This window comes from Megalobrama amblycephala, linkage group LG17, assembly GCF_018812025.1.
Source record: "Megalobrama amblycephala isolate DHTTF-2021 linkage group LG17, ASM1881202v1, whole genome shotgun sequence".
NCBI classification, from domain to species: Eukaryota; Metazoa; Chordata; class Actinopteri; order Cypriniformes; family Xenocyprididae; genus Megalobrama; species Megalobrama amblycephala.
The window spans coordinates 41,618,385-41,688,481 of record NC_063060.1 but is presented as its reverse complement, the minus strand read 5'-3'; the positions used below and the strand labels follow the sequence as shown (position 1 = coordinate 41,688,481).

Sequence of the window (70,097 nt, the reverse complement as noted above, 5' to 3'; positions counted from 1 at the left end):
CGTCAAGATCCTCCAGGACTTGTGCAGCAAGCTGTGTAACAACAACAAAAAAAAAAAAATTAATGTCCTTCAGCTTCTTCAAACAGCATGTGTGATTTGGTTGAGATGTTTAAAAGCATGTTAGTGGTCCCCCTAAAAACTGTGTTGAGAGTTCCTGTGGAAACACTAAGGTAAGGTGGCTTCTTGTTTTAATCTTACTCAGGGATGGCATTTTGTCAGCCCAAACATTATGTATTTATTATCAAACTGAGAGCTGGTTTTGGTAGCTAAGTACAAACACACTCTGTTGGACAAGGACAGCACATTTGTTTTCGGACTGCACAGATATTTCAGGCTCTGCTGTAAGAACTGTAGTTAGTTTCTTCCACAGTCTTACATCCATAAAAGCCATCATCAGGAGCGCTGCCCCTGCACTTTCTAAATCGGTGTGAAACTTGACCCCGTATGATGGACAGCTGTCTCCACCAATCGCAGAGCTACATGTGCCTGCTGAGCCGGAGTAACAGGGTGCTGGGGTGGTGACAGGTGCACAAAACCATTTCTCCAAACATCTGAAACAAATGAAATAAATGCCCTTGCATTCCTATTCAAACAGACACACCATCTTCATTTTGAGCATTTTTGTCCATGTTGCTCTAAAATAGTTTAAATAATTTAATAGTGTATATGTAGAATAGGATATATCACTAACTTCCAAAAGGAGAAACAATGCAATCTCCATGCAATAACTATACATTGGGACCGAAGCTTTTAAACTTCAAAAATGATGCAAAATTGGCATAAGCATATCCTAAACATGTTTCATGTGACATGCACACTGTATTTGAGGTCTTTTGATGTCATTCTGATGTCATCATAGCTTTTCATGAAAAACAGACTGAACTTTAATTGGTTTTTCACTGATAATTTTCCCCTCCAGTGAGCTGTTGATGCATACCTAGCTAATGAATATATGTTCTAAGAACATTTCTCTAATGTTCCCATTACATTATGAAATTATAATTTCTAAAAGTTCTCTGCACATTCGAAATGTCCAGTTTTTCAAATGTTTTAAATCTTTTTTTTTTTTTTATGCAAGTCTTAAGGGAACATCCATTTTATAATTTTACAACAAAATATGGGAACATTACTCAGAAACATTTAAAAAACATTACATGACATCCAACTAAAAGGTTTTAGAAAAAAAACACTTTATGAACAATGTATAAATAACATTTTTGTGGTAAGATTTTGAGAACATTTTTAAAGACCCAACGTTCTAATATTAATGTTATTGGGAGAATGTTCATAACTTTGAGAGAACCTTGCCACAATATTAGCCAAAGTTCTGAGAACGTTACAAACGTGGATATCTAAGCGTACATATCTCATTCAACTACTTCAGATGTCAATACATCCACCATTTCTGCTGAACAGTCAATATTTCAGATGCCGCTCATCACTCACACTAACAATATAAGCAATAGTCTTTTTTATTTACCACATGCAAAATTATCAAACATTAATGACGAACTAAATCCTTTGAAAATAGATCTTCTAAAGACTATTATTGCAGATATAAATATTCTTAGGTATAAATAACTAGGGTGAAGATGCAAAGTCAACTTGCTCTTGAGTGTTCACAGACTGGCTTTGACCGTTCCAATATGGAGGACAGCAGTGCACCTTATGCAATATCTATGTGTTAACTACTGTGACCAAATCAAGTGAGTAAATGAATCAGAACGAATCCTTCAGATCAACTGAATCATTGAAGAGATCTGTCTCAAAATAATGATTCATGAATCACAAATGGCTAACATGCCAGTGAGATCTTTTTTGAATAATGAATTACATTTTCAGTCTGAGACTTGAAATTTGGTGCATGGGTTTTATGGACTGCATTTATATTATTTTTAGGACTTTTTATCATTTTTGAAGCTTGAAAGCTTCAGTTCTCATTCTTTAATTGCACAGAAAAAAAGATCATAGTAAATGGATTTTTATCCTTTCAAGTTCCACAGAAGAAGAAAAAAAGAACCACGCAGATTTGGAGCAACTTGTGGGTGCGTAAACAAAATTTTAATTTTGGGGTGATGTTGCAGGCCCATAAATCCAATTTTTAAAAATGTTTCTGTCTAAATTCTGAAATATTTTTTTGAGAAAGAAAGAACATTTTTTTCAGTGTTCTATTAATTTGTTTAAATTATTTGTCCGAGAATTTTATGCAAGTTCTTCCAGCTTGTCTCTGTAATATTAGCAGCAATATTTGAGTGATAACTCTTCTCTTTGTTAATGTGCTCGATAATAGAATAATGTCCTTACAACGATCTCAAGGTTTTCCAATCAGTTTAGTCCAATGCATCAGTGCAACATATTAGCATTAAAGGGGGTAAATAGGTCTGTTAAATGAACCTTAGGCTAAACTCAGCTAAAGGCCGAATAGACCACGGCTATATAAGGTGACCCACAAAAAGCCATGAGTCAACAAGAGAAGATTTTTGCAATGAAGCAGAGATACAGTTTGCTCATCACAAATCAGACATTTAATCATAAACACAGCCATGGGGTAACGTGCCTTTCTTTTTCCTCTTTATATGCCTCCATCTCTTCCAATCATATCTTTCCAATTCAGTATATAATTATCAATTCATAAATAACCACTAAATCTAAACATGGCCTCCTAAGAACAGAATTGAGAACAAACTCTATAACTGAGTCCTCTCAGAGTATTTATTAGCCAGCATAAATATTTGTTGTTTTATTAAGGAAATATAACCAGAGCACCCTAGGCCGGGTTGATGTAAATGAGAGCATACAAGTGTTTCTATAAGGGCAGAAAGCAGATCTTCAGTTATGAAGCATCACAGCGGCCTGTGCCACACAAACAGCTATGACAGCAGAGGCGTCTATAATTAGAGCTGCTGCAGAGACCAACCGGGACTATTTTGGCGAGGTGGTGGTGACGTTCAGGTTCCTGGGATCCGCTGACAGGTACAGTACTGCGCCCAACACTCAGTACTCTCAGCCGACACTGCAGATTTCATGCTAGGACCTCCAGAGCTCACGCAGCACTCAAGCTGTTAGTGTAACTCACGTAACAGTACAACAGCGCTGGACTACTGTGTATTCAGGAGCAAAGCCACATACAAAAAGTGCACAGGGTGCGTCTCAATTAGCTCAGTAGTCAGGGCACTGATTAGGGCGTCGGCCATTTTAAGGGCTGTCTCAACTGCAAAATCCACCCAGTGCACTGAAACTTTCACCGCCACAATCCACTATGTCTTCTTAAAGGGACAGTTCACCCAAAAATGAAAATTCTGTCATCATTTACTCATCCTCAAGTTGTTCCAAACTTGTATGAATTTCTTTCTTTCTTCTTTCATTTAAAAAATGTGGGTAGCCAAACATTTCCGTATAGACCTCCATAGTATAGAAAAAAGTGGATGGATCAATGGGGTCCATTGACTGTTTGGTTACAGACATTCTTAAAAATATCTTCTTTTGTGTTCGGCAGAAGAGAGACAGATTTGGAACAAGTTTTTTGGAACATTTTTGGGTGAACTATCCCTTTAACTAAAGTTCTGAAGTGTGAAACATAAATAGCGTGAGCCAACTCAACTCAAAAACCAACCGTAATTTAATTATATTTCATCATAAACATACGTTGTTAAACAGGTACATATTCTAGCTAACATTTATAATTAATTTACGACTAAAATGTTTTACATGCAACAATCAAAGTATTTATTAATGTGCTTTATATAACATAACACACATGCATTGTGGTGATCTAGCGAATGAGCTTTGGAGATTAATATTTTGCAAATAAAGTGGTAAATTATTTTGCTTGCATCGCTTCATAAGATTGAGATTAAACCACTGGAGTCACTTGGATTACTTTAATGATTTCTTTACTATCTTTCTGGGGCTTGAAAGTGATAGTTGCGTAGACTGTCAATGGAGGAACAGAAATCTCAGATTTCATCAAAAATATCCTTATTTGTGTTCTGAAGATGAACGAAGGTCTTACATATGGAAGAGGATTAATAATTTAAAAAAAACAACAACTCGAGATTAAAGTTGTTAAATTATGAGAAAAAACTCATTAAATTTCGAGAAAAAGGTCGAGATAAAATGTTGAGAATAAACTTATTAAATTACGAGAAAAAAGTTGTTAAATTATGAGAACAAATTCGTTAAAATATGAGAAAAAAGTCGTTAAATTTCAAGAAAAAAGTTGAGATAATGTTGAGAATAAAGTCATTAAATTATGAGAAAAAAGTTGTTAAATTACGAGAACAAATTCGTTAAATTATGAGAACAAATTCGTTAAAATATGAGAAAAAAGTCGTTAAATTACCAGAACAAATTCGTTAAATTATGAGAACAAATTCATTAAATTACGAGAATTTGTTCTCGTAATTTAACGACTTTTTTCTCATAATTTAACGAGTTTATTCTCAACATTTTATCTCAACTTTTTTCTCGAAATTTAACGACTTTTTTCTCATAATTTAACGAATTTGTTCTCGTAATTTAATGACTTTTTTCTCGTAATTTAATGACTTTATTCTCAACATTTTATCTCAACCTTTTTCTCGAAATTTAAAACAATTTTTCTCGTAATTTAACGAGTTTATTCTCAACATTTTATTTCAACTTTTTTCTTGAAATGTAACTATTTTTTTCTCGTAATTTAATGAGTTTATTCTCAACATTTTATTTTGACTTTTTTCTCGAAATTTAACGAGTTTTTTCTCAAAATTTAACAACTTTAATCTCGAGATGGTTTTTTTTTTATTATCACTTGGCCCTAATCCTCTTCCGTACTTACAGGTGTGGAACGACATGATGGTGAGTAATTAATGATAGAATTTTCATTTTTGGGTGAACTAACCCTTTAAAGTAATTGCTTAAATTACAAGAAAGAATGCGAATGCGCAGGCGCGTAATCCTTCGTTAGTCATTTTCGTGGATCCGTGTGAACGGGATAGTTTTGATAACGCTGTCATCTGTACAAAGACAAAACTTTTCCATTTTTAGTACATCGTGTAAATGTACCCTTAACCTACAATTAAAATGAAAACTGAAAAATAAAAATAACGCTAATTCATTTTAAATATTAATATAATATAATAGCATCAGACTGTCCCCCAAAAAAATGTTTAATGTTCATTTAAATGCAATGTGTGGACCTTTTACACCATTTCTCCTATTTCTATTTAGCAAAACTCTTTTTTTACATTTTTTTTTTTATTAAAGGCTACACCCACCCCCACCCCTAAACCTACCCTTAGTGATTTATAGTGCATACACACTTTATGAGCACATGTGGTCCCTGGGATTGAACCCATGATCACATGATTGTATATTGTTATATATTGCATTGATCTGCCAATTGAGCTACGCGAAACCCGAAATATGACACAGATAAAAGGGAACAATGCATTAAAATGAAAGTGCCCTGTTGTCGACAGGGGTGCAACTTTAGCAAACGCTCCTATGGGTCGTATTTCAGGGAAGTGACAAGCGACCTATATAGGCGTATTGGATGGAGAACATGTTGTACCTTTCAGATAAACATACTACTTGTGATGTGGACAATGCCACAGGCAATCCCAATCAAGCACACTAGAAAACTTCAGCATCTTCTCAGCAGGCAGAACCACCCCGTGTGGTCAAAAGGTTACACCATCGTTTAGCCATGCTGTCACCTGGATTCAACAGTGCTCAGATGTTATTAAAAACTTTGTGTGCAGGTCTCAGTGCAATCTATTGTGTTTGTTGAGTGGGATTAGTTTAAATGAGCGAATGTAAGTACTTCTAAGGCTAAATCTCAGTCTAAATGCTGACAGATTTCTGTTGGACATTGTGTTTTGGGAGAAGGGCAAGAACAGACTATCCCCTGACCTTTTAATTTTCACCAAAAAAGTGGTGTTTATAATGATAATAATTATTATTTATTTGATAAAATTTATGTCTAAAAGTAGTAATGTGTGGTAAAGACAGTAAGGCTCAATACACATTGGGACACTGATGGTGACATGACAACATCCTCATTGTACAACGTAACTACTGGTATTTCAACAGCAGAACTGATATTGTTCATTTAATTGTTGACGCGAGACCAGACGTTGCGTGAAGTACGCACATTGGAGATTAAAGGGTTAGTTCACCCAAAAATGAAAATTTGTCATTAATTACTCAGCCTTATGTCGTTCCACACCCATAAGACCTTCGTTCATCTTCAGAACACAAATTAAGATATTTTTGATGAAATCCGATTGCTCAGTGTGGCCTCACTGAGAAAGATAATTAACACTTTCAATGCCCAGAAAAGTACTAAAGACGTATTTAAAACAGTTCATGTGACTACAGTGGTTCAACCTTAATTTTATAAAGTGACAAGAATACTTTTTGTGCACCAAAATAAACAAAATAACGACTTTATTCAACAATATCTAGTGATGGGCGATTTCAAAACACTGCTTCATGATTCTTCTAAGCTTTACGAATCTTTTGTTTCGAATCAGTGGTTCGGAGCGTGTATCAAACTGCCAAAGTCACGCCCCCCAGTGGTGAACCATTGAAATTTCGAAACACTTGAGGCAGGAACACACCAAGCCGACGGTCAGTCGTCGGGCAGTTTTTGCTCGTCGGCCGACTACGTTTTCTCAGTGTGTTCTGCACCGTTGGCTGAAGTTGGTCCACGACGGCTTTTTTTCGTCCGATTCGAAATGTTGAATTGGCGTTGGTGCTCATCGGTCCGTCGGCCATCTGATCATTCTGATTGGTTGTTCAACTACTGCCACCTGCTGGTACGGAAAGGCATTTCATCTTACGCAGGCGCAGAACGGACGTGCTACTTGGCCGTTGACTGTCGAGCGTCGGTTTGGTGTGTCAGGGCAACTTTGGACACAGACGCTGCTGACGTGAGCAAACCCTGCAGTCTTCTTTCATCGCCACTAGTTCGTCAGAGTCGGCTTGGTGTGTTCTGGGCTTTATGACTTAACGAAGCCTCGTTTACTGAAATCACGTGATACACGCTCTGAACCACTGATTTTTGAGCTTCGAAGCTTCATGAAGCAGTGTTTTGAAATCGCCCATCACTAGATATTGTTGAATAAAGTTGTTATTTTGTTTTTTTGGCGCACAAAAAGTATTCTCGTCGCTTCATAACATTAATGTTGAACCACTGTAGTCACATGAACTGTTTTAAATATGTCTTTAGTAGCTTTCTGGGCATCTGATTTGCTGTCAATGCAGGCCTCACTGAGCCATCGGATTTCATCAAAAATATCTTAATTTGTGTTCAGAAGATGAACGAAGATCTTACAGGTGTGGAATGACATTCAGTAATAAATGACAGAATTTTCATTTTTGGGTGAACTAACCCTTTAAAATGTCAATTATGGTTTTTCTTGTGCAAACAAAGTACTTGCGTCATTTCATAAAATTGAGGTTAAACCACTGCAGTCACGTCGATTAGTTTTATGATCTTTTTGCGAACTTTTTGAAGCGTCAAAGTGGTAGTTGCGTAGCTGTCAATGAAGGGACAGAAATCTCTCAGATTTCATTAAAACTATCTTCATTTGTGTTCTGAAGATGAACGAAGGTCTTGCAGGTTTGGAAAGACATGAGAGTGAGTAATTAATGACAGAATTTTCATTTTCGGGTGAACTAACCCTTTAATAGTTTAGTAATAGTAATAGTTATAGTTAACAATAACAACACTGTTGTCAATCTTCTTATGCAATCTAATACAGCGTTACCCATGATCTGTCATTCAGGCCCTATGCATACTGTACTATTATTAATCAGCAAAAGCCAGCAGCTGACAATTTGGTGATGTATACCGTGTGCTACGTATAGCATAAACACACAGCTGCTGTGACACTGTAAGAACATGAGACCCGTTGCATGTTTTCAATCTTTGAACCAATGAGACAGCACGAAAATATCAGAACTGATGCTTCAAAAAGCTATCTTACATTACATATCCTTTTTTAGCATTAGTTTCGGTGTCCGCATATGGGCCTGTCGACAAACCCAAAGTGAAAATGTACTGAGATGAAACCAGAAAAGCAAATTCCTTTGAAAAACGACCCATCCGAGCTCATGCCCAGGGTGCAAATTTACTGTGTGGTGCATCAGCACATTACTCATGATAGATGCCATAGTCCAGATTGTTCCCAAGGCCACACATTCCCCAGGCTCTGGTGGAGAGCTTTTCCTTCTGATCCAGAGCAAAGCCACAAAAAGTCTAAATGATTTTTTAATTGAGTTTGTAACTGTCCTCTATCAAGGTTGAGCAATCAAAAACTATGGCTACTAATAAAGGCTATAGAAGAATTACTGCTTCAACCATCAGATGAAAATCAACACATCAGTGCAAACAACAAATTTAAAGTGCCATGCAACTCTGTTTATTGTTAATGTAACTTTCCGTGAACGATGAGAGCAGAACTATGAAGTGCCGGAAGTAAAAGACTACATGCTATAAAAAGCTGCACAGTAATTCCTGCTGCACTGGATCAGCAGTTTACTGGTTTGAGTCTTTGACTGACACTGTTCAAGGAGCATCTCATTTGACTACTAGATAAATATGTAGTTTTGCATTATGGTTAAATTTAACATGTATATTTAGAACCTGCTATCTATCTGTCATCTATCTATCTGTCCGTCCGTCTGTCGGTTGGATATATTTTTAGGATGTACTTGACAAGAGTTAAATTAAGACTTTATACAACAACCAGTGTTATTTTAGTATACTATACTATTAATATTTTATTATTTTTATATATTTTTTAGTGTTACATTTTAAACTTTTTATTAGAAAAACTTTATATTTATATTTAGCTTTAATTTATTTTTATTTCAGTTTTAGTAATTTAGGCACTTAAATGTACGTTTACGTTTTTTAAGTTTGCACAAATATTCATATTTTGCAAAAGTGAAATTAACGAAAATCAGTTTTAGTTAACAAAAAAAAAAAAAAAAATGGTTTTGACATTGATTCACAAGCAGTTATATGCAAAAATATTTTCTGTTCTTATTAAAACATTGCAAATAATATGTCCGCTAGAGTGAAGACTTTAAAAGTGACTTTAAGTGTGCATTTAAATTCCTATTTCGGTAAGCAACAACAAATCTGACGATCCGTCTCTAACGGACAAATCCTATGATTTTTGTCATCTAAACTGGTCCTTTCACAGATGACTTGAGTAAAGGATCTTCATTAGCATCTATGCTTCACAACTGCCCAAAGTTACACTGGTTCCAGCTGCCCCTCCCTCCCTTCTGTCCGATTTCTGAGTCAAACCCACCTCAAGGGCCAGCTCCTCAATCTGAAACTGTTTCTGGGCGACTCTGCTGGATCCTACGTACTCATGGTAGTACACCACCATCACGTCATATTTCTTCATCACAGACTTGTAATTCTTGGCATTAAGATCGTGAACGCGGTCCTTTCCATCGTACTCGGGGATGTCCATACCTTTCTGGCCCCATGACAGCTGCCCGAAGGTCAGAAGGAGCCCAAGGAACACTAGGTTCCACTTCATGATTCAATATACTTAAGTAGGGAAAACTGTAGTTCCAATGAATTTAAAACAAATCAACTAAATACTTCATAAAATTAAATTAGAAAGGACCTGTGATCCCCGCCACCCAGAACAGACAAGACCAAGTCCTGAGGCCCCCTGTATGAAACCCCTACACACGGGTAAAAGAGACGAGCAACAGGGTCGAGAGCGTTTTAGGGGGTGGGATCAGGTGGGTGCATGAGAGAGAGAGAGAGAGAGAGTGAGATTGATATGAGAGAGAGGGGGCTGCTAAAAAAGACATTTCTTCACGCAGTGAGCCAGACTGGAGATCACAGCAAGGCAAAGTATAGAATTAGTTCAACTTTTAAGGAAACAAAGTTTGCGCACAACATTGGACAACAAAATCTGAAGCGTGAATGAAAGATCATCAAGAATTAGATGGTATGAGATGGAGAAGGAAGGGATCATAAGGAAGGAAGGCTTTCCATGCCATATTGAAGGGATAGTTCACTCAAAAATTAAAATTACCCCATGATTTGCTCACCCTCAAGCAATCCTAGGTGACTTCTTCTTTCAGACAAATACAATCAGAGTTTTATTAAAGGATTAGTTCACCCCAAAATGAAAATTCTGTCATTAATTACTCACCCCCGTATGACCTTCGTTCATCTTCAGAACACAAATTAAGATATTTTTGATAAAATCCAATGGCTCAGTGAGGCCTCAAGATAATTAACACTTACAGATGCCCAGAAAGCTGCTAAAGACATATTTAAAACAGTTCATGTGACTACAGTGGTTCAACCTTAATGTTATGAAGTGACGAGAATACTTTTTGTGTGCCAAAAAAACAAAATAACAACTTTATTCAACAATATCTAGTGATGGGCGATTTCAAAACCCTGCTTCATGAAGCTTCCACGGGTGTGGAACGACATGAGGGTGAGTAATTAATGACAGAATTATCATTTTAGGTTGAACTAACCCTTTAAATAATATCCTGGCTCTTCCAAGCTTTATAGGATGAGATTTTGAAGTTCAAAAAAAGATATCCACACATCTCCGGCAGGTTAAAGGTACAGAGGATGTTTTCGTCGACTGAGTTTTTGAAATGAGTGTTTGAAATGATACACATTTAACGACTAGCTAAAACATTCTGACTGTGCTCAACATACAGCGATAGTTTCCTGCTCCTGAAGCAGATTTATATACTTTCACATGGAATTTGAACACCGACTGTAATCGCAGACTGAACGCAACTGGCTCTGACTGGACGCGTTTGAGTGCGTTCAGTCATAAGTATCAATTTACATTCATAATCGCCCTTACAATCGTTAAGCCGCGCACACACTTAGTGGATTCATTATGTCGGACTCACCTCATAATCTGCAGTTGTTACTCCTGTCTCCTGACAAAAACATTGCATGCGGCGCATGTAGTGTGGAAAGTTACTAGAGCGCGCAGCCGCGCGTCTCTCACAAGGAACGTCATGGCAGTGATTGACAAGCCAGAGGGCCAATCGTTTACGCGATGATCGCGTAAACGATTGGCTGATGTTTTTTTAAGGCCCTACCTCGTGCACAGATGATGTATATTAATATTATTCCTTTCAGTGCACCTAATAAATAGTCTTTTATCAGTTAGTAAACACAGTTTCAAGTAATATTGCAAAAATGTATAAAACAAAACATCCTCTTTACCACCTTTAATAAAAACCTTCTGAAGCGAAGCGATGCGTTTGTGTAAGAAAAATATCCATATTTAAAACTTTCAAGACTAAAATAACTAGCTTCCGGCAGACGGCCGTACGCACGTCGACTTGTGCCAAAAGAGTAACCCCTTACACGATGTCGAAATCCTCCGACATTTCTCTTTAAAAGTTCTTGTTTTAGACTTCTAATTCGTGACCGGTGTTTTGTTTTGCTCTCTCCTCTGCACTTCTGTGTTCATTCGTCAGAGTTCACTCTTTCGCCGTAAATCGATGCATACGGCCATCTGCTGCGGGAAGCAAGTTATTTTCTTTTTAAAGATTTAAATATGGATATTTTTCTTACACAAATGCATCGCTTTGCTTCAGAAGGTCTTTATTAACCCCCTGGAGCCATATGGATATCTTTTATGATGCGCTTTTTTTATTTATTTTTTTGGCTTCAAAATCTCATCCTCTATTACTGCCATTATAAAGCCAGTACATTATTTAATATAACTCAGATTGTATTCGTCTGAAAGAAGAAAGTCATATACAGCTAGGATGGCTTGAGGATGAGTAAATCCAACACTATCTCACAACCAATTCGTACGTATTTTACGAGGTGCGTACGATCTCACTCGTACGAATTCATACGATTTGTGATGGGTAGGTTTAGGGGCGGAGGTAAGTTTAGGTCATTCATACGAATTCATATGAATTTGGCAACTCGGAAAATATGTACGATTTATTAAAAAACGTATGAATCTGTACGAATTAGCCGCCTCGTAAAATACGTTCGAATTGCCGTGAGATCGGGTTGGCAAATTCATTTTTGGGTGAACTAACCCTTTAAACTATACAGACCTTGGATCTTGGCTAAAAATACAAGATGTAGCATGGAGACGGACGTGCGGCGAGGGTAGGGGGTGGGGGGTGTCTTGTTTGCCGCACTTGGCTCATCCGTGGTGCTAGAATGTGGCACTAGGTCACTTCAGGACATGATGGAGAGACAAGACTGGTGCACCTCCTTAGGTTTCACAGATGTCAGTTTGCTTTTTGGGCTATCAATTCTGGCTTGCACTTCTCTCTGTCCCATAATGGTGCATTTGATATGCAGCCCGACCGCATTCATGTTCAGTGTGTTTATCAGCGCTGACAAATTTTTTTTGATGGCCTACATGCCTAAACTCTGTGAGGGACACTACAGTAAGAGTATGCCCAAGATTATTTGTGTGCGCGTGGTAGCTAAATAGCTGAAGATTACTTTACAAATTGAAAGACGAGAGGCGAGTTATTAATAAAAATCACGTAATATGATCTTACGTGTTCTCTTCCCTTCAGCCTCTTTATTTAGTGGCCTGGAGTTAATGCCTATTTAGTCGTCAGCTGGTGGTTAATGATGAAGCAAAGTAGTGTGTTTGAGCGAGAGATGATGTGATGAAAAGGGGGGCGTAAGAAAAAGGAGAGTGCTTGGATATCACGGCATATCCGGTGTTGACTGTGTCAAAAGCATCAGCACATTTAGCATAGTCCTTTATTAAATGGTAATGGTAAATGTGACATCAGAACACTTAGAGTCAGTATGAAATCCTGTTCACCACCTATCTGATGTCTTTGATGTGATGTATTTCCAAATGATATATATATATATATATATATATATATATATATATATATACCAGTCAAAAAGTTTGTCAAAAGTTTGGAAACATTACTATTTTTAATGTTTTTGAACAAAGTCTCTTATGCTCATTAAGGCTGCATTTATTTCATAATAAATACAGAAAAAATAATAATATTGTGAAATATTATTACAATTTAAAATTATGGTTTTCTATTTTAATATACTTTAAAATATAATTTATTTCTGTGATCAAAGCTGAATTTTCAGCATCATTACTCCAGTCTTCAGTGTCACATGATCTTTCAGAAATCATTCTAATATGATGATTTGATACTCAGTTATTACAATGTTGGAAACAGTTGTGCTGCTTAATATTATTTTATAATCTGTGATACATTTTCAGGATTCTTTGATGAATAAAAAGTTATAAAAATATCAGCATTTATTTAAAATAGAAATCTTTATACACAACTATTCAAAAGTTTGCGGTCAGTAATTTTTTTTCTTTCTTTTTTTTGAAAGAAATTAATACTTTTATTCAGCACGGATGTGTTAAATTGATAAAACGTGATAGTAAAGATTTATATTGTTAGAAAAGATTTATATTTTGAATAAATGCTTTTTAACCTTTTATTCATCAATGAATCCTGAAAAAGTATCACAGGTTCCAAAAAAATATTAAGAAACACAACTGTTTCCAACACTGATAATAAATCAGCATATTACAATAATTTCTGAAGGATCATGTGACACTCAAGACTGGAGTAATGATTCTGAAAATTCAGCTTTGATCACAGAAATAAATTATATTTTAAAGTATATTAAAATAGAAAACCATAATTTTAAATTGTAACAATATTTCACAATATTATTGTTTTTTCTGTATTTATTATGAAATAAATGCAGCCTTAATGAGCATAAGAGACTTTGTTCAAAAACATGAAAAATAGTAATGTTTCCAAACTTTTGACTGGTAGTGTAAAGTACACAATTTTTTACATGTCTGTAGCATGAATCACTATGTAAATGTACGAGTAAGTAAACCATGTGAAAATAGTCAACTGGAGAGATGTTATTATGTCACAGTGACAACATTTAGATCTTGTTTTTGATCACCTGGCTTAAAATGGTTACTAAACTAATATTTATCAATATTTTTCATTATGGCACCATCTAGTGGTAAAAATAATATGATACAGATTAAAGACAAGAATGTTGATATAGAGCTCTTATTCAAAATGTCATTAATATTCTTGAGTATTTCACATATATATTGATATGATGGCTCTCTGTCATTACTTTTGACATAACACCAGAATGCAGACAAATAGGAGTGTCCAGTAATCCAGTGATCCAGTAGCTCTACACTTCAGATTTCCCAGGTATCTGTGAAGAACAGGCTACTCATTTCAACAAACTACAATTTGGAATACACTCTAATTTCAAATAGGCTACTATTTCGGATGGATAGTATGCAAATTAGGACGCAGTAACAAACACACACATTTGTTTCACTATTATTGAGGACATTGCATCTTCCATTTATTTTATATCAGATTAATGATATTTTCTAACATTCACAGAAAGATTTAAACAAAACATGTTTTTGCCGATTTAAAAGCCTATTTAAAGGTCTAACCTGACCAGTTTAGGCTGGTTTTAGCTGGATTTTTCAGCAGGTTACCCATTAACAGTAGTCCCTTGAAAATTAATTCCAGCTCAGCACTACAACAACCATGAAAAGAGGTTGTTAGCTAATGCTTTACAATGAACTCTGTTAGAGAGCTACATATCGCTATGTATCTGTTCAGTGTTCAATATAATGTCCAGTGTTGGGCACGTTACTTTAAAAAAGTAATTAGTTATAGTTAGTTACTTCTCACAAATAGTAACGGAGTTAGTAACTGAGTTACATCATTATAAAAGTAACTAATTACCAGGGAAAGTAACTGTTGCGTTACTTTTAAAAAAAAATAAAATATGTCAAATAACTTGAATGCCCCCAATATTAAATATAAGTCTAAGAATAAATTATTCTTGATCCGACTCGTGACTCATGATCCGCTCTTGCTTATGAAATTTCTCTGTACTGTACAATAAGTTTTGGTAGCCATTAAAGAAAATGTAGTTTCATATTTATGTTTAAATAGTCCTATGTTCTGTTTTAAATTCATTTACTTGATTATGAAAAGTGAACACCATGAGTAAGATGCATCATAAGATGCGCAATATATCGGGAGTCATGGAGTGGGTCAGACATGATTTTGACCACTTCATTAAGTTTTGTTTTATAAAAAGCCTCTCTTTAAAGTGAATTTCGTTTTGTAAAAATTGTATCTTAATTTTAATCAATGTTTCATCAACCAATTGCCTGGATTTAATAAATAAGAGGCAAATATAGCAGACAATATAATCATGGATGCGCGGGCGCGATCACTGAAACTCATTGTATAGGCTGCTTGCCTCGCAGACATGAGAAATATATCTCTAGAAGGCTTGAAATATCTACTTTAAAACGAAAAAGAAAAAGAAAAAAAAAAAAACCGAAAAGAGTCTACTCTGATTATGTAATCCGAATGAAATGTGCATTCTCTCTCCAGGCGCGTCCAGAATATGCGGAGATGATGAGAGTCAGCAATGTCAACTTCATCTTTGCAGCCTACACTGATTCAGAAAACATTACTTTATTAATAAACAATTAAAATGTTTAGGCTGGTTTTAGCTGGATTTTTCAGCAGGGTACCCATTAACACTAGTCCCTTGAAAATTAATTCCAGCTCAGCACTACAACAACCATGAAAAGAGCCTTCACAATAGCTAATGCTTTACAATGAACTCTGTTAGAGAGCTACATATCGCTATTTATCTGTTCAGTGTTCAATATAATGCCTTACTCACCTGGGGTGCGTGCGTTTCCCGAACAACGATGTAACTCGCTGCTGAACTACCATAGTACGATGCATCGTAGAACAAATCAACTAGCTAGTCACGACTGTTTCTCGAAACCGTATTTTCGCAAACCTGTCGTTCAACCACGTTGGTGAATGACGTCACGCAGATGGTGAAGTAATAACTTCTTTAAATGAATCTGTTTGAGATCGAATTAATGCTAGAATTTCTGCTATAAATTATGGACATGGCATTAGAGGACTAACTCTCATTTTCCTCAGTTATTTTGATTTATTTCCAGATTAAATCAAATGCTTGTTCTTACGTAGGCTACTAGAGCACGTACGCACATGCGCACTCTTCAAAAACGGTGCTTTAAATCTCTTGACAAACTAAAATATATACAGGGCTCTCAAGTTTTGAACTGAGTTCAGAGTGAGATTTCAGCGGCGGCAGCGACGGGGGTTTGGGTGGGGACGGGGGTCTGATATGAAAAATGACACAAATTCGTACAAATAAAAAAATATTTATTTAATTCAGCATTTTAGTGTGTATGTGAGTGAGTGAGTGAGTGAGTGTGAGAGATAGATAATGGTAATATAATCATACACATTATATTGTTGTTTTTCCTCAACATTGTAATGTGAAACAATATAAACATGGTAACCATATTCCGACTCTAGTGTACCATATATGTACGTTACGTTCTGCACGATAACTGGCGCGCTCTGCTTTACTAGTGTTTTTTCCCGCTCGCTGCTTGAGCCTATAATGCTTTTGTTCTTTAGGCCTATATTTTTTGTTTCCACATATCAGAATCAGAATCAGAATCAGAAAGAGCTTTATTGCCAGGTATGTTGTTTACACATACTAGGAATTTGTTTTAGTGACAGAAGCTCCACAGTGCAACAGAGTAACAGCGACAAGACAAGACACATAATAAAAAGAATAAAATAATAATATACAAATTTACAAGATAGACAAAGTGCAAAAAAAGCAAAAGACAATATATATTATAGACAATTGTATGTACAATTATGTGTGCAAATTGAGATATAAATAAGTGTTTTAAGTAAATAATATGTAATAGTGTTGTGTGTTCCGTGTTTGTCAAGTGTTCATGAGATGGATTGCTTGAGGGAAGAAACTGTCGTTTCATTGTTTAATGTTTTAAACTGAATGAAAACCTTAAGATAAAACACAAACTTGTTGTGTATATTACCTAATCATAAGTTTGTTCAGAAATGGTGACGACAACTTGAATAAAAAAATAAATAAAAAACGTCTCTCATTTTCTCAAAATAATCGTAATTTAAAGCTGCTGTCCGCGATTTTTGGCCCTCTAGCGGTTAATAAACAGAACTGCACGCGTCTTGCGGAGGAACATTCTTGCCGGAGCTACTTTTCTCCGTGTATGTCTCATGGTATGTCTATGGCGAGTCACGAAGTTACATACTCTGCGGCGAGTCCTACCAGTCCGGTCTGAAATAGTCAGAATATAAACACTTATTATAAGTGTACCAAAACACGGTTTGGAAAATGGATTCATGTTGTATATTCTCATTATATAATTTTTGTACATTTTTAACACAAAAAAGTTGCGGACTGCAGCTTTAAATACACGAATATTCGTTTTTTTACTAGCCCAAATATTCGAATACAATATTTTGGAAAAATGCCCATCACTACTAGCCAGGCAAGTTCACGTAAAAGTACTCTGGACAAACTGTTAACTAACCTACCAGCTGCCTGGACACAAATATTCCCCAGCAATTTGATGAGATGACTTACTGTACTCATAGGATATGGTCCCACATCGATCACGATCAGTCTGTAGCCAGATGTGAATCAATGTGACTGACAGATGTCCTCCTCTGCAGCTAACTACTTCAGCGAGCATCTGAATCAGTGCGCGAGCCCGTGAATCACAGAATGTGTCGTTGGAATCAGAACATAAATATTTTTGTGGCGGGAATATCTAAATCTTACCCGGATACAGTAATTCTATTTTCTGATTGGCTGTTCGGTAAGCTATATTTTTTATTAGATTAACTGGTGCGTGGCAGGGCCTTCTGAACTCTATGGGGAACTGGTTGCAACTTGTTGTGCGTTATCCTGGAGATTTTAGCCTGACTACGTCAGACTTCCTACTTCCGCTCAATTTCATTTCGCTTCTGTACTCAGTCTGAGGGTGTGTCTCAATCAGTTCCCTAGCTCCCGAGCTCGTGAATCAGTATATCGTGTACACGAATTCGGGCACTGGTAAGGACAGTAAAAGCTGCTGGTTCACTACACATTGGGACACTTATGACTCTATTTCCGGCGACGTGACAATGTCCTCATTGTACAACATCACTACTGGTATTTATGAACAACAACAGAGCTGATATTTTCTGACATTACTTGTAATGTTATTTAAAGTACATTATGATTAATTATTTGCTTACGTGCAACATTTCAGCCGTGAATAAATAATAAGTGTTAGCTAGATTATGCTCATTACCTGTCTAGCGATGTGTGTTTATGCTGAAATATAATAAAATAACGGTTTGTATTTTTAAAAACATCTATCGTATCGTTATGTGTAGTGAGTTGGCTCACGTGATTCAAGTTTCGCGCTTCAGAACTTCCGTTAAGGGAGCATAGTGAGCATCGATGCTCCCTGGTTTTCACGGTGCATTGTGGGACTTTTCAGGGAGCGAACGTTTCAGTGCCCTGGAAGGATTCTGCGATTGAGACAGCCCTTAAAATGGCCGACTCCCTGGTCAGTGCCCTGACTACTGAACTAGGGAGCTGATTGATACACAGAGAGAAAACACTTCTCTATTATGCCATTCCAGACTCTGTCTACGAAGCAAAGTGAAGTAGCAGAGTCTGGTATTACCAGGCTAGGAGATTTCTCTGCGTGAGAAATACAAGGTGTGGCGTGTGAGCGTGTGAACGGGTTGAAATGCGTGTGTCTCACGCCCAATGCGTGAGACTTGAGAGCCCTGTATATAAATGACTTGTATATATATTCGAAATAAAAGATATACATTGTACTTGATGTCAGCTTGCTTATTTTGCTCAAGATAATGATTTATTAAGTCCACATGTCATAAAAACAGGAAACTATGCTTCTAACCACAGCTCGAGAGCTGTCATTCCAACCACACAAGTTTGCGATGCAGTTTGCAAATGTTCGTTTGAACTATGGTTTCGGGACACACCAAATCGTTGAACTATGTAAGTAACGACGGAACTTGCAATGTTAGTTGGCTAACGATGCTTTTGGGAAACGCACCCCTGTTGAGTAGTAGCTGAATACCCCATCTCCGCTTCGCTTTTACAACATTTCTAATCCCTAATTTATCTGAATCATGTGCATGATTTATAAATCGAGGGAACGAAATAAAAAATCGTGCGCACAATTTAGTAAATCATGGGAACGATTTAGTCTACTATTTTTTTCCTGCATGTCTGGGGCTCCTTATAAGATTTCGTCGTGCTCCTAAACCTTTCTCGCTTCTTGTGACAACTAACCTATGCCACTCCCACACCATGAGTAGCTGGAGCAACTTTTCTATATGAAAAAAGAAAAAAGAAAAAAATTCTATATGACGAGACAGGCACAGGCGAGTGACGTATGTAGACAATGTCCCGCGAAAACCATCCCGTCAGGTATAAAATGTAATCACCTATAATAGGCTCACAGAAAATTTTGTTCATTTTATTCCATTTTCAAAAAACATCACGTAGTATGATTTTTTTTTCTCATGGGGACCAAAAAATGTCCACACAAGGACAAGGATTTCAGATATTACTATCTTTGTGGGGACATTTAACATAAAAGTACCTGAACCACATGTGATTTAATTATTTAATTAATCATAACTAACATTTCTTTTTCTCTCAGGAATGACATTTATATGCTTTGGAAACATGTCCCCACCACTTTGGCCAAAGTCAGTGTGTGTCTGAATCATGTCCGAATATAACTAAAGGGGAAATAAAACTAGACAGTTGTCTAAATGAATTAATCAAGAAATCCAGATTTGCTTTTACCTAGTAACAGAATAGTTTGCTAAAAATACATATGAAAAACCAATCACATTGTAGAAAAATGATGTAATGAATCACCTTTGCCATGCTCCTGAGATGCTACACTTAGCTTAAAGTCAGGTGTATGTTTACAAACTTCCGCAACCTTTAAACAAAGTATTGAAGAACAGCTTTTGCCATTCAAAGCTGAGTTGTGGAATAATCACAGGAATAATTTGAGTGTCTGAAAATAAATGAAAATCAAGACAATGGCTGTTCTGCTGCTGGTTCTGCTGCTCTGTGCTGGAAGCTCAATTGCTCAAGATTTATTGTCACCAAGTGTGAACATTATTGCTGAGTTCAAGAAGCTAAATCACATGGATCGAAGGATACAAAAACTAGAAGAAACACTGACCAAAGTATTGAGTGAGAATGAAGGTAATGTGGATACAATACAAATTGAACATTGTTGAAAAAGAAATTACAACTTATACTTATTTTGAAATTGATTGTTTATCGCCATTCTGACATTATTATATTAATGTGTATTCTGTACAGCTTTGAAAACCTTAGTACAAGATTCACAAAAAAAGCTTGAATCTCTCCAAAAAGAGAATGAAGGCAAGTAAAAAGCACATTTTGTTCCCATAGACGTTTAAATGTTTTAAGTGACACATTTTACATCAATCGATTCGCTTATTTCCAGGCAAAAAGGTTGCTTTCTCAGCTGGACTTCTGGCTTCTGGAACAGGTCAAATTGGACCCTTTAGTTATTACAAAAATCTGGAATACAAAAAAGTCTTTAGTAATGTTGGAAATGCCTACGACTCAAATACCGGTAAGTACTGTAAAGAGAATATCATTACAGGAATATGGTAATGGCATGCAGTTCTTAAACCTGTTCCCACATTATGACATCTTCTGTGGCTTCCTTGTACATGTGCATTACAGGTATTTTCACAGCACCAGTAAAAGGAGTCTATTACTGTAAAGAGAATATCATTACAGGAATATGGTAACGGCATGCAGTTCTTAAACCTGTTCATATATGATGACATTTTCTGTGCATTACAGGTATTTTCACAGCACCAGTAAAAGGAGTCTATTACTTCAGATTTTACGGTCATTGTCATGGTGGAACCACAATGGCGATCACTCTCTTGAAGAATGGTCAAAACCAGTGCTCTGTACATGACTGGAAGCCTGATAGCAATGGTAACGCCAGCAATGGTGTCGTTCTCACACTGGAGATCGGTGACAAGATTAATACAGTACTGTGGAAGGACACCTGGGTTTATGATGATCCTGCAAGTTACACTAGTTTCAGTGGCTTTATGATTTTCCCCTTGTAAACTCCTAAATCATTTGTAACTCATATCCAGTGCCGGATGTGATGCAAAACACAACTGTTCCTGTATATGTGAACTGTATCTGAGTAAATAAGAGCAAATAGGGACAACGAAAGGGAGATCATTGTTTATGCTTCTTAGTTACGATATGTTTAAGGACTTCTTCTTCATACTTCTTTCTTAAGTCTGAAAATAAACCAAACATGTCATCAAATTATGATTCACTTGCGTTCTTACAAGTGAGAACATTTGGCCCTCACAAGTATATCCAAATGTGACACACACACACACACACACACATGTTGGGTTTTCATGTTTTATGGGGACATTTCTATAGACTTAATGATTTTAATTCTGTAAAAACTGTAACGTCTATGCTCTAAACCTACCCATCACAGAAAACTTTGTTCATTTTTTCCATTTTCAAAAATAAAAACATCACTTATTAGTATTTTCTCATGGGGACCAAAGATGTCCCCACAAGGTCAAGGATTTCAGATAACCATCTTTAAGTATACCTGAACCACACAACACACACACATAATGCTAAAAATGTACTTTCTGTGTACTCAATTCAGGGGCGTAGTTTGCGGGGGGATGGGGGGGGGGGGGAGGTAACACCCCCAATATTCAAATCCATCAGTTACAACCCCCCCAATATTTCAACATGAAAATCACAGTAGATCTATACTAACATATGTATAATTCATTTATTTTGTAACAATAATTTTGTTTCTAATCGAATATGAGTTTGTCATAATAAATTAGTCAAAAAAATACCCCCCTTCCATTGAACCGATTGGTAACGCCCAACCAATGCGCGTCACACTTTCACCAAAACAACGTGAGTGGTGCTGTACTGTTTGAATGGAGAGCACGGGTAGCACCACAAAATGAAGAGAACCGTTGCCCAGCCAACTATATTAAACTTCTGTTCAAAGAGGGACGTTAAAAAGAATAAAGCATGTACTGAGAAGGAGGTATGAAAACATTGTAATAGCTAATTACACTCCACATATATTTTAACTAGCTAATCCATTGCAATTTAGCCATAACTATCAGTGCAACTGTAACCAGTTACTAAAACAGCCGTCTGTTTTGTTACTTCATTTTTCAATAGTATCTTATCAATGACAAAAGTATTCACATCGGTGTTTGTTTTCTTCCTTAATTAATCTGATTTTGAACGAATTGGCTTAAATGAACGATTTAAGTAGCTCACTCATTAAAACGTCGAATCGCTGCCACCTACTGGCGTTTTCAAATTTTAACATAATTTCTTTCTTTTTAGAATCACTCCGTTATGTTAGAATTTGATGAATGGTTATAGATAAATTCCATAAAGTTATGATAGATAGATAGATAGATAGATAGATAGAGAAGAAATAAATTATCCAAAAACGCTATACACATTAAAAAATAAATAAATAAATAAATAAAAAATAATATCAGGCAGCATACCAACGCTCAACCCCCCCAATGTTGAAACCAAATCTACGCCCTTGACTCAATTCTATATTGACTCATCCTAGTGACTTCTACAATAAACAAAACCCTTCCAACAGTCTAAAGTACAAATGTTTACAAACTTTCGCAAGTATTGAAGAACAGCTTTTGCCATTCAAAGGTGAATTGTGGAATAATCACAGGAATATTTTGAGTGTCTGAAAATAAATGAAAATCAAGACAATGGCTGTTCTGCTGCTGGTTCTGCTGCTCTGTGCTGGAAGCTCAATTGCTCAAGATTTATTGTCACCAAGTGTGGACATTATTGCTGAGCTGGAGAAGCTAAAGCACATGGATGGAAGGATACAAAAACTAGAAGAAACACTGACCAAAGTATTGAGTGAGAATGAAGGTAAGGTGGATTTGTATTGAACATGTCATTGTGGAAAATTTATGAACTCTTTTAAAGAAATTTCAAACTTACACGTTTTTAAATTCAGTGTTTATCAACGTTGTAACATTATCATATTAATGTGTATTCTGTACAGCTTTGAAAACCGAAGTACGAGATTCACAAAACAAGCTTGAAACTGTCCAAAAAGAGAGTGAAGGCAAGTATGAGACAGATTTAAAAATGCACATTTTATTTTATTACACAAACTTACGCAACATTAAAATAATTAAAGAACAGCTTTTACCATTCAAAACTTTGATTATGGAATAATAACAGTCAACTGAGTGTCTGAAAAACATCTGAGAAGTGAGACAATGGCAGTTACTTCCACAAGATTTATTGTCACCTAATGTGGAAATTATTGCAGCTTATTTTGAACATGACATTATGGGGAAACTTTACAGTTTATAAAGTATTTTAAAGAAATTACAACGTATACTTCTTTTGAAGCTCATTGTTTAGCAACATTCTAACTTTATTATATTAATGTGTTTTCTGTACAGCTTTGAAAACCGAAGTACGAGATTCACAAAACAAGCTTGAAACTGTCCAAAAAGAGAGTGAAGGCAAGTATAAGGCACATTTTGTTCCCATAGACATTTCAGAGATTTAAAATACACATTTTATTACACAAACATTAAAATAACTGAAGAACAGCTTTTGCCATTCATAACTGAATAGTGGAATAAATCAATTGAATGTCACCATGTGGAAATTGTTGCAGCTTGTATTGAACATGACATTATGGGGAAACTTTACAATTCATACATTCTAACATTTCATATTAATGTGTTTTCTGAACAGCTTTGAAAACCTTTGTACAAGATTCACAATCCAAGCTTGAATCTCTCCAAAAAGAGAGTGAAGGCAAGTAAAAAGCACATTTTGTTCCCATAGACATTTCAGAGATTTAAAATACACATTTTATTACACAAACATTAAAATAACTGAAGAACAGCTTTTGCCATTCATAACTGAATAGTGGAATAAGTCAATTGAGTGTCACCTAATGTGGAAATTGTTGCAGCTTGTATTGAACATGACATTATGGGGAAACTTTACAATTCATACATTCTAACATTATCATATTAATGTTTATTCTGAACAGCTTTGAAAACTTTAGTACAAGATTCACAAAATAAGCTTGAATCTCTCCAAAAAGAGAATGAAGGCAAGTAAAAAGCACATTTTGTTCCCATAGATGTTTAAATGTTTTAAGTGACACATTTTACATCAATCGATTTGCTTATTTCCAGGCAAAAAGGTTGCTTTCTCAGCTGGACTTCTGGCTTCTGGAACAGGAAAAATTGGGCCCTTTAGTTATGACAAAACTCTGGAATACAAAAAAGTCTTTAGTAATGTTGGAAATGCCTACGACTCAAATACCGGTAAGTACTGTAAAGAGAATAACATTACAGGAATACAGTAACGGCATGCCGTTCTTAAACCTGTTCATATATGACATTTTCTGTGCATTACAGGTATTTTCACAGCACCAGTAAAAGGAGTCTATTACTTCAGATTTTACGGTCATGGTCATGGTGGAACCACAATGGCGATCACTCTCTTGAAGAATGGTCAAAGCCAGTGCTCCGTTCATTCTGCGCGCCCAGCTAGCAGCAGTAACGCCAGCAATGGTGTCGTTCTCACACTGGAGATCGGTGATAAGATTAATACACAACTGTGGAGGAACACCTGGGTTTATGATGATCCTGCAAGTTACACTAGTTTCAGTGGCTTTCTGATTTTCCCCTTGTAAACTCCTAAATCATTTGTAACTCATATCCAGTGCTGGATGTGATGCAAAACACAATTTTATGGAACTTAATTGTCCCGGTGTAAGTGAACTGTATGTGAGTAAATAAGAGCAAATAGGGACAATGAAAGGGAGATCATTGTTTATGCTTCTTAGTTACGATATGTTTAAGTGTGGACTTCTTCATACTTCTTTCTTAAAGTCTGAAAATAAACCAAACGTGTCACCAAATTATGATTCATTTGCATTCTTACCTCCAGGTGGTCAGACACCAGCAAAGAATCAGAAAGTCAATGATAAACAGTCGAAATTAGACCTTTAAAGCTCATCTCATAGTGTGTAGTTAAATGATCAAATATTAATCATAATTCACATCAAATTCATTTTATTGTTAATATGAATGAAAAATAATAATAAAAACAACTAACTTAAAAGGCAATTCTCACTACTTATCCTAAAAACAGCGTTTTCACTTGATCTTATATTTGCAAAGGTTAACTTTGTTTTAAAAAGCCTGCATGAGTGTCAAACAAAAACAAGTCATTTAATTTAATATTTTATTGAAATTTTCCTGTAGAATTATTCTGAAACAGGGCAATATAAAAAAGACAAGTAAATACAAACATAGATGTTTCATGGAAGCTTGTTGTCTCTCTGTAGAGGAGCCGTTCAAGTTTCTCCCTTTAAAAATACAAATTTTACCTTTGTTCACAGAAAGAAAATTCCCGTAAGAGACACAGGGAAACAGGGAACAGGCCAGTTTTACTCTGAGAATGCATAATGGACATATTCTTCATATTCTGAAAAATAAAAACCTCTCTGGTTCTTGTCAGAGTGATGAAGAATAACTGGAGAATGTAATAGTTTCGGACACTTCAAAAGCCTGAAAAGTTGTCATGCTTACATTAAGAATAAACTGACATCAGTGAACCTGATGTAATTGTAGTGTCAGTTATTATAAGAGTGCAGGCATTTACATCATAATAGACAAATCCTTTAAAGACTGGCTTCATCCTTTCAAAAGAACTGAAAGGGCTGAATTTTGAGTGTGTGTCTGGTATCCTTGGTGTTTAAAACAGCTTATGAGTCGTCGCCATTAACGCTGTCACCATCATCTTCCCCTTCCACATGCTCTCCCTCTTCCTCCTCTTCTTCCTCTTCTTCATTCTCTCCTCCCTGGCTTTTAACCTGAGAGGGAAAATAAACTCACTATAGTTGGAAACAGATCTTAGAGACCCAAACAACATTCACAACATTAGATATCTTTACTCAAATCATGTCCTCACACTAATGACGTCAGAACACAGAAGTCTAATTCTCTGCTTGTTCCTTCGAGATTTTGCTATGGGGTTTAATAATGAGGGTTTTTGATTTATGTGTAAAACAAAGCCCGTGGTAAACATAACTCGACCATAATTTGACGCTGATGTTCTACAATGTAAATTACAGACACCCATAGCGAAAATGCAGATTTTGAAGCAGTTCATTTTTGAAAACATACACTGTAAAACTTTTCGCTGTAAATTTACAGTAAAATACTGGCAGCTGGGTTGCCAGCCACTTACTGTATTTTTACAGTACTACTTCTGTAAACAACATTTACAGTATAGTGCTGTAATTAGCAAATACAGTATCCTGCTGTAATATTATGTACTTTTACAGCATTATACTGTTTATCTACAGCTATTAACTGCATTTATACAGCTTTTCATACTACACTTATATTTGTCATTAAATAATTAAAAAATATACTTTTGTTATGTTACGGCAAAGGAAATGGAAAACAACACTCTGAGTTTTAAAACTTTTATTTTTTTTATGGAAAAAAGCAGAAAATTGCAATGTTGAAAGGTCAACATTTTAAATGCACTCAGCAGTTATCAATGAACAATACAGCAATCTTATTTACATTTAACATTTTTTCAAATGTGGAGTAAAAACAAAAAGTAGGCCTACAAGTTTTGCTTTCCTTTTTTGTACAGTGTTGCCAGTCTTGGAAGTCACTTTCCCTTCTTGTTTCTTGAGCCGTGTTCATGGTTGATGTCAAAGTACCTAAAAAAGCAGAAAAGAAAGAGAAAAAAAAAGGAGAGAGAGAAAACAGTAATGAATATTGTGAATATATGCACCATAGCATTTTTGTGAGGACTAACAGCCTAAGTATTTGATTGCAGTAAGTTAAAATGTCCAATTAACACTTCAGAAAAGATGCAACTAAAAAATAATGCTTATAATTGTATTCAATGAAATTGTTTATTCATGCACAACTGCTTCCGCGTTGTATGTCGTGCTACATCTCGGGAGTTTCTGGTAAAAGCATTCAGCTCCCCTCCATACAGCACCAACCTGCTGCAGTCCAGTGCTCGTCTTCTCATTAACTGTTTTTCTCATATTTTATACCTGTTGAATTTAGCTTGTGTGTGTTGGTGCTCTTATTCCAGTCTTTTAAAATAGTATAATAAATAAGTTGTACCTGCCTCGAGACATTTAGCAATGTTAAATATTTAAATTCATCTTTAAGGGTTAGTTTACCCAAAAATTTAATTTCTGTTGTTAATTTCTTGCCCTTGTTTTGTTCCACACCCGTAAGACCTTTGTTCATCTTTGGAACACAAACGGAGATATTTTTTGATGAAATCTGAGAGCTTTCTGTTCCTCCATAGGCAGCAGCACAACTTACACATTCAAGGTGAAGAATGGTAGGAAACACATTGTTAAAGTAATCCATGTGTCTCTGCGACATGTGACAGAAAGCTCTCGCATAAAAAATATCTTAATTTGTGTTCTGAAGATGAGCGAAGGTCTTACAGGTGTGGAACAACATGAGGGTGAGTAATTAATGACAGAATTTTCATTTTTTGGTGAACTAACCCTTTAAACAGTAACGCACTGACAGCGGACTGACAAATATACTTTGAATATTAAGAATTTGAATACTAACAATTACACACAGTGAAATGATTGTCAATGAAAAATAGGGATTAAAATATTTAATAAAAATAAATGAAGGTTTGTTCTGAACTTATTCATCAGGTCTCACACACACTGCAGCATCGATCACTAAGCAGAAATAGGCAAGTTGTATTATTTCAAAACGTGTGTTACAAGCCTCAGTGCAAGTAGTCCATTATTTGCCATAAACCTGATTACATCACATGTGAAATTAGGTGCAATACTTACGTTAACAAAACCATATTTCACAGAAGGTCATTTTCCCCACTTCCTGGTTCTTGAGCCATGTTTAAGGTATATGTCAAAGAGCCTAAAAGCAGAAAAGCAAAGAGAGAGAGAAAGAGAGAGAAGTGAATATTGTGCATTCATTCACCATAGCATTTTTGTGAACACAAGGACTCACAGCTAAGCATATGATCTCAGTAATGTCTCCTGTTACACTTCAGAAAAGATGCATCTTAAAATATTGCTTAAAATAATTGACAAAATATAATCGTTTATTCACTGAATTCTTTGTCATAAACCTGATACACTTGAAAATAAGCACAACACTTACGTAAACAATGGAGCTACATCGGATGATTGAGCCTGAAACGAGAGAAAAATAAATAAATAAATGAACAAAAGTTTAAAAATCAGCTTTTAAGAATAACATATGCTAAGTCTGTCTATAACATGAAACATCAGTGTTACTGCATGAAGCGCTGAGAACAGAGTAACGTTAATCGTTTGCTCATGAGAAGTTTAACATTTCGAGATCAATTCATTCATGACAAAGTAGAAACGCGAACGAAAAGCTCCATGAAAAGCTCCATAAAAGACTGACTTACCGTATTCTCAGCCGAACAATTGTTTATCCGTCTTCTCGACACAGGCAAACGTTTTGATTAATCAGGCAGAAAATAACATCTCCGTCTTCTCAGCAGCGCTGTCCAGCCATCCCGCGTCTCAGGCAAACTGACGCTTCAAAAGCTCAAAACTGCACACTATATTCACTCAAATATCGTTTAATGATAACATTAAACCCTGAAGAGTCGACGTGAAACACTAAAAGCGTTGGGAGAGAAGCTAAAATGTATGCCTGGCCTAGAAATTTGAAATGAGCACGGTAAAAAAACAACAATCCATAATGCAATGCTTCTACGGTATTATACTGTATTACCAGTGAAACGGGCTGAAAACAGAAAACTACTGTATATTTACAGACATTCTGTAAAATATACAGATTGTCACTGTTTTATGAAAATACAGTATAATACTGTTAGAAATTACCTGTAAATTTACAGTAAAGTTTTACAGTGTACTTTAATAACTAGGACAGCACCAATGACACTTCATCTTAACCTCCATAATTCTGCAAACAGATTCAGTTTCACATACCTCCTCCTCTTCTTCCAACAGATCTCTCTCCTCCTCAGAATCGTTTATCTCTTGCTCTTCTCTCTCTCTGTCTTTCTTGCTGGAATGCTGCAGGGAGGAAGCCTCACTCACTTCTGCCTTCACACTCTTCGCCTCTGAAGAAAAAGAAACATGCATATACAATAGATATTAACAGTTCACAATAAATATATATATATATATATATATCCATCCATATATCCAGATAGACAGATATTCTTATAATATGACATGACAATATTATTAAATCATTCTAATCACTAACATATAGTTAAAGACAAATAAAAATGTTTGATTTAATGGTATTTTAAAATGTATTATTTTCGACAAAAACTATGGATTATTGATTATTGTATATGGACCCATTTTAAGGGCATGTATGCTGTAAAAACTCAGGGGGAAAAAATGAAGAATGTTACCGGATTTCTTGCTGTGGTCTTTCTCCATCCCGTCCAGACTCTCCAGCAGATAGTCAACCTTGTGTTTGATTTGAGAAAGCTCTCTCTTAATAGTTTGGAGGTCATCTGCTTTTACTGAAAGAAAAGAAAAACCCTGAATGCATGAAAGGGGTATTCCAAAGGGGAAATTTGAACTGCGTTGCATAGATAGGATATCTCCGGATGGGGGATTAGGGCTGTGTGGCGCAGTTTGAGGTGTCTTGGCAAAAGGGGAGATTGAAACTTTATTCATCAGTTTGAAGTGCCTTAACAGGTAGCGGTCCTGTCGTGTGAGGAAGATCCATTTAGATCTGCTCTGATGGATAGATCCGTTTAGATCCACTCTGACGGACAACAATAACAACAACAAAAAAAACTCCCTAAGACTTCCTTGCTCATCCATCCAGATAGCAAAATTCTCTGTTTTTACTGTTATTTCTATTCCTTATGTTCTATTTTTATTCTTCTTCTTTAAGTAAAGCACTTTGAATTACCATTGTGTATGAAATGTGCTATACAAATAAAATTGCCTTGCCTTGCCTTGCCTAGATAACCATCTTTAAGTATACCTGAACCCAGGGGCGTAGTTTGTGGGGGGGATGGGGGGGAGGTAACCCCCTCAATATTCAAATGCTTCAGTTACAACCCCCCCAATATTTAAACATAAAAATCACATTAGATCAGATGAAAAATATGTAGAATTAATTTATTTTGTAGCAATAATTTCGTTTCTATTCAAATATGAGTTTGTCATAATAAATTAGAGAAAAATATACTCCCCCTCCATTGAACCGATTGGTAACGTCCATCCAATGCGCGCACTTTCACCAAAACAACGCGAGTGGCGCTCTATTGTTTGAATGAGAGAGTACGGGTAGCTCAAAAAATGAAGAGAACCGCTGCCCAGCCGACTATATTAAACTGCTGGTCAAAGAGGGACGTTAAAAAGAATAAAGCACTGAGAAGGAGGTATGAGAATATTGTAATAGCTAAGTACACTCCACATATATTTTAGCTAGCTAATCCATTGCAATTCAGCCATAACTATCAGTGTAACTGTAACCAGTTACCAAAACAGCCGTCTGTTTTGTTAGTTCATTTTTTAATAGTGTCTATTTATCAATGACAAAAGTATTCACATCGGTGTTTGTTTTCTTCCTAAATTAATCTGACTTTTAAACGAATTTGCTGAATGAACGATTTAAGTGACTGACAATAAAAAAAAGCGAATCGCTGCCGCCTACTGGCGGTTTCAATATTTAACATAATTTCTTTAGAATCACAGTTATGTTAGAATTTGATGAATGATTATACATAAATTTCATAAAGTTATGATAGATAGATAGATAGATAGATAGATAGATAGATAGATAGATAGATAAGAAATAAATAATCCAATAAACATTACACACAAAACAGATTATTATTATTTTTTAATAAAAAAATAAAATAACAGACAGCATACCAACGTTCAACCCCCCCAATGTTGAAACCAAATCTACACCCTTGCCTGAACCAGACAACACACACACACGCATGCTAAAAATTTACTGTCCGTGTACTCAATTCTATATTGACTCATCCTAGTGACTACTACAATAAACAAAACCCTTCCAACAACAGTCTAAAGTACAAACATTTACAAACTTTCACAAGTATTGAAGAACAGCTTTTGCCATTCAAAGGTGAATTGTGGAATAATCACAGGAATATTTTGAGTGTCTGAAAATAAATGAAAATCAAGACAATGGCTGTTCTGCTGCTGGTTCTGCTGCTCTGTGCTGGAAGCTCAATTGCTCAAGATTTATTGTCACCAAGTGTGGACATTATTGCTGAGCTGGAGAAGCTAAAGCACATGGATGGAAGGATACAAAAACTAGAAGAAACACTGACCAAAGTATTGAGTGAGAATGAAGGTAAGGTGGATTTGTATTGAACATGTCATTGTGGAAAATTTATGAACTCTTTTAAAGAAATTTCAAACTTACACGTTTTTAAATTCAGTGTTTATCAACGTTGTAACATTATCATATTAATGTGTATTCTGTACAGCTTTGAAAACCGAAGTACGAGATTCACAAAATAAGCTTGAAACTGTCCAAAAAGAGAGTGAAGGCAAGTAAAAAGCACATTTAGTTCCCATAGACATTTCAGAGATTTAAAATACACATTTTATTTTATTACACAAACTTACGCAACATTAAAATAAAAAAAACAAAAAATAAAAAACTTTACCATTCAAAACTTTGATTATGGAATAATAACAGTCAACTGAGTGTCTGAAAAACATCTGAGAAGTGAGACAATGGCAGTTACTTCCACAAGATTTATTGTCATCTAATGTGGAAATTATTGCAGCTTATTTTGAACATGACATTATGGGGAAACTTTACAGTTTATAAAGTATTTTAAAGAAATTACAACTTATATTTCTTTTGAAGCTCATTGTTTAGCAACATTCTAACTTTATTATATTAATGTGTTTTCTGTACAGCTTTGAAAACCGAAGTACGAGATTCACAATCTAAGCTTGAAGCTGTCCAAAAAGAGAGTGAAGGCAAGTATAAGGCACATTTTGTTCCCGTAGACATTTCAGAGATTTAAAATACACATTTTATTACACAAACATTAAAATAACTGAAGAACAGCTTTTGCCATTCATAACTGAATAATGGAATAAATCAATTGAGTGTCACCTAATGTGGAAATTGTTGCAGCTTGTATTGAACATGACATTATGGGGAAACTTTACAATTCATACATTCTAACATTATCATATTAATGTGTTTTCTGAACAGCTTTGAAAACCCTAGTACAAGATTCACAAAATAAGCTTGAATCTCTCCAAAAAGAGAATGAAGGCAAGTAAAAAGCACATTTTGTTCCCATAAACATTTAAATGTTTTAAATGTTTTTAATTTTACATAATTCGATTCACTCATTTCCAGGCAAAAAGGTTGCTTTCTCAGCTGGACTTCTGGCTTCTGGAACAGGAAAAATTGGGCCCATTGGTGATACCAAAACTCTGGAATACAAAAAAGTCTTTAGTAATGTTGGAAATGCCTATGACTCAAATACCGGTAAGTACATAAAGAGAATAACATTACAGGAATACAGTAACGGCATGCAGTTCTTAAACCTGTTCATATATGATGACATTTTCTGTGCATTACAGGTATTTTCACAGCACCAGTAAAAGGAGTCTATTACTTCAGATTTTACGGTCATTGTCATGATGGAACCACAATGGCGATCAGTCTCTTGAAGAATGGTCAAAGCCAGTGCTCCGTTCATGCCTGGAAGCCTGCTAGCAATGGTAACGCCAGCAATGGTGTCGTTCTCACACTGGAGATCGGTGACAAGATTAATACAGTACTGTGGAGGAACACCTGGGTTTATGATGATCCTGCAAGTTACACTAGTTTCAGTGGCTTTCTGATTTTCCCCTTGTGAATGTATGAATGTATGATTTTCCCCTTGTGAATATGAAAAATAATAAAAAACTAAAATTCTCACTACTTATCCTAAAAATCACTGACAGCATTTTCACATGATCAAATATTCGCCAAGGTTAACTTTGTTTTAAAAAGCCTGCATGAGTGTCATGAGTGTGAAACTGAAAAACAAAAAAACAAAACATTTAATTTAATTGAAATTTTCCCATAGAATTATTCCGAAACAGGGTATAGCTGCATGGGTCCGACGAAAAAATGGCCACGCTTCATACAGATGTCTTTTGTTATTTTATTTGCGCTCTCTCTCTCTCTCTCTCTCTCTCTCTCTCTCTCTCTCTCTGCAGACACCCTGAAAACTACAAGAAATAAAAAAACATTATTTTCAAATATGCATTTCTCAAGTTTCTTGTGATAATGTCCACTGGTATGCAATTGAATGACGCAACAGAAATACAACAATCCAATGACCAGTAATAACACATTACATGCAGAGTGACACAAAACACCACAATACACAATATGCAATAAACACAAAGTAAATGACCATGTGCGCCTCCCAGACCACATGCAGATTAAGAAACTATCTTGAGGCTCTATGGGTGCTTCTCAATATCCCTCCTCGTTTCCTCGCTCCTCCGTCCTCCATCCTATGACCCGGAAACCAATCAAGCTCAGCCATCTTGAACATCTCATGCATCGATGTCACTTTCCCACCGGAACGCACTCCCTGAGCTGGACTGAGTGGCAAAAGAACATGCTGCATGACTGGATTTAATAGGGAAAACTGCGAAAACACGAGTAAAACAAACGATTACACTAAAGGTTGGAATTGAATGTGTTCCTTACAACTTGTCAAATAAACCTAATCCATGGATATCCAGGAGTCGTGTTTCCTGACGTTTATGTGTGCCTGATTTCGACGCCGGGAAAATACATAAAGCAAATCTGCCTGTGAATATTGTATATAACTACAATATAGGTAGGTTTAAATCCGAGTAATCACTTATATCAATGTTATATATATCGTCATACTGTCCAGCCCTAAAACTTGTATAATTTTGGTCAGTGTTTATTTAAAAACACCCAATTATGCAGAATTTAAGATGGTAAATATTTAATTGATGAGTTGTCAACACAATATATAACAATACAGTATATACGGTATGATTTTACCTCAAAATCCAACAATCTGACACAAAATGATAACTGCAAATTAATGTTTCTGTGAACTGCAGCGATACATTTGCTTTTTTCTGTAGCTTTCTGCAGTCTTTAAAAATATACCTCAGATTTTGTGTCAAAGCTATTTGTATAGTCAATCACAAAGCTCTTTCTCGTTTTGGGTGTGTTTTTCGCGGCATTCATGCTGAAAACCAATGCTGCCGCTCTTTTGCCACTCAGTGAGCGTAACCGCGGTCATAACGGTCAACTGTGACGTCACGTGCATACCCTGAGACGCAAAAGTAGTTTTTTCCACCTTTTGACCACAATATGTCGTTAGTGTGCACCGTGTTGAAAAACTTCGAGTAATGAACCTTTTTACGATACACTTGAGGGGAAAGCCTCGGTGCTTCGCAAAGCTTCATTTCGCCATTACTAATTAAAATAACTATTAAGAACAAATTACCTGATGCACGCTCACACTTGTTTCCAGAGTCAATGAATGAATGAAACGAGGACGCTCGAAACTTCCGTGCGTCTATTTATAGCGCGCCAACTACGTAACGACGCAATTCTTATAATTGCCACAAAGACTTATGGGAGTTGTAGTACCAAACCCATACGTCACCCGGTTACAAATGAAAATCAAGAAAATGGCCGTTCTGCCGGTCTGTGCAGAGCGCTCAGTTGCTCAGGATTTATTGTCAATAACCGTGGACATTACTACTGAGCCCGAGAAGCTAAAACACATGGATGAAAGGATACAAAAACTAGAAGAAACACTGACCAAAGTATTGAGTGCGAATGAAGGTAAGGTGGATTTGTATTGTACATGTCATTGTGGAAAATGTATGAACTCTTTTAAAGAAATTACAACTTACACGTTTTTAAATTCATTGTTTATCAACAATGTAACATCATCATATTAATGATGATCATCATTATAATATTTAATGATGATCATCATTATTATATTTTATATTAATGTGTATTCTGTACAGCTTTGAAAACCGAAGTACGAGATTCACAAAACAAGCTTGAAACTGTCCAAAAAGAGAGTGAAGGCAAGTATAAGGCACATTTATTTCCCGTAGACATTTCAGAGATTTAAAATACACATTTTATTACACAAACTTACACAACATTAATTGAAGAACAGCTTTTGCCATTCATAACTGAATAGTGGAATAAGTCAATTGAATGTCACCTAATGTGGAAATTGTTGCAGCTTGTATTGAACATGACATTATGGGGAAACTTTACAATTCATACGGTCTAACATTATCATATTAATGTGTTTTCTGAACAGCTTTGAAAACCTTAGTACAAGATTCACAATCTAAGCTTGAATCTCTCCAAAAAGAGAATGAAGGCAAGTAAAAAGCACATTTTGTTCCCATAGACATTTCAGAGATTTAAAATACACATTTTATTTTATTACACAAACTTACGCAACATTAAAATAATTAAAAAAAAAAAAAAAAAAACCTTACCATTCAAAACTTTGATTATGGAATAATAACAGTCAACTGAGTGTCTGAAAAACAACTGAGAAGTGAGACAATGGCAGTTACTTCCACAAGATTTATTGTCACCTAATGTGGAAATTATTGCAGCTTATTTTGAACATGACATTATGGGGAAACTTTACAGTTTATAAAGTATTTTAAAGAAATTACAACGTATACTTCTTTTGAAGCTCATTGTTTAGCAACATTCTAACTTTATCATATTAATGTGTATTCTGTACAGCTTTGAAAACCGAAGTACGAGATTCACAAAACAAGCTTGAAACTGTCCAAAAAGAGAGTGAAGGCAAGTATAAGGCACATTTTGTTCCCATAGACATTTCAGAGATTTAAAATACACATTTTATTACACAAACTTACACAACATTAATTGAAGAACAGCTTTTGCCATTCATAACTGAATAATGGAATAAGTCAATTGAATGTCACCATGTGGAAATTGTTGCAGCTTGTATTGAACATGACATTTACAATTCATACATTCTGACATTATCATATTAATGTGTTTTCTGAACAGCTTTGAAAACCCTAGTACAAGATTCACAAAATAAGCTTGAATCTCTCCAAAAAGAGAATGAAGGCAAGTAAAAAAAAAACATTTTGTTCCTATAGACATTTAAATGTTTTAAATGACACATTTTACTTCAGTCGATTCGCTTATTTCCAGGCAAAAAGGTTGCTTTCTCAGCTGGACTTCTGGCTTCTGGAACAGGTCAAACTGGACCCTTTAGTGATTCCAAAACTCTGGAATACAAAAAAGTCTTTAGTAATGTTGGAAATGCCTATGACTCAAATACCGGTAAGTACTGTAAAGAGAATACCATTACAGGAATACAGTAACGGCATGCCGTTCTTAAACCTGTTCATATATGATGACATTTTCTGTGCATTACAGGTATTTTCACAGCACCAGTAAAAGGAGTCTATTACTTCAGATTTTACGGTCATTGTCATGGTGGAACCACAATGGCGATCAGTCTCTTGAAAAATAGTCAAACCCAGTGCTCTGTACATGACTGGAAGCCTGCTAGCAATGGTAACGCCAGCAATGGTGTCGTTCTCACACTGGAGATCGGTGATCAGATTTATACACAACTTTGGAGGAACACCTGGGTTTATGATGATCCTGCAAGTTACACTAGTTTCAGTGGCTTTCTGATTTTCCCCTTGTGAATGTCTGAATCTTTTATAACTTGTATCCAGTGCTAAATGTAATGCAAAACACAACTGTTCCTGTATATGTGAACTGTATCTGAGTAAATAAGAGCAAATAGGGACAACAAAAGGGAGATCATTGTTTATGCTTCTTAGTTACGATATGTTTAAGTCTAGACTTCTTCATACTTCATACTTCTTCAGTTGGACATAGTGATGTTTTAAAGGTAAAAAATGATATAAATACTGTTCGGTTTCTCGCACAAACTGATCGTTTCGTGTCTTAGGACATCAATGTGTCGTCACGAGCCGCAGGGTTTAATTTGGATTTGTCTGTGCATGTTTTTTGACTCTTATAAATTGTGTTACCATTGACACTCGTTATACGACTGACAGACGGCAACAGTTGGAGCTAAAAATCATCATTTGTGTTCTACTGAAGAAATAAAGTCACCTACATCTTGGATGCCCTGGGGGTAAGCAGATAAACATCACATTTTCATGTTTGGGTGAACTATCCCTTTAAGTCTGAAAATAAACCAAACATGTCACCAAATTATGATTCACTTGCATTCTTACCTCCAGGTGGTCAGACACCAGCAAAGAATCAGAAAGTCAATGATAAACAGTCAAAATTAGACCTTTTAAAGCTCATAGTGTGCAGTTAAATGATAAAATATTAATCATACTTCAAATCAAATTAATTTTATTTTATTGTTAATATGAATACAAATAATAATAATAAAAAAACTAACTTAACAATTCTCACTACTTATCCTAAAAACAGCATTTTCACATGATCTAATATTTGCCAACACTGTAAAAAAAATTCCGTAAAAAAACGGTAATTTTCTGGCAGCAGGGGCGCCAGAAAAATATCGTAAAATAACCATATTTTTGAGACATTTATTTTCTGTTATTTTACAGTATATTTCTGCTGCCAGAAAATTGCCATTTTTTACAGGATTTTTAAAATTTAATTTATAATAAAATACAGTTTATAACCATTTTACATAAAATCTTCTGTATTTTCTTTAGCTTTTTTATGTTTAATGAAGAACATTTACTTGTGTAAAAACAAAATTCCCTATAAAGTTAAATTCCCTATAAGGTTAAATGCTGCAGAAACTAATTAAACACACCTGAACCAGCTAATCAATGTCTTCAGGATTGCTAGAAACTTCCAGGCAGGTGTTCTGGAGCAGGTTAGAGCACTTTGCAGGACAATGGTCCCCCAGGAGCGGAGTTTGACACACATGCTGTGGACCGACCGTCATCTGCTTTCATGAAGTGCTCTTCTTAGCTTTTGATCCCTTGGGGTTTATCTTGAAAAGGGATCTGCCAAACAAACAACATAAGTAATGAAACAGACTCTACTATAGAACTTTTTATAAATTAACAGTAATAAATTAACATTATCATTTCTTACGTTTAACAGCATGCGCAGGAAGATGATTTAAGAGTCTTCCGACATCTCAGTGTGAAAGAGAAACTTTTGGAAAATACTGGAACGATAATCTGGTCTAAGAACATCTTAAAATTAAAACAAAATTTTCAAATGTGTCTGGATTAATGTAGATAGATAATGTAGAGAGAGAGTTTCATAACTGTTTTGATGTATGAAATTAACTGCTGGTTTCGTACCACTGCAAGAACTCCAGCGTTGCTCTTTGGCCTACTGGGTACAAGATGTTAAGGTAGTTGTAAGACACCTACTCAACAGTATCACTGAAAGTGGTGCTGTGGCTATTAACAATGATTTGGTCCACAGGAATCAAAGTACTCTTCCTGTTATTCATATAGACAAGAAAAGAGATATGTAACATTTTGTGAGAAACAAAACATAAAAACATAAGTTCCAGCAATAGGCTACGTGCATAAGCGTAGTGACTGATTTCCGCTGGCGCCAAAAGTCGGCATACTGGTTTCCTTCCTGTCTTCATCCGCTGTAGTAAACAAGCAAGATTGAGTGCTGCTGTTGTACGTAAAAAGAGAAATAATGTGCGTGACTCATCTAAGTTTCAAAGAACTGAGGGTGGATCTACGGAGCACTGCTGTGCTTCAAGTTGGTATAAAGGCCAATTCACACCGCACTGACAAACGCCAACGAACAAGTTGGCCGTTGGATTTAGAATTCTATGAGGAAAAAAACTGTCATGTTCACTGTCACAAATACGGTTCCCGCGGCTCCTCCTCCTGGCCGCCGGAGGGAGCCGTCACCGGAATTCTGAGCATCTTCCATTCGGATTACACTACCCATAGGCCCTCATTCCTAGGACTGATTGCACATGCACCTGCACTGCATCACACTCACACTATTTAAGACACACACACTCATACACCGCGAAGTCTTGATTTGCCGAGGTGATCATTTCTGAGCGTTTTCCAGTGGACTGTTTATCTGTTACTGTTTGGACTGTTTACCATCTTGTGAATCTCCGCCGCCTGCCCTGATCCTTGCCTGTTTCCTGGACTGTGTTCTGCCTGCCGCCTGCCCTGATCTCTGCCTGTTGTAAGACCCTGTTTCCTTGCTTCCTTCCATGCAGATCTCCACCAAGCTATCAGCACAGGCCAGCCAGCTCACGGTGCATCAGCACCAACTGACCCGCCTAACATCCCTCACTGAGGAGCTGGTAAAGACCTTGCAAAGTTTGCGGTTCAATCCTCCTGAAGCCATGCCGCCGCCCGCTACACCTGCCAGTCACGTGCCCCCCGCATCTCCTGCAGTAAATCCATGCCTTGCTCTGCCAGAGAAGTTCGACGGCAATCCAGCTAAATGTAAGGGCTTTCTTCTTCAATGCTCCCTATTTGTGAATCAACAGCCCTCACTGTACTCCAACAAATCCAATCGGATATCGTTTGTATGCTCTCTGCTCACCGGCAAAGCATTGGACTGGGCCACGGCGGTATGGAGAGAGGATAGCTCTGTGTTCCCTACATTCGCTGCTTTTTTACAAAGCTTCAAGGAGGTGTTTGAACATCCCGAGGGTGGCAAGAGCGCTGGTGATCAACTTCTCTCACTGAGCCAAGGTAAATCGACTGCAGCTGAATTTGCTTTAAACTTTCGCACACTAGCTGCTCAAACAAACTGGGTCGAAGATACCTTGAAATTATATTTCGCAAGGGCTTATCTCGGGAACTCCAGGCTGAACTGGCCTGCCGTGAAGAGGGAAGATCGTTAAATGAATTCATCGAACTCGCCATCCACATTGATAATCTCCTTTGATCTCGGCGTCCCAGCCACTTATCCACCATACTCAACGCAACCTCAGAACCCATGCAACTCGGATATACCCCACTTCTTCCAGAAGAACGTGAGAGAAGACGCCAGCTACATCTGTGTCTCTACTGCGGACAGGCCGGCCATATTAAGATGAACTGCCCCATCCGACCCAGTACTCCCAATCCCAAAGCGGTGAGTGTAGCCCAGCATTCTGACTATGCATCCAACTGTCTAAAAATTCCCATTCAAATAACTGTCGACGATCAGATAATATCTACCCATGCACTCCTGGACTCTGGCACGGCAGGAAATTTCATGTCAGATACATTCATTCACGACCACAAGATCACTTTAACCAACTGCCATTCTCCGCTAACAGTGGAGGCGCTAGATGGGAAGCCCATCAGAGGAGGAAAAGTGGCAAACATCACCACCGAGCTCGCCTTCAAGTGGGAGCCCTACATCACAAACAGATTCGGTTTTACGTCATCCACTCACCTAACAATACAGTCATCCTTGGCTTGCCGTGGCTCAGAACCAACAATCCTCACATCTCCTAGAAGGAGGGTCAGATCATTCAGTGGGACTTCACCTGTCATCATCGCTGCCTGAGATCTGTCACTCCCTTGCCCATCCAAACCATCCCTGACTGCAACACCGAGCCCGACATCGAATCTGCCATTCCAGCTGAATACTCTGATCTAGCGATTGCATTCAGCAAAGACAAGTCAACAGAGCTGCCTCCTCATCGCCCCAGTGACTGTGCCATTGAACTACTACCCGGTACAACGCCGCCTAAGGGCAGAATATTCCCTCTGTCGCAACCTCAGTCCGCAGCCATGAAGTCGTACATCGGGGGGGAATTGGCTAAGGGATTTATTCGGCCTTCTACATCACCAGCATCCTCAGGCTTCTTCTTTGTTAAGAAAAAGGACGGCAGTCTACAGCCTTGCATCGATTACCGTGGCCTGAACGATATCACTGTGAAATTCCAATATCCTTTACCACTGGTTCCTGCAGCCCTTGAACAACTACGACAAGCCAAATATTTCACCAAGCTGGACCTCCGCTGTGCATACAATTTAATCCGCATCAGGGAGGGAGATGAGTGCAAAACAGCCTTTTCCACTGCCACCGGTCACTATGAGACTCTCGTTATGCCCTTTGGGCTATCCAACAGTCCATCAGTCTTTCAATCCTTCATCAACGACGTCTTCCGAGACATGCTTAACCGCTGGGTCATCGTTTACATAGACGATATCCTCGTATACTCCAACACGCACTTCAACTGCATTTCTGGGCTATGTTATCAATCAGGAGGAAGTGGCAATGGATGATCGCAAGGTAAAGGTGGTACTGGAGTGGCCACAACCGCGCACTTTGAAAGAATTACAGTGGTTTCTGGGGTTCGCCAACTTCTACAGGCGGTTTATTAGAATGGGCTCCCCTAACCTCTGTGACAAAGCGCCAGTCCACACGACTCACCTGGTCACCCGAGGCCGTACAGGCATTTCAAGAGCTAAAGGAACGATTCACTACGGCGCCCATTCTCCGTCACACAGATCCAGAGCTCCCTTTCATCGTGGAGGTGGACGCCTCCAGTACGGGCATTGGCACGATGTAAATGCAGAGAATATAATCCCTGAAACCCTATTACTCGCTCCAGTTCAATGGGATGTCATGACCGAGATCTCTCAGGTGAATGAACAAATGGCGCCTCCACCAGCATGTCCACCTGACAGCACCTTTGTTCCCATCCACCTTCGGGACAAACTGTTACACCAAGTCCATGATCTCCCCAGTTCCGGCCACCCAGGTATCACCGCCACTCTACACCTATTACAGAATCCATTCTGGTGGGAAACCATGCTGACGGATGTTACCAACTTCATTACCAACTGCACAGCCTGTCAAACCTCCAAACTCCACATCAAGCTCCCACAGGTCTGCTACAACCTCTCCCCATTCCTCAACGACCTTGGTCGCACATTGCCATAGATTTTGTCACGGATCTTCCCGAATCCCAGGGCCACACTACCATACTCACCATCATTGATCTCTTTTCTAAGGCATGCCGGTTGCTACCACTTCCCACCGCACTGGAGACAGCAGAACTCCTATGCAATCATGTCTTCCGATTCTACGGTCTGCCGGAAGATATTGTATCCGACAGGGGTCCGCAGTTCACTTCACGGGTCTGGACAGCCTTTTTCAAACAGCTGAACGTCAACATCAACCTCTCTTCTGGGTACCACCCCGAATCCAATAGGCAGACTGAGCGCATGAATTAAGAGCTCACAAGATTCCTACGCACGTATTGTCAACATAACCAATCCGACTGGAGCCGCTACCTAATGTGTGCCGAGTACGCTCAAAACTCTCTGCGGAAACCTGCCACCGGCATCACCCCATTCCAATGCGTTCTGGGCTTCCAGCCACCACAGCGCTAAAAGAACTTCCTTTGCAAAAGTTCCTTTCAATTTAAAAGTCTCTTGTGACTCACTGACTCATTCACCTGTCAAGTGTTGCCGCCATCTAATGGCGTATTAATGTAATTTTCACTCAATCCATATAACGCACTAATGGACATATTTATATAAAATAATATTTATTGAACAAAAAAAAAAAACACAATTGTACAGTTCAGTCAAATGTAAAGCACTAGTGTGCCCGTGACGGTTGTAAAGTGTGCCGTGGATAATTACCAAATGCCAAAAAAAATAAAAAAAATAAAAATAAATAAATAAATGCTACACCTCGTATCTCTCTATTTCCTAATTTTTGTTTTCTTATTTAAAAAAAACAAAACAAAAAACAATGATATAGGCCACCCTTTACGCTTGTATGTGGGTTTTACAAATATTTAACGAATGAAAAGGATTTTAAAGAGCTTGTGCCAAAACCTCATAACTCCATTGGATCCTCAAACTGTCAGTCAAACCTCATAAATCCACCTCACCTCGTGAATGAAGTCAGTTTGGTCATCTCGTCTATGCAATGCAAAGGTAATTAAAGATCTGATGTTTGAAAAAAATTGTAAAGCGTTTTCTTTACTCAAAAAACACTATGTCTACAAAGTTTAATGTTTTACGTATTTGAAGAGCGGAGAAGAGTCTTCGTCTGATATGTCCCGTCTAACTTAGTTGTAGCCAATATGCTATGCCAAAGGATGTAAGTTAATTATCACATTTAACATAGCACAATTTGACTTGCTCTGGAACAAATAATAGATTAAGAAGACCAAAGATTGCCCGTTTTATGTACTAAAATTGAATTATGTCTCATGTTTAACCACTATAAGAGCCAGCGGCAAATCCCAGCTGAAGCTGTTCTCGGCGGGTACACCAGCACTGAACGGCCGCTGACTCCCTGGAGCTCGCATTTCTGAAAACGTCAAAACAAATTGTAAAATAGGCGCTGTTATTAAATATGAGTCACATATTTCAGGTCTAAACAACTACATTCTCGTCTAAAAAAACTATTAACAGTTCGTGGTACAACAAGTAGTATTCGCATGGCGGCCGATCACTTCTAGCGCAGTGATACAAGGTAGGAGTGCTGTTATCACTGAAATATCGCACGGCTATCAGCCAATCAGATTCGAGAACCAGACAGAACTGTTGTACATATATATATATCATAGCTGCCAACTCTCACGCATTCAGCGTGAGACTCACGCAATTGACCCAATTCTCACACTCTCACGCCACACCCCCATATTCTCACGCAGACTCGTGCAGAAGTGAGGAAAAAAAATCGCGCCGCATGATCTCGCAAAGCAACGCGCAGAGAGACCAGACAGACAGTGTACAGTGAGTTTTTTTTGACAATTGTGAGGGAAATACACAATTTATTCCTATAAACTGTGTAGTCTTCTGTTCTCCCTCCCATCTGCACCGTGTGAATTGTGAACGCAGGCAGGTCAATGAGTTACAGGGCGCTCCGTGTCTCCGTCCAGTTTAGGCTAATAACTAATAGGCCTAATATGCTGTTATATGGTTTATAGGGGTGTGACAAGATTTCTCGTCGAGGCGAAAAGTAGTCTGTGATGTTGCCATGACAGAGTGTTAGGATGATTAGGAAAGAATATACCACCACTATCATTTTGCTTTGTATTTAAATAAAAAACATTTAATTCAGTTGGATAACGGTCGCCGCCGCTCCATATTTACAGAGTTACGCGCGATCACGAAAGTGAAAGTAAACGCGAGCGCGCATTCAAACGCGATTTCAATACCCTGCATTTGAAAGCGGCTCCCTGATGAATACAGATATCCTCAATATGAAAGCTATTTTAGGCTGGGCAGTGTAGTTGTAACCATCTCTTAGCTCTGTATCAAAGAAAAATTGGTCTTATTTGCACTTTGAATATTGAGAGAGTGCGATTATTGTTGCACTTATTGTAAAGTGTTACCATAAAAATGAATAACAGTTTTCTCTTAAAAGTGCCCTAGATTCAAAAATTGAATTTACCTCGGCATTGTTAAATAACAAGAGTTCAGTACATGGAAAAGACATACAGTGAGTCTCAAACTCCATTGTTTCCTCTTTCTTATATAATTCTCATTTGTTTAAAAGACCTCCGAAGAACAGGCGAATCTCAACATAACACCGACTGTTACGTAACAGTCAGGATCATTAATATGTACGCCCCCAATATTTGCATATGCCAGCCCATGTTCAAGGCATTAGACAAGGGCAGCCAGTATTAACATCTAGACCTGTGCACAGCTGAATCATCAGACTAGGTAAGCAAGCAAGGACAACAGCAAAAAATGGCAGATGGAGCGATAATAACTGACATGATTCATGATAACATGATATTTTTAGTGATATTTGTAAATTGTCTTTCTAAATGTTTCGTTAGCATGTTACTAATGTACTGTTAAATGTGGTTAAAGTTACCATCATTTCTTACTGTATTCACGGAGACAAGAGTCGTTGTTATTTTCATTTTTAAACACTTGCAGTCTGTATAATTCATAAACACAACTTCATTCTTTGTAAATCTCTCCAACAGTGTAGCATTAGCCGTTAGCCACGGAGCATAGCCTCAAACTCAATCAGAATCAAATGTAAACATCAAAATAAACACTATACTTACGCGATTAGACATGCTGCATGACGAACACTTTGTAAAGATCCATTTTGAGGGTTATATTAGCTGTTTGAACTTTTTTTATGTTGTTTAAGGCAAGCGCGAGCTCTTGGGGCGTGGAGCACGAGAATTAAAGGGCCACACACCCTGAATCGGCTCATTTCTAATTATGCCCCAAAATAGGCAGTTAAAAAAAGTGAATTAAAAAAATCTATGGGGTATTTTGAGCTGAAACTTCACAGACACATTCAGGGGACACCTTAGACTTATATTACATCTTTTAAAAAAAAGTTCTAGGGCACCTTTAATCTTATTAAGCACAAACAATAAGGTTTCATTTGTTAACATTAGTTAATGCACTGTGAACTATCATGAACTAACAATGAATGACTATTTTTATTAACTAACATAAACAAAGATTAATAAATACTGTAGCAAAGATATTGCTCATTGTTAGTTGATGTTGGTTAATACATTAATGTTAATAAATGAGATCTTATTGTAAAGTGTTAGCATTTTTATTTATACTGTTTTTATGATCAGTTTGTGGAAAGGAGTTCAGTTAGGAGGTCAAAAGTTGTAGAAGCTCATAAATCATGTACAGTAAGGTCTGAAGAGACTGAAATCATACAGAAGAGAAGCCAGTCACTTGATTTTTTTTGGTAAAACCTTTTACAGTGCTTGAGTATTGTTGTCTTTTACTGCATATGATAATTCAGTCTGAGAAAGTATAACTGAAATGACATTCATTACAAGATGATTAGTTAAAACATTTCAAACACACCTGCAGACTACTTTTTTCTAGTCATGTATTTCGCCATCTTGTCTCTTCTCGTGAACTCAATCTTGAGTCTCGTCTTATGAGATACCTGTCTCGTCACACCCCTAATAGTTTATATAGAATTAAGTTAGCATTAGCAGAGTTGTTTGTTTTGCAGCACTGAGCAGTTATTTTACATAACTTTATCATAAAAAACAGTACAAAAGCAAGCCACGCCCTCCATAAGCCCCTCCCCCATAACCAAAGCCACGCCCCCCAAAATCTCACTCTAAGCTGAACTCAAAAGTTGGCAGCCCTGATATATAGGCCTATGTATATTCAAACTGAGCTACAACCTGCCGCCTGAATGTTGCTGTCTGTTAAGTTTTCTAATCTCATTAAACTGCTTAACAACAAACGTCCCCTTTAATTAAAACAGTGTTAACAAGCTGATGTAGATCGGATCTGTTCATTAGCTTGATGTGCTCTGTTATAATGATTAAACATCTTTTTACAGCCAACTCTCCAAATCTTTTAATCGATTTGCATTGTTTAAACTTTCAATAAGTCAGCCGTTTACTTACATTATGTTAAACAAGTGCAATTTAACCACAATAAACACCGTTTTTCCCTGAGGTACTTAAGGACTTGAGGACTTGAAAAGAGCCGCATCGCCGCTTTCCGCCATTTTCGAATATGAAGAATCCTCTACTGTGGCCTCTCACGGGATAGCACAGCGTGCATCTTATGCCTACTACAGAATTCGGGCGGAAGCAGTAGGTCATCCGGGTACTTCTCGCCTACTGTTTTTCGAATACTATGAATTCGGACATACTACTCGCCTCGCATACTGTTATTCGCATACTATATAGGAGGGAAGTATGCGATTTCGGACGCAGCGTGATGCTTATTTTAGGCAAATCCTGGAGACATCAAGTAAAAACAGACATTTTAAGCGTTGCACAAGTAAACCGGAAACCGATATGCCGACTTCTGGCGCCAACGGAAGTTCGTCACTACGCTTCTGCACGTAGCCTATTATATTATCTTTAAATGGTGCAACACTCACCTTTTCACCATGTCTTTAATATCAGAAACTCACACAACTTATCTGCAGAGAGAGAGACTATTTGTGAGAAATAAAACATAAAAACATAAATTCTAGCAATTATATTATCTTTAAATGGTGCAACTCTCACCTTTTCACCATGTCTTTAATATCAGAAACTCAATAAGTTGTGTCATAAGTTATCATAACATAAGACACCAGTGAAATTTTAAATTTGTGATGGCTCTTCAAACTGTAGTGAGATTGGGTTCATAACTTCAAAATGGTACAGTAACCAACAATGCAAGAGTTCTTTCATTTCAATGCAATTTAATTCACATTCACTTGTATAACTCTGTTCACTATACATACTGTATTTCAAAGCAGCTTTACAGAAAATGCATGTTTCTATGTTACAAAATCACAATAGTCTTTTACGAGATGATTTCAGAAAGAACAGTTGTAAGATAGTACAAATTGTAGTACTTACAACTATCATATTCTTTTAAGCAAAAGTAGTGTGCATGTAAAAAGCAATGATAACATGATCATTTTGTAGAATCATCCATGTTTGATGTTCTGGAGTCCTTCATCTGAAGTCTTCATAAGAGGCTGGATCCAAGCTGGAGCTGGAGCTGGTATAGTCTCTAGTTACCTTGTGATATTAATATTTGCTTGAATTATTTTATTTTTTTATTCAATTGATTCATTAATGCATTCAAATGAAGACACGCGCAATAAGAATGTAATTGTGTTTTATATACCTTTGTAATTTTACAGTAATTTTCACTGATATTTCGGTGTTATTTACATTTCAAAATAGTTTATTATTGTTTTCTGAAAATAGACACAAAAAAACAGGGTTCCTAAAAACCACATGGTCCCTTAAATTGAGCGGATGACGTTCAATAAACAAAGAATACTGTAATAATATTTTATGTGCTTTTATATTTTTGCAGTCTATTTTCGCTGACATATCAGTGTTATTTGCATTTCAAAATAGTTTGTTTTCCAGTTTATTTTCCTTTAATTCCTAAAATAGACTTAAAAATCAACACAATCCCTCGTCATGTCTAGATGCAGGTCCTTCATCTCAACTGAATACAGCCTGGATCTGGCAGACTGCAGAAAACCTCTGGATAAACAGAGAGACTAATATTAGCGTAGACGCCATTCTTCTTATGATGTATGATTGTTCCCGGTTCCGGGTGACCTAATTTATGCAGCCTAACAATTTACGTGATTTGAATTAAAGAAGTAGATCATGTGTTATGTGTATGCCAGGGTAAAATGATGTGTTTTTGTCTAAATTTAGGCTGTAGGTGGACGGTCATTTAGTGTTAAAGGGTTAGTTCACCCAAAAATGAAATTCTGTAATTTATTACTCACCCTCGTTCCACAAACATAAGACCTTCGTTCATCTTCAGAACATAAATTAAGATATTTTTGATGAAATCCGATGGCTCAGTGAGGCCTGCATTGACAGCAAGGTAATTAACACTTTCAGATGCCCAGAAAGCTACTAAAGACATATTTAAAACAGTTCATGTGACTACAGCGGTTCAGCCTTAATGTTATAAAGCGACAAGAATACTTTTTGTGCACCAAAAAAAACAAAATAGCGACTTTATTCAACAATATCTAGTGATGGGCGATTTCAAAACACTGCTTCATGAAGCTTCGAAGCTTTACAAATCTTTTGTTTCGAATCAGAGGTTCAGAGTGTGAACCATTAGTTGCGTCCCAAATGACGCACTATACACTATGTACTCATCCATTTCCAAACATGCCGTTCTTAAACCTGTTCATATATGATGACATTTTCTGTGAATTACAGGTATCCAGTGCTGGATGTGATACAAAACTTTTTGCATCACAAAAAAATTATGGAACTTGATTGTTCCTGTATACGTGAACTGTATGTGAGTAAATAAGAGCAAATAGGGACAACGAAAGGGAGATCATTGTTTATGCTTCTTAGTTATGATACGTTTAAGTCTAGACTTCTTCATACTTCTTTCTTAAGTCTGAAAATAAACCAAACGTGTCATCAAATTATGATTCATTTGCATTCTTACCTCCAGGTGGTCAGACACCAGCAAAGAATCAGAAAGTCAATGATAAACAGTCAAAATTAGACCTTTAAAGCTCATCTCATAGTGTGTAGTTAAATAATCAAATATTAATCATAATTCACATCAAATTCATTTTATTGTTAATATGAATGAAAAATAATAATAAAAACAACTAACTTAAAAGGCAATTGTCACTAATTATCCTAAAAACAGCGTTTTCACTTGATCTTATATTTGCAAAGGTTAACTTTGTTTTAAAAAGCCTGCATGAGTGTCAAACAAAAACAAGTCATTTAATTTAATATTTTATTGAAATTTTCCTGTAGAATTATTCTGAAACAGGGCAATATAAAAAAGACAAGTAAATACAAACATAGATGTTTCATGGAAGCTTGTTGTCTCTCTGTAGAGGAGCCGTTCAAGTTTCTCCCTTTAAAAATACAAATTTTACCTTTGTTCACAGAAAGAAAATTCCCGTAAGAGACACAGGGAAACAGGGAACAGGCCAGTTTTACTCTGAGAATGCATAATGGACATATTCTTCATATTCTGAAAAATAAAAACCTCTCTGGTTCTTGTCAGAGTGATGAAGAATAACTGGAGAATGTAATAGTTTCGGACACTTCAAAAGCCTGAAAAGTTGTCATGCTTACATTAAGAATAAACTGACATCAGTGAACCTGATGTAATTGTAGTGTCAGTTATTATAAGAGTGCAGGCATTTACATCATAATAGACAAATCCTTTAAAGACTGGCTTCATCCTTTCAAAAGAACTGAAAGGGCTGAATTTTGAGTGTGTGTCTGGTATCCTTGGTGTTTAAAACAGCTTATGAGTCGTCGCCATTAACGCTGTCACCATCATCTTCCCCTTCCACATGCTCTCCCTCTTCCTCCTCTTCTTCCTCTTCTTCATTCTCTCCTCCCTGGCTTTTAACCTGAGAGGGAAAAGAAACTCACTATAGTTGGAAACAGATCTTAGAGACCCAAACAACATTCACAACATTAGATATCCATAATTTGACGTTGATGTTCTACAATGTAAATTACAGACACCCATAGCGAAAATGCAGATTTTGAAGCAGTTATGTTCATTTTTGAAAACATACTTTAATAACTAGGACAGCACCAATGACACTTCATCTTAACCTCCATAATTCTGCAAACAGATTCAGTTTCACATACCTCCTCCTCTTCTTCCAACAGATCTCTCTCCTCCTCAGAATCGTTTATCTCTTGCTCTTCTCTCTCTCTGTCTTTCTTGCTGGAATGCTGCAGGGAGGAAGCCTCACTCACTTCTGCCTTCACACTCTTCCCCTCTGAAGAAAAAGAAACATGCATATACAATAGATATTAACAGTTCACAATAAATTATATATATATCCATCCATATATCCAGATAAATGCGATATTCTTATTTAATAATATAACATGACAGTATTATTAAATCATTCTAATCACTAAAATGTAGTTAAAGACAAATGTAAGTTTTGATTTAATGGAATTTTAAAATCTATTATTTTTGACAAAACTATGGATTGTCGATTATTGTATATGGACTCATTTTAAGGGCATGTATGGGGGAAAAAATGAAGAATGTTACCGGATTTCTTGCTGTGGTCTTTCTCCATCCTGTCCAGACTCTCCAGCAGATAGTCAACCTTGTGTTTGATTTGAGAAAGCTCTCTCTTAATAGTTTGGAGGTCATCTGCTTTTACTGAAAGGAAAAGAAAAACCCTGAATGCATGTACAAACTGACAAGCCAACCAATGTCAAAAATGTAAAAAAGTGATGTAATGGACAGTAAGGCTTATAAAGATAAAAAAATGCAATGTTAAAGTGATAGTTCACCCCAAAATGAAAATCATTTCATCATTTACTCACCCTCATGTCGTTCCAAACCTGCAAGACTTTCATTCATCTTCAGAACACAAAAGATGATATTTTAAAGGGATAGTTCACCCAAAAATTAAAATTTGATATTTATCTGCTTACCCCCAGGGCATCCAAGATGTAGGTGACTTTGTTTCTTCAGTAGAACACAAATGATGATTTTTAACTCCAACTGTTGCCGTCTGACAGTCTTATAATGCGAGTGTCAGAGCGCAATCAGACCTCACTAAACGAGTGATGAACGCAGTTGGACATAGTGGTGTATCAGAGGTAAAAATGATATAAATAATGTTCGTTTTCTCGCACAAACCAATCGTTTCGTGTCTTAGGACATCAATGCGCCGTCACGAGCCGCAGGGTTTAATTTGGATTTGTCTGTGCATGTTTTTTGACTCTTATAAATTGTGTTCCCATTCACTCGCGTTATAAGACTGTCAGACGGCAACGGTTGGAGTTAAAAATCATCATTTGTGTTCTCACAAAGTCACCTACATCTTGGATGCCCTGGGGGTAAGCAGATAAACATCAAATTTTCATTTTTGGGTGAACTATCCCTTTAATAAAATCTGAGCCAGTTCTGTACTCTCCATTTACAGCTACACAACTACCACTTTGACGCTTCAAAAAGTTCATAAGAAGAGATGGTAAAATGTTTAGTCCAAATTTTCTGAAGAGACTCAATCACTTTATATGATGAACAGATTGAATTTACCCTTTTATTCACATATAAACATTGATCAGCGAACATAAAGGCTTACCAAAACCTGCTTGATGTGCGATCAAAACCTTTTGCGGAAGCTCAAACGTGCTGCGTAACACGAGAATGAACCTCATTGGTTTTTGCGCGTCAAAAACTCATGCTTAAGCTTCTGTTTACCACAACTGATGTGTGAGTTGATCAATGTTTATCTGTGAATAAAAGCCTAAATTAAATCTGTTCATCATATAAAGAGATAGAGTCTCTTCAGAAAATTTGGACTAAACCGCTCAATTCATATGGATTAGTTTCACGATCTCTTTATGAATGTTTTGAAGTGTCAAAGTGGTAGCTGGTAACATTCGACTGTCAATGGAGGGACAGAAATCTCTCAGATTTCATCATTGGGACTGTTTACACCTGGTCACTTCATGCATTTTCACTGATCGGATAGCTATCCGATCGTGAAAAGGCCAGGTCTCAATGCCCTCCAAAACACATTCGAAACGGATATAAATCCGATCACTCAAACCACTTCAGGAGGTGGTCTGGGACGCATTCCAGTCAAAACTGAACAGGTCTAAATGCATCTGGCTGTTGAAACCACATATGTAAATTTAACTTCTCCCAAAAATACTAAAAAATAAACATGTGAGCCTGTGTTATATGCTAAATAACATGTTATAGTTGCGCCACTGCAGCATGCATCACCGCAGATGAGGCGCTGATATCTAATCATCTTCATTAAATGTAATGATACCAAATGATCTTACCAGTGCTGATGCCACGCTCTCTCCTATTGCATCTTTGATTTTGAAATTAGGCAATGATCAATAAAATGCAGCTCATATTTGTTGCTTTCGGTGACGTGAACTCCATGAAATCTGCATATAGCGTGGGAATTTAAGATCGGATCTATATCCATTTTGCGGAGACACATTTATGTGGCCGTGTGTAGATGCAATCGTTTTTATAAATCAGACAGCTATCCGATCAGAGAAAATGCATGAAGTGACCAGGTGTAAACAGGCCCAAAAGATCTTCATTTGTGTTTCGAAGTTGAATGAAAGTCTTATAGGTTTAGGATGACATAGGCTGAGTAAATGATGACAGAAATTTTCATTTTTGGGTGAACTAACCCTTTAACGTCAACTACCAGACAGAAAAAAAACCAACCAAAATTTATTTAACACATTTGTCACTGGTAGATGAATATAAAATAAAGAAAAGGTACTGACGGGCTCGAGAGGGCGTCCGCTGGCTGCTCTTGGAAGAAGTTGAGAAACTGGACTTGGTGCGGCGGCTGGTTCCCCCGCTCATGCTGACCCGTGGACGTTTGGAAGGGATCACAGCCCGTGACAGAGGAGGTGGTGGCGGCGGGGGCACACGGGAAGGATACGAATACATTCTGTACAACACAAAGAGACTGAGGTGTCAGCAAAAAGTGTACACATTTATATATATATCAATAACTGCAGGTCTTACCTATCATAGTACTCTCTCTGGAAATCATAATCAAGCTCAAAACCAGAACTACTGCTGGAGAGACTGTAGAGAAACAGAGATTTTAACAAAAATAAAATTGGTTTGTTTGAATAAAACAATAAAATGGGTGAATATATAAATGTATTCCTTACCTGTACATATCTCCAGCTGATCGCTTTGATGTATTTGACCTGTGAGGTTTGGGCTCTCCTGCCAAGTTAATATCTGATTGAAAGGCAAGGCAATTGCTCAGTTAAAAGAGAACTATATGATAAGGTTAAACAATAAGATTTTTAATGTCCTCACCAAGCACCTGTCCAACGACCATCCGGCCGTCCTCTCCTGCTACAGCCGCTCGTGCGTTCCTCTCGTTGACGTACTGGACAAAGGCGTAGCCCTTATGCACAGAGCAGCCAACAATCTTGCCGTATTTGCTAAAAATGGCTTCAACATCTGCCTTGGTGACCAACATAGTGTTTAGGTTTCCAATGAATACCCTTGAGTTCAGCGACCGTGGGTCTGTCTTATTTGTGACATTGCTGGCTATCAGCTGACTAGCGCTGGGAGGACGACTAGGGCAGTGTAAAGAGAAATAAGGAAGAAAATTAGTATATTTCCAAAGGGGAACGCTAGCAAAACTTCGAGCCTATACTACTGAGGAATGTGTTTGCCAATATGTGGATGATTCAAAGAGGACAATACGATTCCTCAATAATTAATACACAGAAAACACATGTGATGTTTGACATGGAAAGAAACGTGCGACTCACTCCATGGCGTCACTGCAGGGCAGCTGTCTGTTTGTCAATGTGAGTAGCCCAAAGTGCAGATTTCTCTCAGCCAAAACAACAACTCCAGCACCCGACCAGTGAGCGGCACCTGGCTCCTAACAGTTACACTGAGAACAAAAACACTCCTCATTACATCTGGACATGGTTAGTTTTGTTTTAATCGATACATTTGAAATTCTGTTTTGAATATAGCTTACCAATCAAAAGTTTGGAAACTATGTTTCATGTTTTTGAACGAAGTCTCTTATGCTCATTAAGGCTGCATTTATTTCATAATAAATACAGAAAAAACAATAATATTGTGAAATATTATTACAATTTAAAATTATGGTTTTCTATTTTAATATACTTTAAAATATAATTTATTCCTGTGATGCAAAGCTGAATTTTCAGCATCATTACTCAGTTACTCAGTTATTATCAATGTTGAAAACAGTTGTGCTGTTTAATATTATTTTATAATCTGTGATACTTTTTCAGGATTCATTGATGAATAAAAGGTTAAAAAGAACAGCATTTATTCAAAATATAAATCTTTTCTAACAATATAAACCTTTACTATCACTTTTTTATCAATTTAACACATCCGTGCTGAATAAAATTATTAATTTCTTTCAAAAAAAGAAAAGAAAAAAGAAAACAAAAATTACTGAACGGTAGTGTATATTGTTACAAAACATTTCTATTTTAAATAAATGCTGATATTTAACTTTTTATTCATCAAAGAATCCTGAAAAAGTATCACAGGTTATAAAATAATATTAAGCAGCACAACTGTTTGCAACACTGATAATTTTATAATATTAGAATGATTTCTGAAGGATCATGTGACACTGAAGACTGGAGTAATGATGCTGAAAATTCATCTTTGATCACAGAAATAAATTATAATTTAAAGTATATTCAAATAGAAAACCATTATTTTAAATTGTAAAAATATTTCACAATATTATTGTTTTTTCTGTGTTTATTATGAAATAAATGCAGCCTTAATGAGCATAAGAGACTTAATAAACCTCTCAGATTTCATCAAAAATATCTTAATTTGTGTTCTGAAGATGAACGAAGGTCTTACAGGTGTGGAACGACATGAGGGCGAGTAATTACATTATTTTCATTTTTCAGTGTACTAAACTTTTAATTGATAGTCACATGACAAATCCTGGAAGACTTTCTGAACGGATATAAACAGACTTTTATAGAAAGAAAAATTTAAAATATAACAAATTAGTAGAATTAATGAATTATGAATAATGTACTGCCATTGTAAGAATAACATGCAATCAATAAAAAAGTAACTGTAGTCTGATTACGAGTATTTAAAAATGTAATCCAATCCAGATTACATGTAACGCGTTACACAGCAGCTGAATGCGGTGAGGCTGTTTCATCAAGCGGATGCTGCACCAGGAGAAACCCTGATATGAGTGTAAATCGCTTTGGATGGAAGGTAGAGCACAGTAAAGCGCTTTATAAACGCCTCATTCATTCATTCATCATTGTGGTCGCGATATCGCGAGGAACAAGACAATCGAGTTTGAATTTCCCATTTAACACTCGCGAACGTGGTTTGGTTTCTTTACACAGAAATCATTGATTCAAGGCACCATAACCCAAAACAACTCAACACATGTGCAGAAATTCAAATTCATGAAATGTAATTCTCGAAGCAGACAATGGAGACAAACCGCTCTGCTCTGCAGGGCCTCGACAATCATAACATTTCTGTAAATGCACGAAAAATATGCAATGGTCATTGCTGATTTAAAAAAAATATATAATACAAAAACTACTCACCAAAAGTTTAAAACGTGCTATTTAAGAAGGATTAATAATCTTTCACTGCCTGCAAAAAGGCAACAACTGTGTGTGAATTCGCGCGAGCAGTCAATCTGCTACGACATAAAGATGGCCACTCATTTTTCAAGTTAAAAGTCATGACTTTTTTTTTGTTATAAGCCCTTGTCGTCTAAACCATATAACGCTGGCCTATATAGTGTTTATAAAATATAAAAAATATCTATGATGTTTACTGTGGTGACGTGTGATATTAAGTCGCAGTTTCGTCAATTGACAAATGAGTAAGGGCTTGTATTTTGAAAGAATCATGACCTTTCGAGTCGCGTCGCGCGCCCTTCATACACACTCACACACACACACACACACACACACACACACACACACACACACACACACACACATATATATATATATATATATATATATATATATATATATATATATATATATATATATATATATAATGCATTCAGTTTACTGGGTGCCTCTATGATTGATGCTTTGCTTATTTCTCATCACCTAATATTTTGGTTTTAATGTAGCCTATTATAAATGTCTGGAAATAATGTGAACATTAAATGGTTGACAGAGGAGGATGAGGTCTTTTCAATACCTAAACTCCAGTTTTTCTTCACCAAAGTTGGTTTGCTCAATGGTGGATTAGAGGCATTTAACCCTCTGATGGTCCTTTGGAGTCTGTTTAAGAGATTTTCTATTTTGTACCTGGCCATTGTGGTTGTTAAATTCTGTTTGTTCAATAAAGTTCTTGCACAAAAAAAAAAAACAAAAAAAAAAAAAAACAACTTTGGGGTCTTTTTGACCCCAAATGACATTTGCAATAAAAAAAATGGCGTAAATGGCATGAAACTTTGTATTGTGGTTAACACTTTCTAGATCTACAAATAAAAAAATACATTGGAATGATATCTGTTTTTATGTTGGTGTGAAAAAAAGTAACACTTGTGACCTTCAGGGTCTTTAATGTTTTTACTCAATATTTGTACAGTTTTTGAAAAATGTATGATATCTTTTAAATTTATATAAATATGTTAAAAATGTTTTTATACAAAAACAGCTTTTTATGTAAAATTCACTTTGTAAAAGACCCACATTTCTAACTTTCATTCATGGGGATAACATGGATTATTTGACATGGTTTATTGTAAGATTTTTTGGAAGATGCAGTTTTAAAAGTAAAAAATTATCACTTTTACCAGTAGATGGCTGCAGAGCTCCACTATTTGATATTTGCTATTTGACTGACTGAAAGACATCTTTCAGTTTTTTTCAGTTGGATTCATATCTAAATATTATGAAATCACAATTCTAAAAATAAAAATGACTTTTTGTCAAAGTTTAGCATTTTTTATACTGGAAAAAAAAGAAGAAAAAAAAAAAACAGAATCCATGTGCTTTATTTGCTGATTTGTTACTGCTGTTCAGTTCATTGCACTTTGATGTTCATGTCGTGTATTTGTGCCCAATATGTAATATATTAATATATTATTAATTTTTGTTCTGTTACAGTTAGTAACTGAAGTGTAGATAAACTTGTAGAATTATATGAAAAACAGATGATTGAAATAAACGATAAACTCTTAACGACTCCAACTTTTCTTTGTAACATCTTGTTCAGGTTTGATTCTAATCATAATGTAACATTATTAAAAAGATATTTTTTTGACAAAAAAAATTGTTATGATTGTGATTTCATAATATTTAGATATGAATCCAATTGAAAAAAAACTTGTGAAAAGATGTCTTTCAGTCAGTCAAATAGCAAATAGTGCAGCCATCTACTGGTAAAAGTGATAATTTTTTACTTTTACAACTGCATTTTTCAAAAGATGGGCAAAAATCTTACACTAAACCGTCAAATTATCAATGTTATCCCCATGAATGAAAGTTAGAAATGTGGGTCTTTTATAAAATGAATTTTACATGAAAAAAAAAAAATGTTTTTGTATAAAAACCTATTAAAAATATTTTTTAATTTATTTATATAAATTTAAAAGATATAATAAATCTTCCAAAAATGCACAAATGTTAAGTAAAAACATTAATAAACAGAGTAAAATTACACTTGTTTTAAAAAATACAATTATTTTGTTACAAAATTACATTTTGTTGCCTGGGGTCTCCAGAGACTCCGAAGGTCACGAGTGTACACCCTAAACGAAGGGTTAAATATATTAACTGTAAAGCTAATATACTGTGCTTTACTGTGGCCTAAAGACACTGAACCACCGAGACATACATCTGTATTGTGAAAAGCGCTATATACACATATAAATATAATTCGTCAGTAGTCCTGTGAAACGATTTTATCATCACTTTTTTCTCTCTGTGTACTACTCAAAATGATGGTCCTAAAAAGCAACACAATATAAATCTGCCTCAAAATCAAACAGACCAGAGGAATTTAAACAAATTATGTATACAAATTGGGGGAAAAAATTAACAATCTCACATATAGTGAGACTTGCAGTGATTTTCAATCTTTTCCTTCTTTGTATTTATTTTGTACTGCTCCATTCACTTTAAGGTTGAATTCTTGATCAAATGATGTTCATAGAAGGTCAGAAGGCTTATTTGTGTAGTTTCATTTCATTTTTAAATAAAGAGTGTCAGTCCAAATAATATTTTTCCTGAAATGCGTTTGCTTGTGAAAGTTTTACAGTTGTCTAATGCCTTAATGCTAATTGCTCAAACTGAAAAGGGACATTAAGAAATCAGGACATGAGCCTAATTGCAGATAAAAAAAAACAGCAGTGGTGCAAGAATATCGGTAACACTTTACAACAAGTTAGCTAGCTACATTAGTTAACACAAAAAAATAAAATAATGAACAATACTTATACAACATTTATTAATTTTAGTTAATGTGCATTCCAACATTTACTATCTTTTTTTTTTATTTTTATCAAAAGTTATATATCCTAACAATAGGAACTGTGATCTAACGTGAAAAACTGTATTTTATTAAAGGTGCAGTGTGTAAATTTTAGCAGCATCTAGTGGTGAGGTTGCAAATTGCAATATAGAGAAGCTACAGTGGCCAACACAGGACAAAGATGTCGTCATCTGAAACACAGAGAGTAGCCAGTCAAGCAAACGCACTCTGTAGAGCAGTTTGTCCGTTTAGGGCTACTGTAGAAACATGCCGGCGTAGAAAGAAATGGCTCTTTCTAAGGTAATAAAAACACAACGGTTCATAATATACACCACTGAAAATACAGTTATGTACATTATATTGCATTTCTGTCAATAGATCCTCCTTAAATTGCACCTTTAAGTAACATTTATAAATGCTTTAAAAAGCTTATTCTGAGTTGGTTTTATGCTAACATTAAAGTAAAAAAACAACAAAAAAAAACTTATGGTAAAGTGTTACCAAAAAAATCTATAGTTTGTAAATATTTTAGATTGTTTTTTTTATGCTAAAGGTAGATTTTATGCCAATTAATCAAATGTCATGACTGTACATGACATGCTATTATTACACAATTTTGGGTTATATTTGTGGAAATAAATTACATAATAGAAATCAATTATTTGTCATTTATTTCCTGTCTAAGCACAGGATGAACAAATAGTGAAAGAGACTATGTTACCACCACCCGTACAACTAATTAAATAGCAATAATTGTATATAAACTATGATTACATAGCATGACGGCCTGAAACTGGTTACACTGAAAATAAACTCCTCCTGTATTTACAGTAAATGAAGGCACTTGGTCAGAAACAAAAGAACAGATTTTTCTCTCTTTTTTTTTACTGCACAAATTGTACATGTTGACTGAACTGAACTGAAAGAACACAATATTAGGCAGCGGTGGGATAACTCAGATCAAACCCTAAAAAAAGAAGGGAAAAAAAGAAGAGAAACATACATGCCAGTGATAGGACAGACATTTTGAGCAGACAAGTGAGAATGAGAAAATGAACATTAATGCTTTTAACTTCAGTGACAATTAAGGTTGTAAGAAGAAGAAAAAAAAATATATCCAATGTTTCATTCATTTAAAAGTATTTTGTCTTATACAATATAAACCTCTGCATCAATACCAATTAAATTTAGACACCCTTTGAAAGAGTAATGGTTGAAGATAATTTTTACAGGTATTTAATATTTATATATATATATATAATATCTTTATATATTTGTATATACATATAGTCATTTAAGTTATTCTTCTCATACAAAAAGAGAAAAGTTGAGACTTTATTCCCCTCACAAAAGAAGAAGGAAAAAGGGGGCAAAGTAATTCAAGCTTCATACCCCCACAAGTGCTTTGCATCCCCTGCCACTGACCCATCATTCTGTTCAACATGCAAGTTGCAACAGGTCACAGTCCACCCATGTTTGCTCTTAACCAGCTGAATCCAAATACTGACAAAGAACAGCCGCCATTTTTATGAAAAATGGGTTGCGAGAGGGCTTAGCCTTCTGCTTCATCCTGCTACATTTGATCCTTACCATCTAGTCAGGCAAAGATCTCGAGGATGTGTGTATTCAAACAAAAGACAGAGGAAGATACAAGGATTCAACAAATCATCATCTTTGCTCTCGATTTCTACGGGACAGGGCTGAGAAGATGACGGCAGTCCATGGAGACTTACATTTTTAGTATAGGCTTTTGGAATTTCTTCATCAAATATCTCCACCCAAGTGCAAATCCAAAAAAACCAAAGAGCTGGTGTCAAATCTCTGTGTTCGATTTAAAAGTCCACAATAAGTTTGGGGAATTGCAGGGCAAAAAAAAAAAAAACTAAATTAGCAAAATAAACACATTTAATCCAAGTATTGCATGCCCCCTAAGCGCACACTCGTCTTAGAGATTCGAAACTCAAAGCAGATCCCTGATTAAAGTGCACTCAGTAGCATGGGAGAGAGGAACGGAAAGCTCTAAAACCAGATTAAGTAGCTCTGGCTCATCTTCTGTGTCTTCAGTCAGATCTAAGAGAGCAAAATTTGCTGTGCCTGGCTTCGGCAAACACACACACACACGCGCACACACACACACAGGAGAAGAGAACAAAGACAAGAAGGATTGGACGGCCAGACGCCGATGACAGTCTATCAATGCGATGAAAAGACAAAGATTGCAGTCCGAAAATAACAAACGTCAGCTCAGTCTCGCTTTGGAGACAGACGCAGTTCAGATCACTGGAGAAAACTGATGAGGCCAGTGAAGGATGGTGCTGGTTTGTTTTGAATAAGTAACACTCATCGTCCCGGTAATCTGCGGAAGGACTGGCTTTGAGTGTCCGCGCCGTCCCGTCACATCGCTGCGAAAGAAAAACCTAAAGTGGGCATGTTTGCTACAGCACACACGAGAAATGTCCTCTTCTACAAAACGCTGCTTCTAAAGATTCGTAGTCGTTGGTAAACTAAGGCAGCATATTTCTCGATCGTCGGCTGTGGTCTTCCATGTAAAACTGGGAATGAAAGGCGCCCGTGTCCATGCTCGCATAAAATCAGTGGTTAATTGCATGTGTGGTTGCAAATGTATCAAAAAAAATATGTATCTCAGTATCAGTTCTTCCCCTAAGTGATGTCTGTGTGTGTTTGTGTGGAGCATAAAGACAGATTTTGACAATCGTTTCCCTCTCCCTCACACTGTGTGTATGTATATATAAAGCTGTGTGTGGGTTTGCTGCTGGCCTTTCAGTGTCTGTTTGTGTACCAGTGTGTTACTAGTATGTATGTGCTTAAATATATGGCAAAGAGCATGTGTGTAGGTGTGTGGCTCAGGAGGACATGCATTGCACATGGTCTGGCCCTCCATCTTCTTCATCAGAGGAATCAGGCGAGCTCCAGGATTCGTCTGTGTCGCCCTCTCCTCCCTCCCCTCGCCGGGCCTTAAAGGGGAAAAGCGTTGAGAAAGCTTTCAGTGTATAGTTTTCGAATGGCTATGAAGAAATCAGATCGGGGAGCATGAAGTTAAAGGGTTAGTTCAGCCAAAAATGAGATTGTCATCATTAATTACTCACTGTCATGTCGTTGCACACCCGTAAGACCTTTGTTCATCTTCACAACACAAATTAAGATATTTTTGATGAAATCCGATTGACAGCAAGATAATTAACACTTTCAAACGCCCAGAAAGCTACTAAAGACATATTTAAAACAGTTCATGTGACTACAGTGGTTCAAAACACTGCTTCATGAAGCTTTATGAATCTTTTGTTTCGAATCAGTGGTTTGGAACGTGTATCAAACTGCCAAAGTCACGTGAATTATTGAAATTTCGAAACACTTATGACATAACGAAGCCTCGTTTACTGAAATCATGTGATTTTGGTGCTCCGAACCACTGATTTGAAACAAAAGATTCATAAAGCTTCATGAAGCGGTGTTTTTTAAATCGCCCATCAGTAGTTATTGTTGAATAAAGTCGTTATTTTGTTTTTTTGGCGCACAAAAAGTATTCTCGTCGCTTCATAACATTAATGTTGAACAACTGTAGTCACATGAACTGATTTAAAAACATCTTTAGTAGCTTTCTTTGCATCTGAAAGTGTTCATTATCTTGCTGTCAATGCAGGTCTCACTGAGCCATCGGATTTCATCAAAAATATCTTAATTTGTGTTCTGAAGATGAATGAAGGTCTTACAGGTGTGGAACAACATGAGGGTGAGTCATTAATGACAAAATGTTCATTTTTGGGTGAACTAACCCTTTAAGTATTTTCAAATGAAATACATAGTCAAGTTAATAAGACTATATTAGTAATGAAAAATATGTTAGAAGTGCGAATTCTCACCCGCTGAGGTCTTCGGTTTCTCATGTGTCTCATCAGGAACCAGAGGAGCTGTGTGTCATACTGGTCACCATGGCGAACACTGTCTTCATCACGTTCTCGTTTGTTCTTCTTCATTACCTAAACAACCACAATAAAATGCCATTAACAAAATATTAGCTACACTACCATTCAAAAGACTTTGGGTCACTAAGATTTTTAAAGGTGCCCTAGAATCAAAAATTGAATTTATCTTGGCATAGTTGAATAACAAGAGTTCAGTACATGGAAATGACATACAGTGAGTCTCAAACTCCATTGTTTCCTCCTTCTTATGTAAATCTCATTTGTTTAAAAGACCTCAGAAGAACAGGCGAATCTCAACATAACACCGACTGTTACGTACCAGTCGGGATCATTAATATGTACGCCCCAATATTTGCATATGCCAGCCCACGTTCAAGGCATTACACAAGGGCAGGACGTCTGGATGTGCACAGCTGAATCATCAGACTAGGTAAGTAAGCAAGAACAATAGCGAAAAATGGCAGATGGAGCAATAATAACTGACATGATCCATGATATCATGATATTTTTAGTGATATTTGTAAAATGTCTTTCTAAATGTTTCGTTAGCATGTTGCTAATGTACTGTAAAATGTGGTTAAAGTTACCATCGTTTCTTACTGTATTCACGGAGACAAGAGCCGTCATTATTTTCATTTTTAAACACTTACAGTCTGTATAATGCATAAAAAAAAAAAATTAAGCCTCGGTAAGCATAAGAGACTTTTAAGAAACATACACCCCCCCCAACTTCTGAACAGTAGTGTAAATCTGATGTGGCGAGCAGGGCGGCGCGAGGCCGGTGACTCGAGAGATAATGAGCTCCACCTGCGAGGCACACCGGCCTCGAGTCTCTCACGGAGGAGCGACGACAGTGAATGATGAGAGAGGACCAGGCCTGGATATTATTTTATGTTTTATTATGTTTGTGTGGCCGGCAGACGTCCGCGAGGGTCTGCTGGCATTACTTTTGTTTTGTATTTGTTTATTTTGGAATTAAAGTGGTGTTGAACATTCGCCGGTTCCCGCGTCCTTCTTCCTTATCTACAAACTGTGTTACATCTGACACAAATGAGACCACTAAACTTCATGTCGTATGGATTATAGTGTAACATATCTTCAGTGGCAAAGTATGTACCTCTTTAAGTCCCTTTAGTGCTGTGGGATTCTCAGCAGTGGGTGCCCACAGCTTCACATCATGGTCCAAACCACTGGTGGCTAAACCTGGAAGATGAGGATGTGGCTCCAGACAGTTCACCTGGACATAGAAAGAATATATTACTGGGATGGTAAAGAATACTACTACACTATCAATTTGTAAACCAGAAGTTAAAGGTACTAGTCTAAATCAGTGTCTTACCACTCCTCCCCGGTCTCCCTCCATAAACTGAACCACACGAGCAGAGTTCTTATCCCACAGGTAGATGTGTCCACAGTCACTGCCACTGACAACAAACTCACTACAGGGACCATAAAAGTTAACTCCCTTCACTGGATAGCAGATGGAAAAAGGAAAAAAAGGGGAGATGGTTTCACAAAAACTGAATCTATATTGGTTATAACATGCATGCAAAATGCAATATATGCCTTTTACCTGTAGCATTGTTGCGGTGACCCTTGTATCTCCTGCGGTAATCCGCCCCATCACTGTGGCTGGAGTCGAAAAGGTAAATGTCTTCGTCATTGTAACTTGCCAGCAGCTCTGAAAGAGTTCAATCATGACACACTTTGAATGTTGCTACAACAAGTCATGTAACGTGTAACGTTTTTAATCAAATCATGAAACCATACATTCTGAGAGTCATACATTTATTTATTACCTGTGCCATCATGGCTGTACACTAAACAGGTGATATTTGTTTTGGACTCGCTGGACACCAAGTGAGAGGGACAAAACTTCTTTAGAACGCCATTATTATCGTGTTCATTTATCTTTCTCTGGTCATAGATCCTATCACAAATAAAAACAGGAAGAGAGAGAGAGAGAAATAGTGAGTGATGCAGGACAACAGTTGCCCTTTGGTGAAACAACTGTAATGGGTATAAAGTCTGACAGCTGCATCAGAAGCAGCTTGTGATATCAAAGACACAGAAATAAAATGACATTGGATGTTAAGACATGTTTTCAAAACTCATTAGACTCATAAAGCAGCTACAGACAAATGCACAAGCATGACTTTGGTGCAAAGGAGGTGACATGTCAGTGAAGATGTTTGTCTCACCTGACATACTGGTCTCTACCACCCACAGCAAATTGATGCGTGTTGGCTGGGTTCACGAAAATGGTATACAGCCCAACCTTCTTTTCACCCTCCTTCACCACCACCAGTTTGCTGAGAGATTAAAAAAAATAAACAAAGAAAAATGTGGGTCAATATAACAGTGTATGCAGGTAAATTCATTAATTGCCTAAATTATTACATTATTTGCTACTGCATTCTTTAAAATTGTGATGTTGACATGCATTCTCTGTAAAGCTGCTTTGAAATGCTATGCATCGTGAAAAGCGCTATACAAATAAATGTGAATTGAATTGAATTACTCCAGTCTTCAGTGTCACATGATCCTTCAGAAATCATTCTAATATGCTAATTTGGTGCTCAAGCAACATTTCTTATTATTTTCAACATTGTAAATAGTTGTGCTTCCCAATATTTTGAAACAGATATCTTTTGAAACATTATAAATGGCTTCATTCCCATTTACATTGCTTAAAAGTATTAATTTCTTAAAAAAAAAAAAAAAAGTAATGCATGCCATGCTGTTACTAAATGAGTTTTATAGCATTACTGCTATACTGTTCATCTGAGGCACTTTGCTGAAGAGCTTATTGTTTTGTACTCTGGCAATGTTAGGGCTGTTTGTGACATGACTTTACACTCACTTGGCAGGTCTGTCTAAACGCAGGTCAATGCCGAACACCACTGCGTCTTCACCAGCGGAGAGGAAAGAGCAGGGAGAGTCTGGCTCCAGTGCAAGCTGAGAGAGAGGGAAAAAATAATAATAAAACAAAATCGTATTTTTAAATTGTATTTTTCACAAGCATTTGCATGTGACACTGTAAAATCTTTTTATATGTTGCCATAAACCAATAAACCTATCAGTTCTGATATCACTCAGAAATATGTTCTTTGTTCTTACAACACAGCATGTTTGAATACTTGATTCTGATTGGTTGTTCCAAGCTGTTGATTAATGAACACGTGTGATTGTAACGTTCCAACTAGTCACAGATTTAAAACCTGTGTGGTTTGAGGTAACTAAGTCTCAAACAGTTAATTCACACACAACTTCATCAAATTATTCCTATCAAATGTACAGTTAAAAACTTTGATGGTTGATCATACCTTATGAGCTGCTCCTTTGTGCTGGGCCACTCTTTTGGTGTTCTTGCAACGCTGTGTGGCAGAAAGCTCCGCCACTCTGATCTGTCCATCTCTGGCACACATGGCCAATGTGGAGTCACCGCTGTGTGGGAGGAACTTTGCCTACGGACAGAATAATAATGAGTGAAGAGGATGCACTGATTTAAAATTTCTACATTTCTACAAATTTTCTTCCTCTGGACATCTAAAACTAAGATGTTCACAGGATCTTAAAGGATTAGTCCACTTTCAAATTGGTCCAAAGTGGACTTCAATGGCCTCCAGACAGTTGAAGGTCAAAATTACAGTTTCAGTGCAGCTTCAAAGGGCTTTAAACGATACCAGACGAGGAATAAGAGTCTTATCTAGTGAAACGATCGGTCATTTTTGAAAAAAATATAACTGTTTATGCTTTATAAACACAAATGATCGCCTTGCACATGCTTCTGCTTTCCGTATTCTTCAAGAAGCTTACGCTGTATGTCCTACGCCTTCCCTATTCAACTTACGGAACAACGCAGTGCCAGTTTCGTTTTTTTCCGTAAGCAGAATAGGGAAGGCGTACAGTTGTATTTTTTTCGAAAATGACCGATCGTTTCTCTAGATAAGACCCTTATTCCTCGTCTGGTATCGTTTAAAGCCCTTTGAAGCTGCACTGAAACTGTGATTTTGATCTTCAACCGTTTGGTGCCCATTGAAGTCCACTATAAGGAGAATAATCCTGGCATGTTTTCATCAAAAACCTTAATTTCTTTTCGATTGAAGAAAAAAAGACATGAACATCTTGGATGACATGGGGGTGAGTAAATTATCAGGAAAATTTTATTTGAAAGTGAACTAATCCTTTAAGGGTTAGTTCACCCAAAAATGAAAATTCAGTCATTAATTACTCACCCTCATGTTGTTCCACACTTGTAAGACTTTCGTTCATCTTCAGAACACAAATGAAGATCTTTTTGATGAAATCTGAGAGATTTCTGTCCCTCCATAGACAGCTACACAACTACCATGTGAATAAAAGCCTAAATTAAATCTGTTTAGCGCATAAAGTGATCGAGTCTCTTCAGAAAATTTGGACTAAACCACTTCATATGAATTAGTTTTTTAACTTTTTGAAGCGTCAAAGTGGTAGTTGCATAGCTGTCAATGGAGGGACAGAAAGCTCTCAGATTTCATCAAAAATATCTTAATTTGTGTTCTGAAGATGAACGAAAGTCTTACAAGTGTGGAATGACATACGGGTGAGTAATTAATGACAGAAATTTCATTTTTTTAAAACACCTTTAGAGGGTCAACACAAAAAATGGTTTCGGTCCAACATATTCAACACAAATTTAACAAATAATATTCAAGTAAGTTGAAACAAAATTTACGGTCAAGTTAGCCTACATGACAGGGGCTAAACCATTGATGTGGCTTTTATCAAGTGTTTAATAATGTGTAGAGATAAAAAACACAAGCGTTCAAAAGTTTGAGGTCAGTAAGATTTTTTTTAATTGCATTAAAAACTGATTTTTTTTATTATTAATTTTTTTTTTTTTTTATTATTAATATTTATCATGGTTTCCACAAAAATATTAAGCATGCACACCTGTTTTCAACTGTGATCAAAATAAGAAATGTTTCTTGAGCACCAATCAGTATATTACAATGATTTCTGAAGGATCATGTGACGGTAAAAATTCTTCTTAAATTCAGCTATACCATCAAAGAAATGAATTGTATATATATATATATATATATATATATATATATATATATATATATATATATATATATATATATATAAAATAAATGCAGCCTTGGTGAGCATAAAAGACTTTTGAACAGTAGTCTTCAAAAGCCCTAAATGTCGCCTTCAGCAGCATCAAAGAACAGGTTAAAGGAACAGTTTTCCCAACCTTGTCCCTCTCTTAGTTTTCCCATGAATGTGCCGCTGTTTAATTGAAATGCAGAGATTTTAGATCTTCAGACATCCAGTCAGCTGAACTGTTTTTCCTCACCTGGAAGACATTGCTCTTATGTCCGCTGTCAAACTCCAGCTCCGCCTTTCTGCGAGCCCAGTCCCAGATCACCACGCGGAGGTCATCGCTGCCGGAAGCCAGACGGGTGCCGGAGGGGTTAAAGTGGAGGGTGTTCACGCAGCCTGTGTGTCTCTCCAGACGGCCCTGCAGCTCCAGCCTCTGCACCAGACCCCGCGCCCCGCACACCCTCCTCACAAACTGGTGCGAATCGCGGCCGATCTCCCGGGCACGCAGCGAGGGGACCGCGCACCATGAAGGACGACTCAGGTCGCACAGGTCTGCTCCCAGCCACGCTTCCATGGCTTGCTCGTCTTCTTCCTCCACGTCCTCCTCCTCTTCGTCTTCATCATCATCGTCGTCGTCTGAACTGGAAGAGTGACGTGTGGCTCCGCCGCTGGGTCGATTCCTCTTCCTGGCGGATCTCTTACCTTCATCTTTTCCCCTCCCTCCTCCCTCGCTCTCTCTCTCTCCTTCTTCAGTGAGAGAGTACAGCCCACTGCCATCCATGCTGTCAGTGTCCTCCTCTTCTCCCGGCCCCTGCTTCTGCTCAGAGTCTGCCATGGGCCCGTCCTGACCACCCTCACTGCCCCCTGGGACTGAACTCAAATTTGCTGTCAAGAGAAAACTTGAAAAATTGGTGGAGCATTGCTTATTTCCATCTCACTGTCAAGGTGACTCCAATATTATCTTAATATTCCACCACATATACACAAACGCTTGGGGTCAGTAAGACTTTTCTTAGAAAGAAATTAAAACTTTTATTCATGCATTAAATTGAACAAGAGTGACACTCATAATGTTACAAAAATGTTTATATTTCAAAGAATACTGATCTTTTAAAGGATTAGTTCACTTCTGAATGAAAACTTCATGATAATTTACTGACCCCCATGTCATCCAAGGGGTTGTAACGTAATCATGTTACAAAGGTCATGTGACGTAGGTGAAAGTACAGATTTGATGTCTACAAAGCGAATGTGCAAAGATTAGTCAAACGCCCTTTACAACAACAACAAAAAAAAAAGGTAAAAAACGAGACAATTTTGAAGTTGGAGGAGAAAATGAGATGGAGTTTTTCGCCCTAACGCAGTAACTCCGCCTACATCATGCGTGATCTTTCAGGCGGATGGCAGAGCAGTGAAAGATGAGCATTTGTGGTTAAAAAGTATATAAATCTTAATTTGTTTTAGAAAATGGCCGATCGTTTCTCTAGATAAGACCCTTATTCCTCATCTGGTATCGTTTAAAGCCCTTTGAAGCTGCACTGAAACTGTCATTTTGACCTTCAACCGTTTGGGCTCCATTGAAGTCCACTATAAGGAGAATAATCCTGGAATGTTTTCATCAAAAACCTTAATTTCTTTTCGACTGAAGAAAGAAAGACATGAACATCTTGGATGACATGGAGGTGAGTAAATTATCAGGAAATTTTCATTCAGAAGTGAACTAATCCTTTAAACTTATTCATCGTGAAAAAAATGTATCATGGTTTCTACAAAAATATTAAGCAGCACAAACCATGTTAGAATGATTTCTGAAGGATCATGTGACAATGAAGACTGGAGTAATGATGCTGAAAATTCAGGAATGAATTACATTTTAAAATAAAATTGTAATAATATTATTTCACAATATTACAGTTTTTACTGTATTTTTGATCAAATAAATGAAGACTAGGTGAGCATAAGAGACTTACCGACCCCAAACTTATGAACAGAAATGTGTATGACAAAGTTTGGACTGTATTTGTTTCCATACCTGACTCAGGACTGGTCTGGGTCTCTGGCGCTGCAGATGTATCTGCCTCTCCTCTTCCTTCTCCAGGTTCTGGATCATCAGAACCACCTGGTAAATGAAGCCCCAGGCATAAAGAATTAGCTGTATTTGCCATAATTTTAATAATGAGAGATTATGAGTATTTCACCCAAGACTTTATTCACTCTCTTATCATATTGACCCCATTTTATTTTCTTTCGTCCATGAAACATCGACTGAGATGTTAAGAATATTGTCAATGCTGCTATACTGACCATAAAACAGAAGTGAAATCTGACAGAAAAGTCATTAAAATACAGCTGAAAAACACAGAGGGGATGATTCTCAGTTAAAGGGTTAGTTCACCCAAAAATGAAAATAATATAATTAATCACTCACCCTCATGCCGTTCCACACCCGTAAGACCTT

At 36.7% G+C, this 70,097-nt stretch overlaps 7 protein-coding genes and 3 long non-coding RNA genes across 15 annotated transcripts in view; 3 read left to right on the top strand and 7 right to left on the bottom strand.

Moving 5' to 3' along the window:
• Window positions 1-9,717, bottom strand: part of casq1a (calsequestrin 1a) — a 15,879-nt gene extending 6,162 nt beyond the window's left edge. Inside the window, exons 1-2 of the mRNA XM_048163910.1 lie at window positions 9,309-9,717; window positions 1-31 (exon numbers count right to left, since the gene is read on the bottom strand). The exon at window positions 1-31 is cut by the window's left edge and continues 63 nt beyond it. Coding sequence (XP_048019867.1) covers window positions 1-31; window positions 9,309-9,545 — 268 coding nt within the window. The 5' untranslated portion in view covers window positions 9,546-9,717. The remainder of the gene's footprint in view (window positions 32-9,308) is intronic.
• A 10,141-nt stretch (window positions 9,718-19,858) lies between these two features.
• Window positions 19,859-21,323, top strand: c1ql4l (complement component 1, q subcomponent-like 4 like). The gene is made up of 4 exons (XM_048162986.1): window positions 19,859-20,188; window positions 20,309-20,371; window positions 20,457-20,588; window positions 20,825-21,323. The coding sequence occupies exons 1-4, from the start codon at window positions 20,005-20,007 to the stop codon at window positions 21,100-21,102; spliced, it is 657 nt and encodes a 218-aa protein (XP_048018943.1). The 5' UTR covers window positions 19,859-20,004; the 3' UTR covers window positions 21,103-21,323.
• Window positions 21,324-22,669: 1,346 nt separating this feature from the next.
• LOC125250415 (cerebellin-1-like) lies at window positions 22,670-36,961 on the top strand. 3 transcript variants are annotated; one of them, XM_048162982.1, is made up of 10 exons: window positions 22,670-22,957; window positions 23,094-23,156; window positions 23,503-23,565; window positions 32,034-32,096; window positions 35,157-35,219; window positions 35,465-35,527; window positions 35,908-35,970; window positions 36,202-36,264; window positions 36,352-36,483; window positions 36,580-36,961. In XM_048162982.1, exons 1-10 carry the CDS (start codon window positions 22,774-22,776, stop codon window positions 36,855-36,857), a joined length of 1,035 nt encoding a protein of 344 aa, XP_048018939.1. In that variant the 5' UTR covers window positions 22,670-22,773; the 3' UTR covers window positions 36,858-36,961. The 3 variants fall into 3 exon arrangements, with proteins under 3 accessions (XP_048018939.1, XP_048018940.1, XP_048018941.1); XM_048162983.1 differs by lacking the exons at window positions 32,034-32,096; window positions 35,157-35,219; window positions 35,465-35,527; ... (2 more) ...; window positions 36,352-36,483; window positions 36,580-36,961 and adding exons at window positions 23,804-23,866; window positions 24,108-24,170; window positions 24,256-24,387; window positions 24,481-24,986 and having other exon boundaries at window positions 22,681-22,957; XM_048162984.1 differs by lacking the exons at window positions 22,670-22,957; window positions 23,094-23,156; window positions 23,503-23,565; window positions 32,034-32,096 and adding an exon at window positions 34,784-34,965.
• LOC125250419 (histone H3.v1-like) lies at window positions 25,299-29,677 on the bottom strand. Its single transcript, XM_048162987.1, has 3 exons — window positions 29,522-29,677; window positions 29,085-29,218; window positions 25,299-25,943 (listed from the first exon to the last, which is right to left on the bottom strand). Exons 1-3 carry the CDS (start codon window positions 29,547-29,549, stop codon window positions 25,836-25,838), a joined length of 270 nt encoding a protein of 89 aa, XP_048018944.1. The 5' UTR covers window positions 29,550-29,677; the 3' UTR covers window positions 25,299-25,835.
• Window positions 26,710-28,824, bottom strand: LOC125250420. The gene is made up of 4 exons (XR_007180792.1): window positions 28,535-28,824; window positions 28,261-28,292; window positions 27,933-28,014; window positions 26,710-26,807 (listed from the first exon to the last, which is right to left on the bottom strand). It is a non-coding gene; the product is annotated as an uncharacterized LOC125250420 (long non-coding RNA).
• LOC125250416 (cerebellin-1-like) lies at window positions 31,169-33,054 on the top strand. The gene is made up of 5 exons (XM_048162985.1): window positions 31,169-31,455; window positions 31,592-31,654; window positions 32,338-32,400; window positions 32,488-32,619; window positions 32,715-33,054. Exons 1-5 carry the CDS (start codon window positions 31,272-31,274, stop codon window positions 32,990-32,992), a joined length of 720 nt encoding a protein of 239 aa, XP_048018942.1. The 5' UTR covers window positions 31,169-31,271; the 3' UTR covers window positions 32,993-33,054.
• Window positions 31,850-34,690, bottom strand: LOC125250422. Its single transcript, XR_007180795.1, has 2 exons — window positions 34,622-34,690; window positions 31,850-32,564 (listed from the first exon to the last, which is right to left on the bottom strand). It is a non-coding gene; the product is annotated as an uncharacterized LOC125250422 (long non-coding RNA).
• On the bottom strand, window positions 36,294-47,067 carry LOC125250421. Of its 2 annotated transcripts, none has more exons than XR_007180794.1 (5): window positions 46,990-47,067; window positions 38,484-38,627; window positions 38,269-38,372; window positions 37,982-38,177; window positions 36,294-36,428 (listed from the first exon to the last, which is right to left on the bottom strand). It is a non-coding gene; the product is annotated as an uncharacterized LOC125250421 (long non-coding RNA). The 2 variants fall into 2 exon arrangements; XR_007180793.1 differs by lacking the exon at window positions 46,990-47,067 and adding an exon at window positions 46,505-46,979.
• Window positions 47,068-49,656: 2,589 nt separating this feature from the next.
• On the bottom strand, window positions 49,657-55,878 carry LOC125251132 (heterogeneous nuclear ribonucleoprotein C-like). The gene is made up of 9 exons (XM_048164071.1): window positions 55,706-55,878; window positions 53,888-54,015; window positions 53,424-53,689; window positions 53,270-53,342; window positions 53,118-53,180; window positions 52,871-53,040; window positions 50,646-50,759; window positions 50,228-50,361; window positions 49,657-49,980 (listed from the first exon to the last, which is right to left on the bottom strand). The coding sequence occupies exons 2-9, from the start codon at window positions 53,890-53,892 to the stop codon at window positions 49,873-49,875; spliced, it is 933 nt and encodes a 310-aa protein (XP_048020028.1). The 5' UTR covers window positions 53,893-54,015; window positions 55,706-55,878; the 3' UTR covers window positions 49,657-49,872.
• Window positions 55,879-59,468: 3,590 nt separating this feature from the next.
• The window catches only part of dcaf8 (DDB1 and CUL4 associated factor 8), a 12,635-nt gene continuing 2,006 nt past the window's right edge, over window positions 59,469-70,097 (bottom strand). For all 3 annotated transcript variants that reach the window (XM_048163092.1, XM_048163093.1, XM_048163094.1), the window contains exons 3-13: window positions 69,672-69,758; window positions 67,893-68,524; window positions 65,872-66,012; window positions 65,409-65,503; window positions 64,747-64,857; window positions 64,345-64,475; window positions 64,119-64,226; window positions 63,885-64,015; window positions 63,663-63,782; window positions 62,483-62,599; window positions 59,469-61,576 (exon numbers count right to left, since the gene is read on the bottom strand). In XM_048163092.1, coding sequence (XP_048019049.1) covers window positions 61,466-61,576; window positions 62,483-62,599; window positions 63,663-63,782; window positions 63,885-64,015; window positions 64,119-64,226; window positions 64,345-64,475; window positions 64,747-64,857; window positions 65,409-65,503; window positions 65,872-66,012; window positions 67,893-68,524; window positions 69,672-69,758 — 1,784 coding nt within the window. In that variant the 3' untranslated portion in view covers window positions 59,469-61,465. The remainder of the gene's footprint in view (window positions 61,577-62,482; window positions 62,600-63,662; window positions 63,783-63,884; window positions 64,016-64,118; window positions 64,227-64,344; window positions 64,476-64,746; window positions 64,858-65,408; window positions 65,504-65,871; window positions 66,013-67,892; window positions 68,525-69,671; window positions 69,759-70,097) is intronic.

Bases quoted from the DNA above. Each gene is read 5' to 3' on its own strand.
- LOC125251132 (XM_048164071.1), bottom strand. The intron at 50,760-52,870 runs GTCAGTACCTTT...TTTTCCTTTCAG, and splicing joins GCGGACGCCCTCTCGAGCCC to TAAAAGCAGATGACCTCCAA. The intron at 49,981-50,227 runs GTATGTGAAACT...TTTCCCTCTCAG, and splicing joins TGTTGGAAGAAGAGGAGGAG to GTTAAAAGCCAGGGAGGAGA.
- c1ql4l (XM_048162986.1), top strand. From the start codon at position 20,005: ATGAAAATCAAGACAATGGCTGTTCTGCTGCTGGTTCTGCTGCTCTGT. The intron at 20,372-20,456 runs GCAAGTAAAAAG...GCTTATTTCCAG, and splicing joins TCTCCAAAAAGAGAATGAAG to GCAAAAAGGTTGCTTTCTCA. The intron at 20,589-20,824 runs GTAAGTACTGTA...TGTGCATTACAG, and splicing joins TGCCTACGACTCAAATACCG to GTATTTTCACAGCACCAGTA.
- LOC125250415 (XM_048162982.1), top strand. From the start codon at position 22,774: ATGAAAATCAAGACAATGGCTGTTCTGCTGCTGGTTCTGCTGCTCTGT. The intron at 23,566-32,033 runs GCAAGTATAAGG...TTTTCTGTACAG, and splicing joins TGTCCAAAAAGAGAGTGAAG to CTTTGAAAACCGAAGTACGA. The intron at 36,484-36,579 runs GTAAGTACTGTA...TGTGCATTACAG, and splicing joins TGCCTATGACTCAAATACCG to GTATTTTCACAGCACCAGTA.
- LOC125250416 (XM_048162985.1), top strand. From the start codon at position 31,272: ATGAAAATCAAGACAATGGCTGTTCTGCTGCTGGTTCTGCTGCTCTGT. The intron at 31,655-32,337 runs GCAAGTAAAAAG...TTTTCTGAACAG, and splicing joins TGTCCAAAAAGAGAGTGAAG to CTTTGAAAACCCTAGTACAA. The intron at 32,401-32,487 runs GCAAGTAAAAAG...ACTCATTTCCAG, and splicing joins TCTCCAAAAAGAGAATGAAG to GCAAAAAGGTTGCTTTCTCA.
- LOC125250419 (XM_048162987.1), bottom strand. From the start codon at position 29,549: ATGGAGAAAGACCACAGCAAGAAATCCG. The intron at 29,219-29,521 runs GTAACATTCTTC...CTTTTTCTTCAG, and splicing joins AGACCACAGCAAGAAATCCG to AGGCGAAGAGTGTGAAGGCA. The intron at 25,944-29,084 runs GTATGTGAAACT...TTTCCCTCTCAG, and splicing joins TGTTGGAAGAAGAGGAGGAG to GTTAAAAGCCAGGGAGGAGA.